Genomic DNA, 72,089 nt, shown 5'->3' on the forward strand with positions numbered 1-72,089 from the left:
GTGAAGGACATCAAGTCACATAATATTGACAATTACAGACTTAATTAGCAGTTTGTGGCATTCATAGCCCAGTTATTGAACATTTCTGTACCAAGTATGTAGTATTACAGAAAAATGTTCATTAATTGTTTTACATAGGATCAGTAGCCTTCTTTTCCTAGTTACAAAGCATTATGAAATAAATGCATTCTTTTCCAGTTACAAAATATAGTATAATTAATTAATCATTTGTCTTCCAATAGTAATAATTATTATCTTTTTCCTAACCACAAAGAATTATGAAACAATAGCATAGTTAATTAATTATGTGTCATTCCAATCTAGTAAGAATCATTAGCCTTCTTCTAATTACAAAGCATTATTAAACAGTCACATTCATTTCCAATAACAAAGTATGGCATCGTTAATTAATCATTTGTCATTTCAATAGTAATAATCATTAGCTTTTTCCTAATTACAGTTAATTAATCATTTGTCATTCTAATATAGTAAGAATCATTAGCCTTCTCCTAATTACAAAGCATTATTAAACAGTCACATTCATTTCCAATAACAAAGTATGAACATTGAAAACAAGAGCTAATTAATGGCGTAATTAATAACGTAATTCGTTGATTGACATTAATTATTGGCACTCAGTGGCCAGCAAGTATTGAATAGAATAAAACATAGTTCATCATTCAGTATTATTCAGATCATTACGAAGTCATTATTAAAAATTAGTTAATTACAGTCATAGCATTAATAATCATGGGCATTATAAGTACTCATTACAATAAACAGTGTTCCTCATTCAGTAGTATTCAGATCATTACAAAGTCATTATTAAAAATCAGTTAATTACAGTCATAGCATTAATAATCTTGGACATCATAAGTAGTCTCATTACAATAAACAGTGGCAGTTATTAGCTAGTGACAAAGCATTATTTTAAATATATACTTTTTTTTTGTCTCATTAAGAAGTCATTACTCAAGTGACATACTATTCAGAGCTAATCAGCATTACTCAGAACTTTCTCAAACTGGTATCACTACTTGGGACTGGTAATACATTTTTTTTTTTTTTTTTTGTTAGCAATGCATTGCGTTGGGATCAATAGTTAATTGCTGAGACATAACACTATTTGCTTTTGACCTGTTGCTGCAAATGAGGATAAGTAACGTCATTCGTCATGAGTCAGCTGTAGCAAGGTCATGCAACAAGGCAGTATATGTGATCACATTTATAAATGATAAACACAAATGGGTAAAAAAATAAAATGCAAGTACTAGAACAGGTATAATAAGTAACAGGTTTAGTAAGTATCATGAAAGGCTTCTCCTGGAAAAAATACAAAATGGATTATTGACCTGAAAGAAGAAACGCACACTGTGCTGAAAAGTAGTGAACTTCGAATTAACAGGTAGCGAAATGTGTATAAAAAATGTGTTCCATAGCTGTCCTTTCCAAAACTTTCTGTCATCCTACTGTGCAATGTAACACCTGCTGTCAAAGCAAACTGCAACAAATACTTAAATAACTACATAGCATAAATACATAACTTCAACATTATCCTCATCTGTAAAGAAAAAAAAAAAACTTCATTATCCATCACTTCATTATCCATATTATCATAACTTCATTATCATCATCACCTGTAAAGAAAAACTTCATTATTCATAATACCATTTCCTTCATAATTATTCATCAGTATTCATTATCATCTGCAAAATCACTTCATTACTCATTATACAACTATTCCTTATCTCTAGCATATTTCATCACTAAAACTAAGATGTGTAGTTCAGTCTGACAGCCTGCATCAATCACCTTGTATTCTGAAAGAAAAAATTAGTTAAGACTGCTATTCTGTGATGAGTATAGTATATTCTTGTTAATGTTTGTTAATCCTGATCCATTTACTCTCCCTCATAAAGTTATTGCATCTTCTATCGTTTATTTCGTAGGTGAAATTCCCATTTCTGTTGAATTTATTTCTTACACTCATCATTTCTTTCTGAAATTGATGAACAAAGATTAATGTCTTGCATTTAAATCATATACCCACTAAATAATGACTGGTTTATGGTGACACAATTAACCATACAGCATAACATGACAGAAAACGTAATATGTCAAAGACATTGACAGTGTTCAGATGCAAAAATGTACACAGAATAATACGATGCAGCAGCAAAAATGTAAAACAGTCACGATCTTGAGATGTCATTGGGCAAAAAGAATGTCAAAATCAACTGGTGTGTGTTATATCTTAACTATTTCACAGTGCATACAAACAAAACTCGAGTACAATCATACACACAAAAAATGGAAAATGTGCACGGTCTGATGTGTAACGACAAGAAAAGCGACCTCCTAACCTTACCTTGCCGGGCACTTGCCAAGAAAAAATACGATAATCATCAGTAATTAGTCAGGTGAAATAATTGCATTAGTAAATGGCATCATAGTGTGTTGAATCATAAAGTGTCTTCACTCAATAAACGGTTTAATGTTTGAGATATGGTGATTGCCTTTCGATTTTCTGGTTCTCAAAGTTTCGACGTGTACAACATTGGGGGGAGGGATGCTGCGAATCCGATATGGACCTGCGTATAGAAGTTCAAATTTACTGCACTTACCTTTTAATTTGCTGGATAAATAGTGTGTACGTATTAGTATCTTCTGTCCAACGTGAAGGTCGGGGCGTGTACAAACCTGTTTTTGCTGTCTTCTCCGGCGCTCTGCGGCACGTTTGATGTTGTTCAGCGCAATGTCAATTATTTCGTGATGTCGTAATCGACGAGATGTAGGAAATGTTATTAATTCTTTAATTTTGTTAGGTGGTTCAGCATTTTTCAGTATAACAGACGGAGATAGCATAGTGGATTCATTTGGAATGGAATTAATTACATCTTGGAATGAGAATATGTGTGTGTCCCAATCAATATGTCTTTTGTGGCAGTATATTCGGCACAGTTTACCAATTTCTTTCATTAATCTTTCACAAGGGTTCGAAGAAGCGTGGTACTTGGATATATAGATCGGAGAAATGTTTCTGGCTCGTAACATGCGTGTCCATACGCTACTACGAAATTGAGATCCATTGTCAGAAATTACTTTCATCACATGCCCTACATGAAACAGAAAATGTTTTACAAATGCTTTCGAAATAGTTTTTAGCAGTAGCTTTGCGTAACGGAGTGAAAGTAACAAATTTTGAAGTGAGCTCAACAGCGACAAAGATGTAGCAAAAACCTCTGTTAGTTCTCGGAATCGGACCAAAAATATCTACTGCGGCCATGTGTCTTAATTTAACAGGTATAATGGGATATAATGGAGGAATATGTGAAGTGGTGTCTGATTTAGCTTTCTGGCAAATTTTACAAGACGCTAAAACTCGTCGTATACGTTTCTCCATGTTGGTAAAATAACAGTTCTGTCTCAGTATAAGAAAACATTCTCTTGCTCCGTAATGTACGTAACTTAAATGAGTGTACCAGATTAATTTGTTAACCAGTTCGTCAGGAATGCATAATAACCAGCTGTTGCTGTCAGGATGAGAGCGGCGAAACAGAATGTCATTGCGTACAGTGTAATGGTTTCTAATCGTAACATTATTCCTATCTTGCCAAAGGTGTTTAATTTCTTTCCACAGATTGTCTTTATTATGCTCTTTTGCTATGTCCTGTAATGACGACGAAATAAAATTTTCAAATGCTACTTGTTGAATGTACATGACACTGAAATTTGCTTTGCAGAAGTTGGTTGCTACGTCTTGCTGATTGTTGCCGAGAGAACGCGATAGTGCATCTGCTATAACATTTTGCGTGCCGGGAATGTGAACAATCGTAAAATTAAATTCCTGTAAATAAAGTTTCCATCTACTTAATCTGTCGTGAGTAAATTTAGCTGAAAGCAAAAATTGTATAGCTCTATGGTCTGTGTAAACGGTGGTATGTCTGCCATAAAGAAAGTGCCGAAATCTCGTTAAAGCCCATACAACACATAATGTTTCAAGTTCTGTAACGGAGTAATTTCGTTCAGCAGGTGACAAAATGCGACTTGCAAATGCGATGTTTTTAATTACTATTGAACCATCTTCTTCAATTTCCTGGAAAATATGTACGCCTAAAGCGGTGTTGGAACTGTCGGTAGCAATGGAAAAATTTCTAGTAAGATCTGGGTGCGATAATAGTGGAGCATTCAACAGAGCATTTTTCAAATAACATTCTCGTGAGCAAAATTCTGCGTGTCAAAAGTAATGTTTGCGTTACTGTAATATAAAACCTGTACTGTGTCTGGTGAAATTCTGTAGTACGTACTATTATTTACGGGAGGATGCTGTGGCATTTCGACTATTTGAACTGCTCTGTTATTTCTTACTGACGTATTACGCTATCGATGACACCTATTGTCTGTTTCATTCGTGATAATATGTTGTTGCTAATGTTCTTGCTGCTCATAATATCGACTGTTATTAAATGTACGCTGAAAATTGTGCTCGTTATTTTTACGTCTGTCAAGATAGTAATTTCTATACGGCGTATTGCTATGCGAGTTGAAATAGTGTGTTGTCTGTACGTAGTTATTTCTTTGCTGCCATGCGTTACTATTTGTTGGAGCTGGGACTATACGTGCACGCGGCGAAACATTAAAGTTTGGTTGACCTTGCAGACTGCATTGTTAGTTAGGTATGCTAAGCGGCTTACTTTCATGCTGTTGTGGTGAAAAACATCTATTGTTACAAAAAATATGGTTCCTATTGCTGATAATTTTACACATACTGATGATTACGATTTTATCTGTAATTAAAATTACGGCGGTAGTTGTCATTACGGGAGTGCCTACTGAAAATTGTCACATTCGGTAAAAGTTAGTCACATCGGGTTTTCATTACTCGTTTCTTAATACTACGTAGAGCAATAGTTAAAGAGCAGTTTTGATAGATATAAAGGATAGTAGAAGAGAAGGCAGCAGTGCAGAAAACTAAAGATGAAACAGCACTACTACAGCTCGGGGCCCTATGCTCGCTACGGCACATATTCATTAAAGCGTAATGAATCCCCTGAGGTCAATTACGCACTGCAACTAAATTTTAGCTTTTGCGTTGCACGCAATAGCGGTAAAATTCCAAAAGCAAATCGCTGAATTCTTGCTAATTCTAATTTCTGCATTATAGGCAATGCTGATAAAAATGCAATACCAAATTGTCGCATCAGGTTCAAAGCTAGCGTCTGCATTACAGGTAATAGCGGTGAAAGTACAAAAATAAATTGTCGTATACAATGCAAATCATGTATCTGTGTTCTGCCATTATTAAATTCCTTACATTTTCTCACAAATGCAAATTCCTTATAATCAACGTTCTCGTCACTGAATTTGATAACACGTTCAGGTTTGTGTGTGAATTTGTTTGTCTGTGTCATTTCGTACTTCAAGTTACGTAGTTTTTCAGATTTTAAGTCGCGTGGCTTTTCGGATTTTAAGTCGCGTAGTTGCTGTAAATTGCTCACATTATACACGCTGCGTAAGTCTGACAAATGTTCATAAAGTGGCGTCTGTTGTGATGTGTTATTGGTGACTGAAATAGTTTTTAATTCTGTTACTTCTTGTTGTAAATTCGACAATTTTCTATGCAACGTGTTATTAGACGAATCGATCTCATTAATTGTCTGCTGTAAATTTTGAAATTCAGGTGTTTGGTTAAATGAAATCGGTGCAGTATCGTCTGATTTATTATCATTAGCACTTTCGATAGCATCAATACGACTGGCCAATTCATCATATTTTTCAGTCAGTATTTTTGCCTGATCGTCAGTTTTAGTGTCAGTAGCATTAATCTGTTTTTGCAATTTACGCGTAGTTTCATTCAGTTTTTTAACGTCAGATTTGACGACATCGCAATCCTGTGTTAGTTCTAATTGTTCGAATCTGTCTGTCACTGTTTGAATATCTACTGTGTGTGTATCTGTTTTTGATTTAAGACTGGAAATTTCGTCACGTAATTCTGTGTTCGACTGTTTGATGGAATTAATTTCGTCGGACACTGAGGCAATATTGTTGTCTACATACGTTTTTGCCTTCGCAAACATTTTACGTTTGTCTTCTTGTCTCTGAGCCGTGATTGTTTCCATGACTTGTCGTTTTACTTTGTTTTGATCCTGAATAAATTTACGGAAACGCGTATCACTGTTTTGTATGTGAACACTAAGACGTTCGTTAATTTGAGAGTTCTGTTGCTCGAATTTTGCGTCTATCTTTTCATCCATTGTGCGCGAAAGTTCCGCTGTCATTGTTTTAAACTCGTCGCGTAATTATGTAGCTTTTTCAGAGCATTGTTTAGCGACTCCGCTAATTTCGTCTCTGAGTGTTTCTGTTGCGGCTGTTTGCATTTCCCTTAATTCTTGCGCAACAGACTTAATTTCTTCGCTATTTTTTCGTGAACAAGCCTCAATTTCCGTGCGCAACTGTTCCTTAGTGTCATGACACTGCGCGGCAACGGCTCTAATTTGTTCACTAAGCTGTCTGGAATTTTCGTCTAATTTTTCATTTAACTGTCTGGAATTGTCGTCTAATTTTTTATTAAGCTGTTTGTTCTGTTCCCTAAGTTGTTTTAAATTTTCGTCATTATTGTCAAGTTTTTCGTTCTGTTGTTTGAAATTTTCATCAATTTTATTAAATTTTTCATTAAACTGTTTGAAATTTTGCCGCAAAAATGCCATAATTGGATCCGATTCAAAATTAGCATTTCTATTCTCTGTGCTATTCAATGGTCGATCTGGAATTGTCTCGTTTTGCGTGACCATTTGGTCATTCTGTAATTTACAAAAAGGTTTGCCAGTTAAACATACACTGTCAGTCCCTATTTCGGAATTAAATAAATCCGTCGTACTTTCACTACACTGACCATTTTCATTCGAAAAATTTGTTTGTATGTTACTTAAATTTTCCAAACCGGTTGTGTTAAGCTGGGTAGCGCTCATTACAATGGAGCGTCCCGCGTCATCAATTGTCGTCAAATCAACACAAGACACAATCGAGTTCGTTTGTTCATCATTAAGACAAAAGTCATCATTAGTGGTTGGAATACACTGATTGTTAGTGAACGCAGGATTGTCATCATTACGCTGCGTATCACAATTACTATCGGTCACGTTGTTTAAGTCGGTAATTTCATTCATAATACTTCGCGATACACTATTCACAGTCTTTCGCGGCATTTTTACAATAGTCACAATTTTTCACAAAACAAATAATCACAAATGCAAAAGCAACACACAAATACAACAGAGCAACGAATTGCCGTTGACCTGTAGAAAGAAAGTCACAAAATTAGTAAAAGCGTAGCGCCAAATCCTAATTATACCTAAGCAAATAAGAGCAGATATCTGTTTTTCAAACGATTCTCAACGACATACGATCCTGGACTGGGTGTCGCCAAGTGTAACCTCCCCACAGTAATTTAAAAGAAAATGACAATACTTAATACAAATGGGAGCCAAGTGTAACCTCCCCTAGCAATTAAATTTAATGACAATAAAAGTGAGAATCGCAATCTGACTTAAGTATAAGTTTTTCATAAAAAAAAATTAAAGTCCATTCAGTGATAAGAAAATTCAATTAAACCGAAATATCGGTCTTTGGCCCTGTGTAAAACAATCGGAATTAAAGTCTTACCTCAGAATAACTGGATGTCAAATCTCTGCTCTTATCTTTCTGCACGGCTTGGAGGAACTGCATTGCAAATGATAATATTCCTTTTTTCTGTGATTTTACTGAAATTTTTCTTTAAAAAAAGTGGAATGAAATGGGAAGTGCAACGAAATCTTTAGTTCCATAAAAAATAAAATTTTTGGAAAAATGCTTTTGAAATAAAAATTATTATTGGGGCACTTGTTAGAGAATAATTACAATAAATAAATTTTTACATTATCTAATGATTATATTAATTAACAGTATACCTCATTCAGCATCTTGACCAGTGTTGCCGACCGCCTACATCACACAACCGCACTGGGCTGCTACTACTGACCGACCGCTCGCAACTAAACCGAGCTACCGACTTCCACGACTACAGACAGAGTACTGCTCTCAACTAGACAGAGCTACAGACTCGCAACGACTACTGACAGACTGAGAACCGCTCGCAACACTCGCGCGGTCAAGCGCAAACTCTCTGGTCACAGATGCTACAATGCCTCGCCATCGCTGCTATGTTACATACGTGTTTCAAACCATATCTGTTACTTGCATGGACACTGTATGTAGCGAAACACATTGATTACTTGCATGTCGCCCATCGCTTGCGACACCATTGTAAACGAAGGCAAACTATAAGAGACGAGTGGGCATGCCCCACAGTTTCTGTGCCAGTCAATTGTTTATTTTGCCACTACGCGTTTTGATGGTTCGCAGCATCATCTTCAGGTAGAAAATTGATAATTTACTTGAGGTGCTGGTAAAGGGTGCGACGTCTTTTCACAGTCGCAGACCAAGGGCACTGTAGGTTGTCTTGCGTCTTTTCTTAAAGATAAAAACTATTTATTTAGAAACGGCACATTAGTGGTTAAAAACACGGATTTCCGACAGTGAACTGTACTGACAGGGACAGATGCAAAAGGTCTGGATTTGTTTGTTCGTAACTGGTTAATTTGATGAAGATTGTACAGTAACACCACAGTCCAGAACACACACCATAGTATCTACCTCCGAGTCTGAACCTAGACTTGAACAACCATCTCGGGATAATCGGAAAAATCACTGCTGTATTTGATGTTTTCTAAGTACTTTAATACTTCATAAGATATTATTTTACTTTAACATAGATTTGCCCCCTGTTAATACCACGCCCATTAGTTACACTCGAGGGAGACATTATACTGTCTACATTTATTTTATACGAGTAATTACTCATAACCACCTGCGGCATTCTTTGAACTGAAGGTCTGTCTGACTTCAGATGGGAGCACTATACACTGACGCGCCAAAGAAACTGGTATAGGCATACATACTCAAATACGGAGATATGCAAACAGGCAGAATACGGCGCTCGGTCGGCAAGGCCTACATAAGACAAAAAGTGTCTGGCGTAGTTGTTAGATCGGTTACCGCTGTTGCAATGGCAGGTTATCAAGATTTAAGTGAGTTTGAACGTGGTGTTATAATCGGTGCACGAGAGATGGGACACAGCATCTCCGAGATAGCGATGAAGTGGGTATTTTCCCGCACAACCATGTCACGAGTGTACAGTGAATATCAGGAATCTGGTAAAACATCAAATCTCCGCCATCGGTGAGGCCGGAAAAAGATCCTGTATGGACGGAACTAACGACGACTGAAGAGAATCATTCAAGCTGACACAAGTGCAGCGCTTCCGTAAATTTCTGCAGATTTCAATGCTGGGCGATCAACAAGTGTCAGCGTGCGAAGTATTCAACGAAACATCGTAGATATGGGCTTTCGGAGCCGAAGGACCACTCGTGTACCCTTGATGCCTGTATGACACAAAGCTTTACGCCTTGCCTGTGCCCCTCATATTCGACATTGGACTGTTGATAGCTGGAAACATGTTGCCTGGTCGGACGAGCCTCGTTTCAAATTGTATCGAAAGGATAGACGTGTACGGGTATGGAGAAAAGCTCATGAATCCATGGACCGTGCATGTCAGCAGGAGACAGGTCAAGCTGGTGGAGGCTCTTCAGTGGTGTGGGGCGTGTGGATCTGGAGCCCTGATATGTCTAGATACGACGTATGGGAACCGTGATTTATTTTCAAAGAATATTCTTAAGAATTTATTTTATTTACTAGCGATTCATCAAGAACATTAACACATTTAATCGCACTATGTAATCATGGAAGTAGTTGCCAGGGAGTAACTGATGAAATCATAACCAAATTCCTTGTAACAAATGGGAATTTTATTCACTTTAATTGTGTTAAAAGCATTTTTTTTTAAAAGAAGCAGATTTAAAATTATAATCAGAAAGCACCCTCTAAATATCAAAGTTACAATTTATTCAGAGGCAGAAAGAAACAAGTTTTGACTGTATGAGCTTTCGGGCAGAGAACCTTGCCACTCCCTTTTGACACGGCCATAGTTACGACCGCTCACAACAGCCTCTGAAAGACTACACCGGTGCAAATCTGCAACACACCAGACAACTTTAAACTAAGAGTTTTAACAATGTACACAAGCACACATACTATGCATCCCCCGTAGGAGGGCTGGAAATGGTACAAAACACTAACAATTAAAATATTAACCTTGCCACCGTAGGTGCAACTTGATTTTAACTTCTAAGAAAGGTCTTACGGTGGAAGGGTGGCAACTTTATATACTAAAATGATCATTGAAATAAAAGCCCATGAAATGCATTCTTTTATAAAATTCTACAAGGTTGGCCAAACAATTGTTAAGATGCTCTACAGTACACAGATACCGCCTCTCAAGATCATAGGCAATAATATCAAAGTTTCCAAAGATCAAAACATATTTCAGGTATCAGGCCGTTACACTCCGAGCAATAAACTCGTTAACACACCAAATCCGACAAACATGACAGAGGCAGCTACTAACGTAGGTAGTCATACAATGAAGGCTTTCGCGACCGGATGGTACTGTTGTTGATAATTCTTCCGGTTTATATGGCCGTGGTCCATGGAATACTTCTATTCCTAACGTTTCGTCCAATACCACGTTGGACATCCTCAGAGGTATGGCTGGTCCTGTTGTCGGCAGGACTCAACAGGACCAGCCATACCTCTGAGGATGTCCAACGTGGTATTGGACGAAACGTTAGGAATAGAAGTATTCCATGGACCACGGCCATATAAACCGGAAGAATTATCAATAACGTAGGTAGATTGATAGGTAGATTACCGAACAACCCGAACCGCAGGTTGCTCTAACCCGCCCCTACTCCACAAGGAAAAAACGGACCACCCAATTTATAAACAACCACCTTCCCGCGGGTGGGCAAACTGAGAATAATGGTGGGACGACCCCAAAGCATGACGGCTGGTGACCTCACCAAGAAAACAAGTAGAATTTAATAAGAGTAAATCAAACAACATATCGCCAATCACTTAACTTTTAATAAACTGCGATTTCTGGAGAAGACCTGGCACAGCACCCCCAAATCGCTCTCCCGAACTGTCCGCTGCCAGCCGCTTCAACGGACGCAGGAAGGCGCGCCGATCTCCCGTCTCAGAGCGTCGTTGCTCGCACCGGCCAGACTGTTAATCAGTACAACGAAAAACCAGCCAAAGTTGAAAATTTCACTTTTTTTTATTCACTCGATGACTAGTTTCGGGCCGGGACCCATTTACAAATCATCGCGAGACAGTCAAAAACGGTATTTCCGAAAATGCAAAAAGCATGTCAAAAATGTGCAAATGAACAGTTACAGCGCAGTTATCAGTGTGCGCAGTAACTGCTCATTTGCACATTTTTGACATGCTTTTTGAATTTTTGTAAATACCACTTCTGAGTATGTTATGATCATACGAAAATGGGCCCCGTCCGAAAACTGTTCATCGAGTGTATTAAAAAAGTGACATTTGGTTATACTTGGCCCAGCATCAAAGACTGATGTCAGTTCCGACGCACTTCGACACCTGTCCTATTTTACCAGCCTGCTCAGCCTACGACGTCCAACATCTGTAAGTAGGGGTGGCTGCCCAATCCCACGACGTCTTACGTGATTTCACCTTGGTTTGGCCACGTGTTGAAAACACTGACCACAGCATTCTTCGAACATCCGACAAGTCGTGCAGTTTCCGAAAGGCTCGCGCCGAGGCTCCTTGCCGTCAGAATCTGCCCTTGGTCAAACTCGGATAGATCGCGCGTCTTCTCCATTCTACATACGGACAGCACGCTGATTGGTTCTACATGCACCGTGCGAGCGTCTGACTTGCAGTCGTTCCTCGCCAGGGGACGCTGCTATTGCCTGGACGGGTTTTTAGCAATGGTAGGTCGGTGGTCATAGTGTACTGGTTGATCAGTGTATGTGGGCAATCTCTCTCACTCCAGGCTTTGCAATTGCTTCTGCTTTTACTTGTGGCGCTTTTCATTGTGTGACTCAAAATGTCTTTTAAGTTGCTATATTCGGTTCGAGCATCGATATATTGTATGTTATCTCCTTTTTTTTAAAAAAAAAACAAATTGGAGCTGAGTTCCTTGTGAATGTTATTTAGCTTGCATGTTGAGCTGCTATAAACATGATTTTCATACGAAAGGAGCTCTTTCTATGATATTCAGAGTAAACTGTGTGTTACCAATTCCCTTTTGTTTGTAGTATTCACCCTTTAGTGTATTTTAGTTGTTTCCCTTCCAACGCCGCTAGAACTCATTGCGTACTGGGGCATGATCCGGTTTCGGCGTCTGACGCTTTGGGCATGTGTTTGTGCCCACCCCTTGAAAATTGCAAGCAATTTCGGTGTTGAAAGTAGTACGAGTCTCTGGGTTTTTGGTTATTTATACGCCGCCTATTTCAGTTTCTATGTCTGACCTCCTCTGAAGGCTAACACTGTTACGTAGCGCAGATATTAGTAAAGGTTTTTGTTTTGAGTACCTACACTCTGATTACCTAGCCCTCGAAAAAGGGTGCATAATTATCTATTGTATGAAGTCGCCCTCACTGGTTGATTGTGTCGTTATGGCGACAAATTTTAAAGTACACTACTGTTATGCATAATATCTGCTGATAAATGATATTAATAGTTGATTCGAGGTGCAACTTGCGCTTAGGCGAATCCTAATTGATACTTTTTCTCTTAGTTTGTCCATAAAGGTTATTGATGAACTATTCTCACCGTAATGATTAAAGTTAGGGAGTAAATTTCAAAGCTGCTTTGTTTCCAGTATTGTAGATTGCTTTAGTTGATTTTCTCGAATCTTGTCCACTCTACTCTCCGTTCCGTATCGAGTCTAGTACCGAGTAATTATTATATGTTAATTAATAGTCTTTTGTCTGTAATACACGTGCGCCTGGGCATACATTAGCTATTTTTAGGCTTGATAAACATTGTACTGTCGCTCTGTTTCGCCCCCTTTCAGCACTCGAGATTGTTTTGTGATAAAAGCCGTCGTTCAGTGCCGTCAGTCATTTTACATCAGCACCTTGATATCTGGGCACAGGTAGAAAGTGTGTTAGAAGAATCAGACAAGCTGCCTGAAGAGGCTGCTTGGACTGCGAGTATTCTGTAAATTGGTGTTTTTTGGCTGCGCTGTTGTCACGATCAAAGAAGAAGTTAAATATTTTCATAATTTTAAAACTCTTGTAATTTTACTACTGTTTCTGTGGTTCTTTCATTTGCTTGAATCTTAAAGTCTGCTTTTCTCGATGGACTAGTAATTTGATTGATTAGTATGTTAATTTATTTTACTGCAGCTTTACCTTGGACGTAGTTATTGTTTTATGTAATTTCGAGACGTTATAAATTTGATGCCATCTATAGTGCACATTGACAGACAAAAGGTTACTCATTTAAGAGGGTTGCCCAGAAAGTAATGCACCGCATTTTTTTTTCTTCAACAGTTCTTCATTGAATATATTGAGAATTACACACACGACAGGATAGTGTTTCATCTACAAAATTTTTTTCACGTAATCTCCAGTGCTTCACTGGTTGAATCACCTCCTCATCGTCATCAAAATGTCTTCCCAGAATGACGTCCTTTAAAGGCCCAAATAAGTGGAAGCTCGCTGCAACATGTCAAATGTGACAGCCATGGATGGTCTCCCCGACCACTGCAAATCGTCGAGCTACGCCAAACCACCTTCTGATGACTTCACCCTCCGTGCCCAGCGACTAACTGTACTTCTGTTGACAGCAGATGCTCCACAGACTATGCACAAACATTTGTGAATAGTCCCCACAGTTTCTTTCTCTTCTGTGAGAAATTCATGCCGGCCAGGGGAGCCGAGCGGTTCTAGGCGCTACAGTCTGGAACCGCGCGACTGCTACGGTCGCAGGTTCGAATCCTGCCTAGGGCATGGATGTGTGTGATGTCAAAATGGTTCAAATGGCTCTGAGCACTATGGTCATCAGTCCCCTAGAAATTAAAACTACCTAAACATAACTAACCTAAGGACATCACACAACACCCAGTCATCACAAGGCAGAGAAAATCCCTGACCCCGCCGGGAATCGAACCCGGGAACTCGGGCGCGTGAAGCGAGAACGCTACCGCACGACCACGAGCTGCGAACTGTGTGATGTTCGTAGGTTAGTTAGGTTTAAGTATTTCTGAGTTATAGGGGACTGATGACCTCAGAAGTTAAGTCCCATAGTGCTCAGAGCCGTTTTTTGAACCTCAGAATTTAAGTCCCATAGTGCTCAGAGCCATTTGAACCATTTGAGAAATTCAATGACGGCGCGTTGCTTATAACGTACATCACCTATAGACGCCAAACTGTCCTACAGCTACGCTATCTGTTGGAGGTGACGGAAACTTTGCGCGCTGAGTCAGAAGACTTCAAATACATAGGTAACATTTAGCTATCGTTTCCACGTACGCGTGCACCATAATTATTCTACCACGCAAACATTTGGGGTTACACTCGTGTGGTATGAGATGTTCCCAGGGGGTCCACTGGGGGCCGAACCGCACAGTAACTCTGGGTTAGGTGTGGGGCGGCGGTGGAGTGGGTGGACTGCTATGGCCTGTTGTGAGGGCTCCGGTGGGACGAAGCCTCTCTGTCGTTTCTAGGTCCCCACTGTAATACATAAATACATACATACAACGTTTTACATTCATAAGATTGTTTTCAGCTGAGAAAAAAAAACGCGGTGCATTACGTTCTGGGCAACCCTCATACACTCCTGCAAATTGAAATAAGAACACCGTGAATTCATTGTCCCAGGAAGGGGAAACTTTATTGACACATTCCTGGGGTCAGATACATCACATGATCACACTGACAGAACCACAGGCACATAGACACAGGCAACAGAGCATGCACAATGTCGGCACTAGTACAGTGTATATCCACCTTTCGCAGCAATGCAGGCTGCTATTCTCCCATGGAGACGATCGTAGAGATGCTGGATGTAGTCCTGTGGAACGGCTTGCCATGCCATTTCCACCTGGCGCCTCAGTTGGACCAGCGTTCGTGCTGGACGTGCAGACCGCGTGAGACGACGCTTCATCCAGTCCCAAACATGCTCAATGGGGGACAGATCCGGAGATCTTGCTGGCCAGGGTAGCTGACTTACACCTTCTAGAGCACGTTGGGTGGCACGGGATACATGCGGACGTGCATTGTCCTGTTGGAACAGCAAGTTCCCTTGCCGGTCTAGGAATGGTAGAACGATGGGTTCGATGACGGTTTGGATGTACCGTGCACTATTCAGTGTCCCCTCGACGATCACCAGTAGTGTACGGCCAGTGTAGGAGATCGCTCCCCACACCATGATGCCGGGTGTTGGCCCTGTGTGCCTCGGTCGTATGCAGTCCTGATTGTGGCGCTCACCTGCACGGCGCCAAACACGCATACGACCATCATTGGCACCAAGGCAGAAGCGACTCTCATCGCTGAAGACGACACGTCTCCATTCGTCCCTCCATTCACGCCTGTCGCGGCACCACTGGAGGCGGGCTGCACGATGTTGGGGCGTGAGCGGAAGACGGCCTAACGGTGTGCGGGACCGTAGCCCAGCTTCATGGAGACGGTTGCGAACGGTCCTCGCCGATACCCCAGGAGCAACAGTGTCCCTAATTTGCTGGGAAGTGGCGGTGCGGTCCCCTACGGCACTGCGTAGGATCCTACGGTCTTGGCGTGCATCCGTGGGTCGCTGCGGTCCGGTCCCAGGTCGACGGGCATGTGCACCTTCCGCCGACCACTGGCGACAACATCGATGTACTGTGGAGACCTCACGCCCCACGTGTTGAGCAATTCGGCGGTACGTCCACCCGGCCTCCCGCATGCGCACTATACACCCTCGCTCAAAGTCCGTCAACTGCACATACGGTTCACGTCCACGCTGTCGCGGCATGCTACCAGTGTTAAAGACTGCGATGGAGCTCCGTATGCCACGGCAAACTGGCTGACACTGACGGCGGCGGTGCACAAATGCTGCGCAGCTAGCGCCATTCGACGGCCAACACCGCGGTTCCTGGTGTGTCCGCTGTGCCGTGCGTGTGATCATTGCTTGTACAGCCCTCTCGCAGTGTCCGGAGCAAGTATGGTGGGTCTGACACACCGGTGTCAATGTGTTCTTTTTTCCATTTCCAGGAGTGTATTTTCAAGCTGCTAGAATTTGACTCTACTCACTGATTTCTTGGACTGTAATGTAACAAGAAAATTTTTAACTTCGTTAAACTTCAAAAGGGTTATTGTTAATCCTCTTAAATTCTGAGTGTGAAACAAAGGTGTTGTGCCTTTTAATGCTGAATGATGTGTTAAACTACCCGAGGTCCAGTCCTTTCTCAACAGCATTTGTTGGCACTGACTTAGGCACAATTACTAGTCCCAGTAACAAATAAAGAACTGTATTAATCAATCGACATGACTTTATTAATAAAATCCACAATAATCAGGTAATTTACAGAGGAAATTTATTCACGTTATTAATTTGCTTGTCAGTAGCCACATTTGAAGTTGACTTACTGAATTAATGGTGAATATGAACTACTCATTTATGTCCCTGCAGTTCCATCGTTGTCTCCGTAGAGAAGAAAGAATAGTCGTACAGAGGAAGTTAAAAAGAGAGTAGAAGTATCAGCAAACTCAAACTTGTCGATATATTGTTATCCGTGCTCTAACAGTTTGACTGAAAATAATTAACCAATACAGTAAATTCGTAAGATATGATTGACTGAAGTCCCCCAAGAAGGATGTTTAACCACCTGCTCACAAATTATTTCAATTGGACGCCATTCAGCGGGCTTGCACTCTCAATAACCTATCCCACTAACATTAGCGGTGGAAGGGGACCTACAGTTTAACACCGTTTGACTGTTGGTACTTCTAACTATCATTTGTTTTGATCCTTGTTTGTTCCGATAGCACATACAAATTCCACATCCTTACAAGTGTATGTTCATCTTGAGTTGGAAACACTTCACCGCCTCCTAGATTTCATTTACTATTCAAAATGTACAACTATAATCTTTGGTGACAAATGAAGATTTGCTTTGGAGAGACTGTATTTGCTTTGTTTGCTATCTTACAATATGTAGCTTTTTTTTTTTTTTATTAGCGTAGATATGATGAAGATTACGCCGTATTTCACTTCTTTTGTTAAATCTGTACTTTTTATACACAAAATAAATTAAAAACCATACGGTACTTTATAGTATAGTCTGGCTGCGCGTGCATTTTTCGCATACTGCTACACATGTGTATTCTATCGTTTTCTTTGATGTTTTTTGATCTGTTTTACTAACTTTCTCGATCAAGTTGCGTAAAGATCAGCCTCCTTCCAGTATTAGTATGTTCTCATTACCGTAAATATTGCTTCACAGAGAAGTATTACATTTTGTACGTCGAAAATGCTAACTGATGACGAAATTGCTGCAGCTCTGCTCGTAGATTTGCCAGATGATGTTACGGATATAGAGGATGACTAAAACGATGCTACTGATGCAACTGATACTAATAATCCCTCTGCTTTAGATTTTAAGCCGATTTTTTAAACAGATTTAGGTTTTTATGCATTTTTTGAAGAGGTCTGATAGAAGGTGCATCGGATGAGCTAAAAATTGGTTTACCTGAAACTGTAGAGGAATGCGTAAAACAAGAGATAAACCGTTGCTTACATGAAAACACTCACAAAAGTAGAAATCTGCTTGAAAGCGAAACTGACGGGAGGAAACGCAAATGATTCAGTCGTGTTCTTCAGAGGCAGAAATGCAGTGAAATAATACAACCCAATGAAGCCTGTCTAACGCGCTTACATATTGTGGTGTATTGACTACTATCATGGGAGAAATAAAGCTCTAAAGAGGGAATTTGAAAATTACGCTTGGGAGAAAGTGTAATTTCAGATTTATCGAAGATGTTTTTGGGGCAAAAACAAGAGACTGGACTTTGATAACTGTTTTACTTTGTCCTACCTGAAAGTCTAAACGTAGAGGAAAAATAGCTTGTGGCATAATGAGGACAAACAAATTTTTTCCGTAACGCAATGAAAGGAGGTGACTTTCATTATAAGGTGTCATCATTTGGAATCAGGCTATTTTTGTGCTAAGACAACAAAACTGCGTATCTGGTTTCCGATCACCGCGGAATGTATTGTTTGTGTCCAGATAACAGAAGGAGGGCTCTGAAAGCAACGTTCAGTGCCCTCCTGTAGTAAAGGACGACATTCGCATTATGGGAAGAGTGAACCGTGCCGACAGCCTTAGGTCTACTTGGCGCTGGGAAGGAAATCTGAAATGTATTTGTTCGTTTCAAAGGATGTAAAAATAGGAAATTAAAAAGGTCGTCAGTTTCGCAACAAACAGGAGAAGGTAACTCGTATGTGGTAAAAGAAAGCTTCTTTGTATACTAAACTCAGACTAGACGATTTTTGGAACATTGTCCATAGGAAAACAGCGATCGATGAAATTATGTTAAAATTATTTCAGTAAAACAGTCTAGATAACATGCGAGTTGTATGTATTTAATTTGGTGACTGGTTTCTGTCTTTTAACAGGACATCATCAGACCAATGTTTTACTCTTTTATATGAATGCGTGTTGGAATCTCCTCTGTGGGCTATGAATCCACAATCATGTTCGACCTCCTGCAGAAATCTGTAAGTAGCGAGCATGGAGTATGGATAGGTGGTGCTACCTGGGAGTGTTGATCGGCCAAGGGCTTCCCGAGATACAGACTCTGCCTAGCTGGCGCAGTGCCGTTCGAGTCCCGGTGTGGCAGGCGTTTTCACTTGTCGCCGTTGTTCCGCATAAAGTCCCGAGACAGCTGATATCATTAGTTCCTTCCATTTCCTTTCCTCCCCCCCCCTCCCCCCGCCCACCCCTTAAATTTAATAACATTTTTACTCCTTGGTGTCAACAGGAGCTAGTGGCGTGGAACACGCCGTTCTGGAGCTGTGTGTAAACAAACTCAGAATGTTTATTTCAAGGAGGTATTTTTCTGCAATGAAAATAATATTTTTACTGGACTCCATTTAGTAAATATGTAATTACGTTCCTAATGTTCAGTGACCTAGGCCTTGGCACAATTGTAACCGTTCTTTAGAGAGTGGTTGTATAGAAACGAATATTAGAGTAAATTCTGTAATACGAAATGACGTGAGCCAAAAAACGGTTGTAGTATTTCGTAGTAATAGTTAAAATTTTACAAAGAGTAGATATTCGAAATAGAGTAACGCAGACCAGTACAAAGGGAATCCAAGGAAGACATAACAGAGCTGCGCTTTGTTTGAACGTAATATATAAACCAATGCGCAGCATTGTTAGGAATCTTGAGTTTTTGTTTTCAGCGATGGCGAGTGTGTTCGCAGTTCTTCCCAGGTAGTCGGTATTTTGGGATTAGAAACCTAATTAAATTGCTTTCTTATAACTGGACTAGACATTGGAGTGGTGGAGAATAGATTATTTTGGGATAAATTCAGAGACGGAGTCTATTAGAAGTGACTGGGTGTACGAACATTGATATTCAAGTCGACGGTGATTGTACGTGTTAAACAAAACGCTACGATCGTATACTTACGATTGTGAAGAGATTTATTGAATATACTGAAGCTTTTATGTTGAATTAGGACCTTATTCGCTGTATGCGAATTATTAAAGAGTGTTGGGACCGAAAATAGTTTGGAGTTTAACACACTAGTATCTCGTTGTCAAGGTGATTCGCTAATAAACGAGAAGTGAAAAATAGTGCCCGTTAAAAGACTAAACTTGTGCTGAACAGACATTGAAAGGGTTAGAACCCATAATTAATATCGTGTCATGAGAACTGAGAAGCTTAGACACTGTAAGGCCCAGAGAAATATTTATAATTTATCGGACATTAATGGCAAAGACAGTTTCATGAGAAATCATATCTCTGGTGATATGTACGCGAAGGAATGCGGTATTGACTGACTGTTATACCGAAACAATAAATACTAGGATAAACTCTCGTTTCATTGATCCCCTAGTGCTATCTCTCATTAATTGTGTCAATAAAATAGAAACACACGAGACATTCCCAGTATTTACTAAATTCCATAATCAGCTAGTACATTGACAACAGGATCTGTGAACATTCTACGGTTATTGAAGGAAGCTGATGAGCCTTTTACAAACATATTTAGCAGGATTCAACGAATGCATACAGACTGCTGAAGTAACTAAATCAAATTACTCAGGGAAACAAATTAGCAAAAATAGACTAGAACTCAATTGATATCTTACTCCATAGTAATAAAATAACAAAACTGTTTTTGGATCCATCATGGTTGAAAGTGTATGAATAATTATCTCTGGAAAAACGCGATCAGTTTTCAACTGCTAATTCACACGACTTGATTCACAACGTGATTCAGAGATGTTTCATGCCTCACCCACAAGGCAGGGAATGGTTCTTAACTAGTCGGGACAATATATACACAAACTTTAGACATCAGCTTCGCTGCCGGGGAGGGGGAGGGGGAGGGAAGGGGGAGGAACGTCGAAGCGATGTCAGTGCAGTCGCGACGGCGGTGGGTGTGCGGGCATACCATGTAACACATTTTGATTCTTTACTTACGAAAAGTACCATCTGTGTGAAAGGGTAAAGTAAATAAAACTAGAATTAAAAAAGCACTGTTGTTTTATTACTATTTACTGCTGTGATCTATAAAAAAATGAAAATCTGTGAGTTTTTCATAATTGAGGTAAAAAAGGAGTAACACGAAATCCGAACCACCAGTCGTTGCTGGCACATCTTCACATGATTGACAGTTGAAGGCCAGCATAAAGGCAGACTGAAAGACTGCGGTGTCTGACAGGGATTCGACCCGATCCTGCGATTTTACCGTCTCTAGGCTCCCATTTTACCACTAGACCACCAAGCTCGGCCAGAAACAACAATTTAATGTTGTAGGAAAGTTATTGTAGAACGAAAGTACTTTTGGAATAACGGAAACCACTCATTGAAAAGCAGAAGCATTGTCAACAGGCACACACAGAAACCTTGCTAGCTTACGGAGTTATCCTCTAACAAGCTGGTGTAAAACTCAGACACACACACACACACACACACACACACACACACACACACACACACATACATACATACATACAGGATGGTCCACTGATCGTGACCGGACCAAATATCTCACGAAATAAGCGTCAAACGAAAAAACTACAAAGAACGAAGCTTGTCTAGCCTGAATGGGGTAACCAGATGGCGCTATGTTTGGCGCGCTAGATGGTGCTGCCATAAGTCAAACGGATATCAACTGCGTTTTTTTAAAATAGGAACCCCCATTTTTTATTACATATTCGTGTAGTACGTAAAGAAATATGAATGTTTTACTTGGACCACTTTTTTTCATTTTGTAATAGATGGCGCTGTAATAGTCACAAACATATGGCTCACAATTTTAGACAACAGTTGGTAAGAGGTAGTTTTTTAAAATTAAAATACAGAACGTAGGGATGTTTGAACAATTTGGCAATACGTGTAACGACATTCCTCTCAACAGCGAGTAGTTCGCCTTCCGTAATTTTCGCACATGCATTGACAGTTCGCTGATGCATGTTGTCAGGCGTTGTCGGTGTATCACGATACCAAATATCCTTCAACTTTCCCCAGAGAAAGAAATCCGGGGACGTCACATCCGGTGAAAGTGCGGTGATTCGACGACCAGCCCACCTGTCATGAGATATGCTATTCAATACCGCTTCAACTGCACGCGAGCTACGTGCCGGATATCCGTCGTGTTGGAAGTACATCGCCATTCTGTCATGCAGTGAAACATCTTGTAGTAACACCGGTAGAACACTACGTAGGAAATCAGGATACAGTGCACCATTTAGATTGCTACGATAAAATGAGGGCCAATTATCCTTCCTCCCATAATGCCTCAACATACATTAACCCGCCAAGGTTGGTGATGTTCCACTTGTCGCAGCCATCGTGGATTTTCCGTTGCCCAACGGTACATATTATGTGGGTTTACGTTACCGCTGTTGCTGAATGACGCTTCGTCGCTAAATAGAACGCGTGCAAGAAATCTGTCATCGTCCCGTAATTTCTCTTGTGCCCAGTGGCAGAACTGTACACGACGTTCAAAGTCGTCGCCATGCAATTCCTGGTGCATAGAAATATGGTAAGGATGCAATCGATGTTGGTGTAGCATTCTCGACACCGATGTTTTTGAGATTCCCGATTCTCGCGCAATTTGTGTGCTACTGATGTGCGGATTAGCCGCGACAGCAGCAAAAACACCTACTTGGCCATCATCATTTGTTGCAGGTCGTGGCTGACGTTTCACATGTGGCTGAACACTTCCTGTTTCCTTAAATAACGTAACTATCCGGCGACGGTCGGGATACTTGGATGATGTCGTCGAGAATGCCGAGCAGCATACATAGTACGCGCCCGTTGAGCATATTGATCACAATAGCCATACATCAACAGGGTATCGACCTTTTCCACAATTCGTAAGCGGTCCATTTTAACACGGGTAATGTATCACGAAGCAAATACCGTCCACACTGGCGGAGTGTTACGTGATACCACGTACGTATACGTTTGTGACTATCACAGCGCCATCTATCACAAAGCGAAAAAAGTGGTCCAACTGAAACATTCATATTTCTTTACGTACTACACGAATGTGTAATAAAAAATGGGGGTTCCTACTTTAAAAAAAACACGTTGATATCCGTTTGACATATGGCAGGACCATCTAGCGGGCCGACCATAGAGCCATCTGGTTTCCCCCTTCAAGATATACGAGTTTCATTTTTTGTAGTTTTTTTTCCTTTGATGCTTATTTCGTGAGATATTTGGCTCGGTCACTATCAATGGACTACCCTGTATATACAGGGTGTAAACGGTATAAGGCGCCAAAATTATACAGATGGCACATCTCGCAATGCTTGACAAATAAGTCTAGTAACATTTTTACGTATTTCCTACGTTGTCCCAGAAAAAAACAGTTCGTCTCAGGATAATGGTTTTGGAAATGTAGATACTTGGCCGTGCACGTACGTAAGCAATCGGTTCCTGTTATTGCCCGCTGCGCGTATTGACATCGTGAACGTTAATCGTAAACACACAGGCAACTGCGGCCTGAGTGGCTGCGTCATTGTAATACACCGAGCGACGACAGTAGGCGAGTAACCTGTGCAGATGTTATTACAACTCTGTTAACTGTTAGGATGGAAAGGAGATTTACTATAACTGAACTATGCGATATAGATTTAATTTATGGCGAGGCAAAAGGTGTTGCGAGGGTAGCTGTACGAAATTATCGAGAACGCTTCCCACAGCGACGACTTCCTGCACGAAAGGCATTTGCTGCTGTGCACCAGAGGTTTGTGTCATTGTAATTCTCTACTTGTATGCGATCATTATGCATTTACAATTTAATAAAGTACAGTAGTTATCTGCAGCTTTGTAAATTTTCGTCCGTATGCGAAACGTATCTTCTGTTCTGATATGCTTTCCGCTTTTGTTACATCATGAAAGAATACAACTGACGAGTACGTATTTAATTTCCTTAGATTGAGAGATACTGGCTCTTAACTGCCCCGCGAAGAAGGCAGAGGCCCACAACGCGCCGATCGTACATTGTAAGCTGAGGAAAGAATTCTGGACCGCATCCAGGAGGATCCTTCTCAGAGTACTAGAAGCATCGCCCGCCACGTGGCTATATCGCACACTGTCGTTCATCGCACTTTGCAAGAGGAGCGTCTGTGGCCTTACCACATTCAACGCGTACAAGCATGGGAAGAACAAGATTTCCCTCGACGACGTGAATTCTCAGAGTGGGGTTTGTTACACAGTGCGCAGCATGATTTTGTCAACAACAAACTCGTCACAGATGAAGCTTGTCCCACTCGCGACGGAATAACTAATTACCATAAGATGCACACGTGGAGTGTACACAATCCTCGCCACGTAGTGGCAACACATTTTCAGCGACGATTTTCCGTCAATGTGTGGGCGGGTATGCTCGATAATTACGTTATTTGGCCCTATGTTTTAGCTGCACGTTTGACTGGTAACTATTACCGAACGTTTCTAGAGGAAACATTGTTACCAACGTTGTTAGAAGACATTCCGTTAGGCATACGTCATAACATGTGGTTCTTCCACGATGGTGCTCCACCCCACATTGATCACAGAGTACGCACATTTTTGGATAGTGGATTTCCAGGACGATGAATCGGGCGTTCGGGTCCACGTCGATGGCCAGCACGCAGCCCTGATTTAAATCCACTGGATTTTTACTTTTGGGGCCATATGATGGAACTTGTTTATGCTGAGCCAGTAAATAATGTGGACGAATTGACGCAGAAGATTTTAGATGCTGCCAATACCATAAAGGCCAATGTGCATATGTGTGAACGAGTGCGACGAAACTGGGTTCGCCGTAATGAGGCATGTGCAGAAGCGAATGTTGGTCATTTCGAACTTTTATTGTAGTATTGGTGTAAGAGGAAACGAAGTAATGGGTTTTCTTTTCGTTACGATGTTGTTGTACAGAAGGAAAATAATGTGAATTTAGTATTCGTTATGGCATTGCCGTAAAAAGGTGAAACAGTTGATTGTAATTAATGCACAACTATATACTTGGTGATTGATTGAATTTGCACTAATGAAAATACATTGTGTTTGATATTAGCTTGTCATTACCACTACGACCTTCGTTATCGACTTGTTGAGAAACAGACTGGTTCTATTCAATTCACGTAAAGCTAATTACACATTCTTGACAACCCAAAAACCGTTTACATTCCTTTTTTCGGTACCACCTGATCATCACACGACGTCGTTGTACACGTCTAATGATGTCAAACCTCCGGTCGGCTCGTTGACTTTCTCTGGCCGCCCCGTCATTGTAGGCAATAAGCTCGGTATGCCGTGTACTGTCGGTTGAGTACGTAAACAGAAATGCGTATACTATCTATCCTACGAACATTAGGTTTTAATAATACAAAAATAAAGTACATGATACAAGAAAATGTCATTAGACTTTTTTGTCAAACACACCGAGATGTACTATCTGCATAATTTTGGCGCCTTATACCGTTTACACCCTGTATATAAACGCCGTCTAGCCGGCTCATGCACGCACCCACACACACACACACACACACACTCCGTCTAGCCGACTTCGTGTGTGTGTGTGTGTGTTTGTGTGTGTGTGTGTGTGTGTGTGGTACTCTAGCTCGCCAGAGGATAACTCCGAAGCTAGGAAGGTTTCTTTCGTCCGTATGTGCCTCTCGACAACTCTACGCCTCTGCTTCCGGTGAATGGTCCCCTTTAATCCAACAATTGTAATATATACGAAATTTGCATCAAAACATGTTAATCCTAACTTTAGGGCTGTCATCTTGGAAAAATAGATTGCAGTTTAGAAGAGTCAGGTTCGTAGAAAACCCCAACTCTGTCCAGAAGAAAAAAACCCGGCGACCCTGGTTTTAAGTACCGACCGACCTGGTGTGTTCGTCACGCAACCGGCGGGCCGGTACAACACGGCAGGTGGCGGCTAATAACCGCCTGTCCGAAAACGGCGGTCCTGTCCTGGCGGCGCTATTGAAATGCAACGGGCGGGGGAGGGGCACGGGGAGGCGGGCGGCTCCGCGAATCTTGTCCGGCTGGGCGTCGACGGCGGCTCAGGTGGCGGGTATAAAACGGCGCGCCGACACTGGCCGGGCACACAGCACTCCAGCTCTCCAGAGGACCCGCACACGCAGCGACCACTCACCACCACCATGTACAAAGTGAGTACCGCCCGATCCTGGGACTCTGACAGCGTCGCGTCCTATCACGCCTCTACGTTTTGGTCACTTGTTTCTTTATTATGGGACCTGCAGCATATACTATGTCACAGTAGGACATTATGCAGAGAAATATAAGACAGTATGTTGCTTCACATTTTATTTCGGCCTCAGATGGATAGAGCGTTGCCATGTAAGCAGGAGATCCCGGGTTCGAGTCCCGGTCGGGCGCACATTTTCAGTTGTCCCCATCGAGGTATATCAACAACACCTGTCGGCAGCTGCGGCTTTCAATTAATTGTCATTTATTCAAGAGAAGCTGCACCGTCGTTAATGGTATCTGTTCTTTCGAGAACAGTTACTATCTTCGTAAATATCTATGTGGTTGCGGGTCGTGTATCTATGGAACTGTTATTGACGTGTTTGTAATCTATATACCAAAACTTCCCGATAAAATAAACACCCTACTCCAAAAAAACGCAAACGTGAAATAAGCTTTCATAACATTAAATATTAGCACAAAACTACGTTCACGAAAAGCCATACTCCCGAAACATTTAGAACCTAAAATTTAGAAAATGAACTGAAATAACTGCACAAAATTTAATGTACGACAGACGGGACGAAATTTCATTGTAGAATTCAGATAACACAGGAGAGAAACAAATAACAACCAACCCAAAATTTTGTAACACCTCAAAAATGAAAAATACGGACAAAATTGAAAACGCGCTACAAATCCTGCACAAAATACCAAAAGTCAAATCACGAATACCTGCGAGGAATATACATACACACTAAGCGTTATCCCCTCGCTACACTGTATGAACAAAACGATTTCAAGCACACACATTTTAGTGAAATTTGATATAGGGTCAACGGATAACCAAAACACCGGAGATAACAAATGCACCAATAACAGTTCCATAGATACACGACCCGCAACAACATAAAAATCTTTGAGTGAATACCTAGCCTTCAAAGTAGAATTTCTACGCCTGTAAAAATAACAAAATACGTGTTATAATATATGTGCAACATCACATCATCCAACAACTTTAAAACGTTACTCAAAAAAAGTGTTACATCCAGCGACTATGGACAGCAGTGATAGTTTATTCAAAGTTGGCAAATGTCCGTTTACAACGTCAGGATGTGAGTACAATATCCAATGTGAAAAAAAATACGTTGTAAGTTATTTATTATGTAAAATATAAACAAATGCTATTGTTTGCAGATGTACTGATGAAGAAAATAAAACCGAAAGCCGAAATAAGCTTATATACAAAAATGAAATACTAAACAGCATACTGTACTAATTCTCTGTTTCGGTCACCGTTGCGGTTGGCCATCATCAAGTTAATAACGCCTAGATCTACGCAGTCACACTGCTGAAGGTTGCATATAATACTGACCGAAATGTAGGAGCATTTCACACCATTTACTCCGTCACACTCACAGAAGAGTATTGTCGAGACTAGTAATTCGAAGAAAGGTGTTTATGGCTTCATCTTCGTTAGACGACGAGGGGGTCAGTGCCGGAGCACCAGCTCAGATTTGACAAGGGAGGGGGGGGGGGGGAGGGGGGGAATTAAATCTAAATCGCCGGTACCCTATTGAATGGAAGCACTCAGGTGTTTACCTAAATCGATTTAGAGAACTCACAGAAAGGTGAAATCTGGATGGCTCGTGACAATGGCTGTGAAAGAGCGTAATGACACACATCTACCACGTATGTAGTAGCCGTCACTCTCCGTGGGAGTTATTGGCTCATCTACCTAGGATACTCCAGCCACTGGACAATAGCTAACGGATGGCATCTCATTGTCTTCGGGCCACAAGTGGCCATCTGATCGCCGTGTCATCCTCAGATAAGGATGCGGATAGGAGGGGCGTGGGGTCAGCACACCACTCTCCCGGTCGTTATGATGGTTTTCTTTGACCGGAGCCGCTATTGAGTAGCTCCTCAATTGGCATCACGAGGCTGAGTGCACCCTGAAAAATGGTAACAGCGCATGGCGGCCCCGATGGTCACCCATTCAGTGCCGGCCACACCCGACAGCGCTTAACTTCGGTGATCTGACGGGAAGCGGTGTATCCACTGTGGCAAGGCCATTGCCTGTATCTCAATATATTTTCTGTCCTGTTCCGTTGGCTTATGGAGGAAGACAAAAATCGCAGTCTATATGCTCTATATGACCTAATCTATCTTTCCTTATTCTTATGGAACTTACGCGAGATATTCGATGTTGACAGCATATTGGACAGACAACCTTCTTCGAATGCAAATAAGTTTCCTAAAATTACCCAACAGGTTTCGGGAGAACTATGTCGTCTTTCTTCCAGCAATTCCCATTTAAGCTCTCCGAGCATTTCGCTTACACTTTCGTGTGGTCTGTAAGGATGTGTTACAATACCTGCAGCGTGCCTCCCAATTCGTTACATGTGTATTGTCCGAACGCCGAACACTGGAACCGTTCTCTAAAACTGCTCGAACGAATGTCTTGAACGCGATTTCCCTTACAGATGCAGCGCAGCAACCACCTTCAAATAAATCTAAGTCTTCCATTCGCCGTCACCAACACAGACTTTACGTGATCTTTCACATCGGTTCTCAGTATTGCCTCTAAAACACGATGGGACTTAATACCGACTTTCAGCACTAATCACTTTGTCTAAATATACTGCTGCAAGAAACAAAAAGAATGCACGATCTTACGGCATTACTGGTCGGAGGGGGGAGGGGGGAGTATGATATACTTGTTGAGAGACCCCGCCTGGGATTGTACTGCTGCCTAGTGCAAGTCTTTCTATTTGACGTCACTCCGGTTACTTGTGCGTCGATGATGATAAAATGATTGTGACAACTGCAAAACGCCCAGTCTCTGAGCGGAGAATATCACCATCCTCGCCAGAAATCGAACCCGGTATTGCAAGGATCTTGAGACAGCAGCGCTAACCAATGGACGGCTACTCTGTGCATTATAGTGCTACTGATCCTATCTGATAAATCGTTTTTGTGTACTGAGAGGGTCCTATTACGATTGAATGGAGCAAACCCAATGTCAGTTTCGCTTTTTTTTTTTTTTAAGTTGCTCATGGAGGGAACGACGTGTTTCAACTTCGAATATGTCTTAGGACCGTGCAAGAGAGACGCGTGAGCGATATTGCCTTGGTAATTCTCTGCGTTCGTACTCTGAGGCATAACAGTAGTAGCCAGTTGGCAAATGTACCACGATGGTGTCGTTTTCTTGCTTTTTCAGGGGCTTTTTGTCCTTTGGCGCCTACGCCACTGTCCTTGAATCAGGATTCTACTAGGGGCAGGTTTCTGATGAAGAATCACAGAGTCCGCGGGACTGCTACGGTCGCAGGTTCGAATCCTGCCTCGGGCATGGATGTGTGTGATGTCCTTAGGTTAGTTAGGTTTAAGTGGTTCTAAGTTCTAGGGGACTGATGACCACAGCAGTTAAGTCCCATAGTGCTCAGAGCCATTTGAACCAAGAATCACAGAATAACTGAGGGGTTTGTTCAAGAACATATACTTTTCCGTGCTGTATTCACTTCTGCCCCCTCCACCCACACCCTCCAGTTCGTAGAACACTATGCGCATCTTTCTTTCTTCCAGAGTTGTGATTTACAGACATTAAGGCGTCTCTCGTTGTGGTAGAAAAACTAAACCGCATTTACTTGTGTCTTTGCCAAACAGGTTGCAGCGGTTCACTTTTTCCTGTGTTAGTCATCTCGGAACTGTTCGATCTTTCACGCACTTTTTGGAGCTTCCAGGCGATTCTTGAAGCTCACGTAATGGAAAATATTTTCAATCGCTCACATATTTTCGAAAACATTTTGGGAAAACAGCGATCAGTTTCACAACTGTACTTAGGAAAGCCTTGTAAATCGCGAAATCACATTTATTGGTGGCCGGTTCCAAGGACCGTCTTCCATCTTTAGACTGTACTCCAAAGCTGATTTGTGGAAATGGATCCACAGAACAGGAACTGCGGAAATCTCCTGATACTGTCAGCTGCCAGTTTACAGTATCTGGAGGCTTCTGCAGTTCCTGCTTCGTGGATCCGTCACCACAAATCCATTTTGGAATACGGCCTGAAGACTGTCCACCTTTGGACTGAAAGTGTTTTTTCTAAGCACTTTCAATCTCTCGTAAAGAGTAAGTGCTCTCCCTTTCACGACAAACACAAAACTGTAGACACTCGCTTCTGTGATAAGGAGAGTTATTCGAGAATTTGGAGTTCTAGGTAAACATAACAATACTTTTGGTGCGTTTGCTAACTCATTTGTAACTTCTAATTTGTGTTTTATTTTCGATTAGGCGAATAATGGATTCATTTCAAATCGTGTCTACAGTGCTTTGATCAAACTTCCGCTTTGTGTGATGAATGTCAGCTCTCTGTGAATAAAATTAAGATAACGCCTCTAACGAGAAAGAACACGGTAGTCTCCAAGTACAAGATTAATGGTAAATATCTTAAGCGCATCACATTGTTTAAATATTTAGAGAAACATTATTCGAGGAAGACTGTGCGACCATTCTAGTGAAGTCACTGTTTATATTGCTTAGGTATAATGAGAATAAGATAACAGAGAGATTAGGGAATGTGCAGTGGTGTACTGACATTGTTCAACTCGCGATCGGAACAGGATATAGAATCGCTAACTTTGTTACGAGACACCCTCCGCCTTACACTCTACAGTGAATAGCGTAGTGTATATGCAGATTTAAATGACAATTAAAGGTGCTTATATACGTCAGATTCAGAATGGCTCTAAGCACTATGAGGTCATCTGTTCCCTAGACTTAGAACTACTTAAGCCTAACTAACCTAAGGACGTCACACACATCCATGCCCGAGGCAGGATTCGAACCTGCTACTTTAGCTTATACGCCAGACCGCTTGCACATTCATCAACATGAATGTGTACAACATTCGCCTTCTCAGCTTTCTCATACTGTCCTTATCGTTAAAAAACATCACGATTACGAAAGCAAGTTCCGTATCTTGAGATATTTGTAAAACGATCACACATAAATAGACGGAACAAGGTATATTTGTCAACTATTTCTCGTGGTATTCATGAACTACAGATTTGTCGCTTGTTCTGATATTGTTCTTCTCTCACTCATAAACTTCCACGTCTTATCTTATGCATCGATGTAAACATATGCTGACAGACTTAACATGTATTACTCAGTACAGCAAGCTATCAGAGCATTTTGTTGCGTAGCACATTTTGCCATGTAACAGGAAACAATGCTATTTACAAACAAGAGTGCACATTGTTACCTAAAATAGTACACCAAATTTGCACTGCATCTGAAGATTACCTACGATGACTTCAAAAGGGGAAATACTCGTAAAATCTACGAGTAGCAATCTCACTCGCAAATGAAGTACCGGTATGAACTCTAAACTTAACATCTCCAACGATGTCACCGATATTACGCCTTGCAGTGGAATTGCGGAAACTGGATTATTGGGCTACAATTCCTTTAGCTGATTCCTATGCTAGAAGAAATCTTTCATCACATCATACTAAAGTCCTTAACGTGGAGAATATTGCATCTCATGGGCGTATTTCAAAGTCAGATTAGAATCCTGTACAATTAGTTTCAGTACTAGAGGTCTTCTCCTTTTATAGTTCAGATCATATCTTGAGTACACACAATTGTATTAGATGTACTGTGGTCAGTATTGTACACATAATTACATAATTAGTAATTTGCAGAAAATGAAAGTTACCTTTTGGGAAATTATCAAATTACTCTGGTAAGTTGGGTTCGCCAAGATATCCTTTTAACAGTGATCGCACTAGGTATAAAAAAAAGTCAGCCTAAGTAGTCTGAGATTTAGGTACACACAATGAAATGTTAAGACACTGAAATAGGAGTACAGTATATCCTGTATTAGACTTGTAGAGGAAATTACTGTTTCCTCTTAGGGTTGGTTATCAAGGAACAGCACGAGCAGTACGAGGTATCACATGGGCCAATATTCCTTTGTTTGATCTTTTAGATGCTGAGAGTTCACATAATGATGTCCGAAATAACGTTTAAACCATTGTGCCTTGTGGCATATTACCAACAGCAATGTCCCTTTTACAGTTCCTGGTTCTCGCCACCGTCCTGGCCGTCGCCAACGCCGGCTACCTGGGAGGCTACGCCGCCCCCGCTGTGGCCTACGGCGCCGCCCCCGCCGTTGCCTACGGCGCCCCCGCCTACGCCGCCCACGCCGTCGCCCCCGCGGCCATCACCTCCCAGCACTCCAACATCCTGAGGAGCTACGGCAACCTGGGACAGGTGTCCACCTACTCCAAGACCATCGACACGCCCTACTCCAGCGTCACCAAGTCTGACGTGCGCGTCAGCAACGACGCCGTCGCCCACGTGGCCGCCCCTGCTGTGTCCTACGCCGCCCCTGCTTACGCACGCGCCTACGCCGCCCCTGCCGCCTACGCCGCCCCTGCCTACGCGCGCGCCTACGCCGCCCCCGCAGCCTACGCCGCTCCCGCCGTTGCCGCCCACGGCCTGCTGGGAGTAGCCTACTCCGCCGCCCCCGCCGTCGCCCACCTGTCTTACAGCGCCCCTGCTCTGTCTTACGCCTGGTAGACAGCCTGTCACCATACTACCATCTCATCTCTGACTGTATTTATTCTGTGCTTCATGTAAATAAATCTTTCGAATCGTAACAGTCTGGCTCATTGATACTTATTATCTCCTGCAATAGACTCCACAAAACGCACCACTGGGGAGAAGAAGCAACATATCTACAGGGTGGGCCGGAAGTCAAGATCGTAAAGGTTTAATGTTATTGTAATGATATAATATGCTGAGCCCTTGTGAGGTCAATTGAGTAACTGCTTGACTGAGAAGCAGCGATTTCGGTCACGAAAAGTGACAATATCCGGGAGAGTGGTGTGCTAACCACATGCCTCCTATATCCATATACAGTGACGCCTTTCGGTTGCGGATGATACGGCGGTCGGTCGGTACCGTTGGGCTTTCCGAGGCCTATTCGGACGGAGTTTAGTTTTAGTTTTGTATTGAAACAAGAAGCAACATGAAAAGAACATGAAACGTCTCTCTAGCTCGACTGGCATTGAAAAAGTAAAGCAACGCATTTTTTTTTCTGAAAGCAGGTTGGATTTATTTAGGACTCCAATATACTTATTCTCCACTCTTTTGGGTACAAAACCACATTTTTCAACATAATCTCCGCTCAGTGCAACAGTATTACACCAACTTACTGTGAGTGTCTGTATGCACACTTGGTACCACTATACTGGTTGACGTAGGAGGCAACGTCTTGGTGGAGCAATAACCTCACCATCAACCACGTACTGCTTCCCGCAGAGTGAATCTTTCTGTGGGCCAAACAGATGGAAGTCTGAAGGTGCGATGTCGGGGCTGTAGGGTGGATAAAAATAGTTCAGTATAGTTTTGTGAGCTTCTCTCGGGTGCGCAGACATCGATTTGTGCAGCGAGGTGTCTGATTGTGATCCGTTGATCACTTTGAATGAGTGTGTCTGCACGTTCCAACAATGCAGGAGTCACAGCCGAGTGATGCCAGCCGGCACGTCGGAGATCGGATAGGTTTGTGCGACCTCGTGCGATGACGGCAGACGCCTCTCCCAACGACCCACCGTGCTTTTGTTCACTTCCAGATCTCTGCAGACATTCTGCAAGCGCCCATGAATAACTGCGACGCTGTGGTGTTTCGCCAAAAGATACTCAGTGACAGTTCTCTGTTTTGAACGCACCTCCGTTACAGACGCCATTTTGAAGGCCATAGGAGCCAAAGCGGGAATATTTCACGATTCCCCCACTACAAATTCCGCATTTTTTCGGCCAAAAATTCCCGAGAAAAAAAATTGTTGCATTACTTGATAAACGCCCTTCGTACGTAGCAGAAAGAAATGCATGCAAGAATGTTCTTACGTACTTCCTACATATTTCAAACTGTCTCTGTGTGCTGATCTCCATTCTCGGCGAAGAAGTTGATTTGCTGCCACGTGCATCTGCTTGCCCGGCGCAGCATTTGTGGCATGATCATTCCGAGACCTGGAACTAAGAAAGCTGTAACTACTTACTCACACGTATCAGTCACGTATTCATACCATGATCATTTAATTCATTGATGCTGCTGGGTGGAAATGAACGGCCTCCAGCAACGCATAGAGATTCCGGGAATCTTCATCTCCACAAATCACTTTGTTAGTGGGCTGCCTATGTGTTGGCAGCGCTGTGTAGCGCTTTGCATTGGATCTCTGACTGCGCTTTCTTTGCAAGAGACTCTGTGGCTGGTTGGACTCGTTTTTTGGAAGTTCACCGCCAGTAGTATTGGGCAGTTGGAAGTTGTTCGCCAGCAGTGATGGAAGTACTGTTGGGCAGTTGGAGGGCCGGTCGGAGTGGCCGAGCGGTTCTAGGCGCTACAGTCTGGAACCGCGCGACCGTTACGGTCGCAGGTTCGAATCCTGCCTCGGGCATGGATGTGTGTGATGTCCTTAGGTTAGTTAGGTTTAAGCAGTTCTAAGTTCTAGGGGACTGATGACCTCAGCAGTTAAGTCCCATAGTGCTCAGAGCCATTTGAAGCAGTTGGAGGTGAACAGCCAGCAGTGGTGGATGTTAGATGAGAGAAATTAGCATTGATGGAGGGCAGAGGTCTGAAGTCCTAGCGTAGGCTAACGATCTGGAAGTATCCGACTTGGAGACTGAAAATTATTCATGATTATATAACTTTGTACTGGATGTCAATGACGATTTATATTCGTGTTTGAACTGGATGTCACATTATTAAGGTAAAAAATACATTATTTGGATTGCAATAAACTCTTTCCTTTGCTAACCACATGCGTATTAGTAGTTGGTGGCTTTAGAAGTCAGAATCTTTTATTTAGCTGGCAGTACTGACGCTCGCTGAATTGCAATAGTTGGCGTACTGAAGATTTTTGTAAGTGCTTAATGAAATGTATAGGTTATTGTCATGATTGCTTCTTATTCAGGACCATTCTTTTGGTTTAACTTGGTTGGACTTGGGCAATTCCAGCAGGACGAGGCGACACCCCACCCGTCCAATATTGGTACAGCGTGGCTCCAGAACAGTTTTCTGAGTTCAGACACTTCCGCTGGCCACCAAACTCCCCAGACATGAACATTATTGAGCATATCAGGGATGCCTTGCAACGTGCAGTTCAGAAGAGATCTCCTCCACCTTGTACGCTTATGGATTTATGGACAGCTCTGCGGGATTCATGGTATCAGGTCCCTCCAGCAGTACTTCAGACATTATTCGAGTCCATGTCACGTCGTGTTGCGGCAATTCTGCGTGCTCGCGGGGGCCACACACGACATTAGGCAGGAGTACCAGTTTCTTTGGCTCTTTAGCGTACTACGAGAACCAGCAATGTTAAAAACAGATCTAAATGGATGATATAATGGGAAAAAATTGTAATACTCATCTTATTTCGTGAATGTATTTATGCCTCCAAAGGGAATGTTGTACAGGTCCAGGCTTATCGGCCATTAGTGAAGATACATTCACATTTTCATATTTCCTTTCTTTTTCCCATTCATCTAAGGCAAAATGCATCAGTTTTCGATACATCGATAAAGAGAGTCTTCTTTCAAGTATACACGGATTTTATACTGATCACTGTCATCACTCAAGAAATCTGTAAAGCATTCAAAATGTATTTTCAGTGCAAATAACAGTTTTCAAAACATGAAGTCATTCTTGGCGCGCATTTTGTCTGCAGAAAAAACACGACTTTACTGCTTCGCGTCCAGACGAAGACTGTCTTATACGAGCCTGAGACAAAGAGTAATTACTTCCAGCACATATGATACAGCGTGAAGTTGTAGATTGTTCCAGAACCGGCAACTGGCGAAATTAACATTTGTACATAGTTTTCTGCATAGACAAGTGAACAGTTACAAAAAAAAAATACACCTCCTGACATAAATAAAATTTATAAAAATAAAAATCATTGTATTATTACACATAATTCTGAAAGGAAGTTTTGTAGAAATTGCGGATTGTGACACATCACCAAAATAGTAAAGATTATATATTTTCTTTTATATGACTGCTTTTTATTAAAATCTAGTTTGCTTTCGAAAAATTATTACTGTTCTTGATTTAACGAATAAGAAAATGTGATGAAAAATTTCGTAACCAAGGCATTGTAAAGTTCGACGTTTATGTCATTTATGGCCAAATAAAATAATATAATGTATAGCATAGTTAAAGTCTTTTAAAATTAGAAATAAAAATTGTTAGTAAGTATTAGAGAGAAATTAGGAAAAGTGTGAAATTTAAACAAATATAAGCAGTAAATACACCGATTCCGTATGCTCATCTCTTGTACTTCAGGCTTGTAATCTTAGGTGAAACACAGGAAAGAGAATGGAGTCCCCAATTCTGTTAAACATGCTTAGTAGCATAATCTAGTCAAAGACCCCGTCATTTTTCTTTATACGGTCTGGTACTATTTCTACCGTCAATTTCCAGCATTTCCGCATCATTCAAAATCTCACCTAATGTGTCGTCACTTCACGAATAATAACTCGTTATTCCGGGCAGTCACTCAGCACCTGACGATGGTGAAACTTTTCGAAACCTCAAGTTCCTGCTGGTAGGTGATGTAGTTTAAACATCAAGAAAACTTTAAACTTGGATGTCGTCGCGAAAAACTCCGTTAAATAACCATATTTCTGTCAAGTTGAAATAATTCTATTTCCCTTATTACGCAATGGTAGTTATGCCACTACATATGTTTAAATAGTATGTGACACAATACGTAAATAAGAGCTGAGATATACGTTCCAGTAAGATATCGATGACACATCTTCCTTCAAATGTAAAACGTTCTACGCAGTAAAACGATTATCATTCATCTATGTTATTGGTTCCTTTTTCTCGATGAAAAACATACCATTTTCAGTCTCATTAGGAACTGAGCTACAGAAGTCAGTAGCAGTGAAGACCAATGTTAGCTGGGAAACAGCGCGGTTAGTAAGTTAGTAACTTTCCTTCGCAAAGTGTCAAAGTTGTATATTAAGAATACGTATGGAGACTACATGAGAGAGAAATGTGTGAAATTTTAGTGCCGTTTCTGTCTTAGTGACGGAGGTGTAACCGCGTAGCCTAGCCCTGCCTATTAGATCAAGGGGGCCACAGACCTTACCCGACGCAGGCGCAAATTTTAGTCTATATCTCTTCACACTTCCAGTGAAATACAGGCCGTGAAAATGTGTTCCACCATTTGCATTTGGACCAGGCAGGTCCAAGTCGAGCGTCAGTCCAGCTCTCTGCGTTCATCAGTTTCTGATGAAAAAACTGTGATAGTTATTATTCAAAAATACACGAAAGTGATCTCAAGGATAGTTTTAATGTCACGTCAGGTAAAACTGCAAAAGTGCCATTAAAAACTGCTTTTGGAGATTGTACACTGTCGGAAAATAAACTCAACACCCTCACGGACGAGGTCATCTTATTGGAAAGTGAGGTGTAGATACTTCATTATTGTAGGAGTGTATATCACAAATTCAGACCAAATGAGAAACGTGTGCCCAAACAGTCGCATCAGTACACGGTAAACCCTCTCTGGTGGCAACGCAGGCAGGAAACGCCGCAAGCAGAATAGCATCCTGCGGTAGACTGTCCCAAGCACCATTTGTTGCAGTTCGGCAACGCTTCTTGTCGGCCCTGGAGAATGAGTACATATGCTTCTGGTCAGACTACCACCGACACCACGGAACCGCCAATCATGTGTCGTGAAGGACTTGACTGGAGAGTGGAAAGGTACCCTGGTATCTTCAGTGATGAGAGTAGGTACTGTCTGTATGCGAGTCATGGACGTGCTCGTGTACGGCGTATACCTGGGGAGGTGCCTTTCCAGAGTGCATTCGTCCACGACACACAGACTCCACACCGGGGTCCGTTTACAACAAAAACATGTGCCGCTTCGTCATGTCCCACACATGTCTAATTGAAGAGAGGTCTTGCAGTGAACACATAGCGCGTAGTGGGGCTATCACTCTGTTGTAGAAATAATTCAAAAGCCAAGATCGCTTAAATACTGTTTACTGGATAACCGGTTTCAACACACTAAAGGTGCCATCATCGGATCTGTGAAGATATACACTCCTGGAAATGGAAAAAAGAACACATTGACACCGGTGTGTCAGACCCACCATACTTGCTCCGGACACTGCGAAAGGGCTGTACAAGCAATCATCACACGCACGGCACAGCGGACACACCAGGAACCGCGGTGTTGGCCGTCGAATGGCGCTAGCTGCGCAGCATTTGTGCACCGCCGCCGTCAGTGTCAGCCAGTTTGCCGTGGCATACGGAGCTCCATCGCAGTCTTTAACACTGGTAGCATGCCGCGACAGCGTGGACGTGAACCGTATGTGCAGTTGACGGACTTTGAGCGAGGGCGTATAGTGGGCATGCGGGAGGCCGGGTGGACGTACCGCCGAATTGCTCAACACGTGGGGCGTGAGGTCTCCACAGTACATCGATGTTGTCGCCAGTGGTCGGCGGAAGGTGCACGTGCCCGTCGACCTGGGACCGGACCGCAGCGACGCACGGATGCACGCCAAGACCGTAGGATCCTACGCAGTGCCGTAGGGGACCGCACCGCCACTTCCCAGCAAATTAGGGACACTGTTGCTCCTGGGGTATCGGCGAGGACCATTCGCAACCGTCTCCATGAAGCTGGGCTACGGTCCCGCACACCGTTAGGCCGTCTTCCGCTCACGCCCCAACATCTGGTGTCGCGACAGGCGTGAATGGAGGGACGAATGGAGACGTGTCGTCTTCAGCGATGAGAGTCGCTTCTGCCTTGGTGCCAATGATGGTCGTATGCGTGTTTGGCGCCGTGCAGGTGAGCGCCACAATCAGGACTGCATACGACCGAGGCACACAGGGCCAACACCCGGCATCATGGTGTGGGGAGCGATCTCCTACACTGGCCGTACACCACTGGTGATCGTCGAGGGGACACTGAATAGTGCACGGTACATCCAAACCGTCATCGAACCCATCGTTCTACCATTCCTAGACCGGCAAGGGAACTTGCTGTTCCAACAGGACAATGCACGTCCGCATGTATCCCGTGCCACCCAACGTGCTCTAGAAGGTGTAAGTCAACTACCCTGGCCAGCAAGATCTCCGGTTCTGTCCCCCATTGAGCATGTTTGGGACTGGATGAAGCGTCGTCTCACGCGGTCTGCACGTCCAGCACGAACGCTGGTCCAACTGAGGTGCCAGGTGGAAATGGCATGGCAAGCCGTTCCACAGGACTACATCCAGCATCTCTACGATCGTCTCCATGGGAGAATAGCAGCCTGCATTGCTGCGAAAGGTGGATATACACTGTACTAGTGCCGACATTGTGCATGCTCTGTTGCCTGTGTCTATGTGCCTGTGGTTCTGTCAGTGTGATCATGTGATGTATCTGACCCCAGGAATGTGTCAATAAAGTTTCCCCTTCCTGGGACAATGAATTCACGGTGTTCTTATTTCAATTTCCAGGAGTGTAACATGACAGGTTTGCGGTAGGGCTTACATGAGTTACACTATATATATATATATATATATATATATATATATATATATATATATATATAATCACTATTAGTACAGCACCACATATCTGAATGTAGCTTAACATTTATAAACCATTTGGATATAACGATACATGAGGCAGACCAGCTGACATAAAATCATTGTCGCAAAAAATAAAAAAAAACAACTGTTCTCATGGTCTATCTTTTCCATCAGATATGTAAAACTGAAGTCACAAGATAAAACTACACTACTGGTCATTAAAATTGCTACACAAAGAAGAAATGCAGATGACAAACGGGTATTCATTGGACAAATATATTATACTAGAACTGACATGTGATTACATTTTCACGCAACTTGGGTGCATAGATCCAGAGAAGTCAGTAATCAGAACAGCCACCTCCGCTCGTAATAACGACCTTGATACGCCTGGGCATTGAGTCAAACAGAGCTTGGATGCCGTGTACAGGTACAGCTGCCCATGCAGCTTCAACACGATACCACAATTCATCAATAGTAGTGACGCGTATTGTGACGAGCCAGTTGCTCGGCCACCATTGACCAGACGTTTTCAATTGGTGAGAGGTCTGGAGAATGTGCTGGCCAGGGCAGCAGTCGAATATTTTCTGTATCCAGAAAGGCCCGTACAGAACCTGCAACACGCGGTCGTGCATTATCATGCTGAAATGTAGGGTTTCGCAGGGATCGAATGAAGGGTAGAGCCACGGGGGGTCGTAACTCATTTGAATTGTAACGTACACTGTTCAAAGTGCCGTCAATGCGAACAAGAGGTGACCGACACGCGTAACCAATGGCACCCCATACCATCACGCCAGGTGATACGCTAGTATGGCGATGACGAATACACGCTTCCAATGTGCGTTCACCGCGGTGTCGCCAAATACGGATGAGACCATCATGATGCTGTAGACAGAACCTGGATTCATCCGGAAAAAAAAAAATTCTAAAATGTGTGTGAAATCTTATGGGACTTCACTGCTAAGGTCATCAGTTCCTAAGCTTACACTCTACTTAACCTAGTTATCGTAAGGACAAACACACACAACCGCCCGAGGGAGGACACGTACAACCACCTTGACCAGCCGCACAGTCCATGACTGCAGAGCCTGAGACCGCTCGGCTAATCCCGCGCGGCCCATTCGAAAAAATGACGTTTTGCCATTCGTGCACCCAGGTTCGTCGTTGAGTACACCATCGCAGGCGCTCTTGTCTGTGATGCAACGTCAAGGGTAACCGCGGCCATGGTCTCCGAGCTGACAGTCCATGCTGCTGCAAACGTCGTCGAACTGTTCGTGCAGATGGTTGCTCTCTTGCAAACGTCCCCATCTGTTGACTCTGGGAACGAGATGTGGCTGCACGATCCGTTACAGCCATGCGGATAAGATGCCTGTCATCTCGACTGCTAGTGATATGAGGCCGTTGGGATCCAGCACGGCGTTGCGTATTACCGTCCTGAACCCACCGATTCCATATTCTGCTAACAGTCATTGGATCTCGACCAACGCGAGCAGCAATGTTGCGATACGATAAACCGCAATCGCGATAGGCTACAATCCGACCTTTATCAAAGTCGGAAACGTGATGGTACGCATTTCTTCTCCTTACACGAGGCATCACAACAACGTTACACCAGGCAATGCCGGTCAACTGCTGTTTGTGTATGAGAAATCGGTTGGAAACTTTCCTCATGTCAGTACGTTGCAGGTGTCGCCACCGGCGCCAACCTTGTGTGAATGCTCTGAAAAGCTAATCATTTGTATATCACAGCATCTTCTTCCTGTCGGTTAAATTTCGCGTCTGTAGCACGTCATCTTCGTGGTGTAGCAATTTTAATGGCCAGTAGTGTATTTGGTACATGATCGCTGCTCGACTAACAACGGTCGGCATCACACTGCCCTATTCCGCGCAGGTATACCTGCTGCGTTTCTAGTGGTTCACAGTCAGCCACTAGATAGTGCTGTCCACGCAGTGCACACACAGTCCCACGGTATAACCACTCTTTACAATACAACTTTAGTACTACTGCTAATCAAATATTCATGCAATGAACACTTTCGCATACACTTACTGTACATACTATACATGCTATACATACTATACACACTATAAAGTACGTCAATTACAGAGTAAAAACATCTTAAGCAAAGGCATTATCCATATTAGCGCCATACAAAACTACATATTATGATTTACCCTTATTCATGCATTCAGGAATTTACACACAGTAAGCTGTTCATAACACGACTTAGATACAATGTGACGAGTGATTAAAACCTATATGATGGGCTTTACCTGTCTGGGCACTACAGTCTTAGGCAGTGTAAACGCTAAAAAAGTACTAATGTGCTATAAAAGGCTCCCACCATCTATGCACCGATTATGAACGTGGTAAGGACCGACTATGAAAACCTGCATAGGCACATGAAATTCAGGAAGGCCAGGCCAGAAACAAACCGAGGGGGCACGGAAACAGGGGAAGCCACGTGCGTTCCCACTGGCATGGAACTCGTTCCGTCCATTCATCTCACCGAATAGGGAGCAATGGATAACATATTACTACGATACCGAGAAAACACCATTTTGCCCAGCCATACACAAATATATCTACAGCATATAGAAACGTGACGAAGACACATTTGGAGGGCAATGGGAATCATTACTGGCGAGGCTGATCAACTACACGTCAGACCTGATAACAAGCATTTAGCATAACATGGCAGGCCACGCCCACAAAAAAAGAAAAAAGTAACTAATAAATGACATAATCAGAAGTACCATATAAGTGGAGTTCCGAGCATAACACATACACAACATTCATCATAGTGTGTGAATAGGCCGCACACGATCTCTAGAGCACCACATCAAATATGTCAGAGAAATTATGGTGGAAACCTCGTTCTGTTTTTGTAAACTTCGATGTTTTCCAAAACGTTGTTTCCTTCCTTTAGGTGCTTTATGCAATATTTTCGTACCTTGTTTCATATCAGTAATTTTATGGTTCGATTCCCGCAGACTATTCACTTGTGTCAATACTGCGAGGTCGTTCTCAACGCGGTGTACAGGCGTGGGAATATCCCACAGACCACGGTTGAAAGCAGCAGCACACCACCGATGTACTGAGCCCGACGTGTGCAACAGTCCGCCTATATGGCCATCCATTTTACTACTGACCCCTAATGCGACCCACTTCAGATGTTCAGTAGGACCATGCACTAGTCGGTGGGGCACGGTTATACCGTAGAACGAATGCTGACTGAACACGGTTCGCGTCTACACTCAGCACAGTAACGCCTACAGAGTTACGGTAGAGAGTATAGAGACAGGCCTCCTGAGATCCATCTGACAGTCTATGAGGTGACAAATGAACCACTGAAAAAACAACCCCGTATATGCGCATATTATACCCCTGAGCCTCTGAACACATTCCGTGAGGATGTTGCAGTTTTTTCCGGCAGGCTATTGACCCTGACAATGTCACGAAGTGTAAATAACCAGTTACTGTTTCACTTTCTTCGGAAATAAAAGCGCTTAGCGAGAGTTACGTTTGTCCTTTAGGAACTGCTTTTCTAAAGGATGTATATGTAATTAACTGTTTACTACATTCAGAAAACAATCATCTCATGACACTTCACTTTGACAACTAGACACCCTATAATCAGGTAGACTCCAAAATTTCATCATAATAATTAATTCTGTGTACGTTCTGTACAAACGACTTGTTTTGCGACGCTTCGTTGAAGTTGCTACGTATTTTGTCCTTACAAAGACATACGGTTTGATGCTATTATTCCACAGTCTATAGAATCTTTGGTTTGTGGCTTAAAGGAAGAAGGAAGATTGGGTGTAGCGGACCATCCACACCGAGGTCATTAGAGACGCAGCACAAGCTGGGATTGAATGAAGGATGGGGAAGGAAATCGGCCGTTCACTTTCAAAGGTACCACCCCAGCATTTGCCTCGAGCGGTTTAGGGAAATCACGAAAACCTAAATCTGTATGCATGGTTTGAATCGACATCCTCCAGAATGCATGTGCTAACCATTGCGGCACCTCACTCGATTGGTTTGTGGTTTGCTTTAATAAAAAGAAAATATTACTTTTCAAATGGTTTATTTACATGCAGCGCAAAATAAATACAGTCAGGGATGAGATGGTGCTATGATGATGGGCTGTCTACCAGGCGTAAGACAGAGCAGGGGCGCTGTAGGACAGGTGGGCGACGGCGGGGGCCGCGGAGTAGGCCACTCCCAGCAGACCGTGGGCGGCGACGGCGGGGGCGGCGTAGGCGGCGGCGGGGGCGTAGGCGGCGCGGGCGTAGCCGTAGGCGGGGGCGGCGTAGGCGGCACGGGCGTAGCCGTAGGCGGGGGCGGCCAGGGCGTCGTTGCTCACGCGCACGTCAGACTTGGTGACGCTGGAGTAGGGGGTGTCGATGGTCTTGGAGTAGGTGGACACCTGTCCCAGGTTGCCGTAGCTCCTCAGGATGTTGGAGTGCTGGGAGGTGATGGCCGCGGGGGCGACGGCGTGGGCGCCGTAGGCGGCGTAGGCGGGGGCGCCGTAGGCCACGGCGGGGGCGGCGTAGCCTCCCAGGTAGCCGGCGTTGGCGACGGCCAGGACGGTGGCGAGAACCAGGAACTGTAAACAAAAGGGACGGCGTTCTTGGTAAAGTTGTACGAGGCAAAATCTTCAGTCCGTTGAATAACAAATAGTTACAAAACTAATAAGACCCAAAATTTTAATGGCAGGAAGTGAGCATTCTAGACATCGTTTCATAGTTTAGAATTGATTAGAGGACAGTCGTCGTCAATAAGAGAGAGAAAATGCTCCTATGAAGGTGTGACAGTAAGTATCTCTCGAACTCCTTACCATATTTACCCTAAAGGGAGACTTGGCTGCCCAAGCTCTGCCCATTTGTAGATTCAGAATCTTTTTCAGCCAGCAAAGCTGGTGAGATAGAGGGAGTGGGTTTGCAGTTAAAGTATTTCTCTTAGAACCATGGGGAACCTCCCGAAACCTTGATCAGAACCGTGGAGGGTGGATAAGTTGCTGGAAATATTTTTTGTTCAACTCTGGGACAATATCTGCCATGCAAAAGATGTAATTGTATGTGGAAATGTAGTTGTTTGTGTATGCATCGACTTTATTCTGTACACACTCGAAGTCGATGACCTATTTGGAGTGAAATGAAATGATCATATGGCATTACTAACAGTCTGAGGTTGTTCGACTGCCTGTTGCAAGTCTTTCTATTTGATCCCACATTGGCGACTTGCAAATGACACTCTTTATCTGTAATTGCACATGAGTGACTGATGTACTTTATGTTTTCGTAGGAGAAGTTGAAGTGAATACAAGACTGGACTCATATTCAGGCAGGGGGATACTTCAAATTACAACCCTGTCATCCATGTTTATCAGTCACCCTAAATGTCTTAACGTCCTAATACTTTAAATTCCCATTTTCCCTAGCACTCTGTTTCTTAAACTTTCGTCTTTAGTGACACCTAAAGCTCTATTCCTGTATTTGCTTTCAAATTATAAACCTAAGTGGAGCTGATATTTGAAAAAAATGATCACTGTTGTAGTGTGGTTAGGTAAACGGACAACCTATACTTTCTATGAATGTCTAGAACATTATAATATTAGGAGCGACATTTATTCATGAACACAGCTTCGCTATGAAAAAAAAAGTAAAACGAATGCTGAGCTTTATCGTATAGGAAAGAATGCTTTCACACCGCAGGAGGTACTTGCTGTCAACATATTACTGTCGGAAAAGTAGATAACTAGTGAAGACTGCAGCGGTGTTCTTTAGGCTATATCCTCTACGTGGTGATGTATCTTACGTTTTAAGTACCTCCAGCCTATGAACCAGTGTCATGAATCACAGATATGGAATCTAAACGAACGTTAAGCTCACTCTTTTTCGCACTTCAGCATATTCTCTTTCATTTGCGAGATTGTTCAAGCGATTTTACAAAATGAGAAGAAATGAACAACAGAGTGAGCTTAGAACTATGTAACAATGTTGTCACTCTCTGCTTGTAAACTCTTCATAAGTAATAGTCATACAGCTACTTTGTTCCTGTTTTAGACAAAGACAACATATTTTCCCAGAAGCCACCTAAGCGTAGAGCAGGTATTATTCCGCAATTACAGCAAGGTGATTTTCTAGCTTTGGTTCAGATACGGCTCTCAGGAACATCAAACTACGTAGCAAAATTGTTCATTACTGTTTTCACCAAACGTTAGCACTTGATATAGCTTCAGCAGTAGAATGTCATTTGCTGCGAGAATAGTTCCGCAAATGGGTATGCAGAAGGTGTAGAAATGAGGGGGTAATACGAAGAACGGAAGAGAATTAGGAGACTATGTAAAATTACCATACTAAGGTAGGAGATTCTTCTTCCTTCGTTCCTACAGAACGTTATGAATTGTTTCGTACTGAATCTGAGAATTTAGTAATATTTTATATAGACTCCTCTTTTCCCATAAAACGGTATGGTTTGTAAGAAGGAAGAAGAGGCTGTAAAAGCCCTTAAGTTGAGCACCACAATGTTGTCTTGTGGGTGTATCGAGTAATGTATGTCAATGAAACCAACTGTGATACTCTCGAATCTTAACTCCACTTGCACACTCCATAAATCGTCTTATAGATGGGAGTCTCATCCCTTAAAAAAGGAAAAAATAAAGAAACGGTCCCATGATAGTTCGTGCTGGACTGATAATCATCTTGAAATATTCCCCGCCTAATAGAATGAAAAACTCATAACGAGCCGCCCCAAGGCTACGTTCTGTGTCTACTATCCTCCTTGACAAACAGCGGGGGAAATGTGCTCTAAAATAGACGCTCCTATAATGATCTAGTCTCAGTGACAGAACAATGAATTATAGTCTTATCAGAGGCGAATAAGTTTTCACAGTGATTCAAAAACAATCCGGGTAGTCACAACGTGAATAAATCCCTACTGTAGCGAGATGAATGTTGTATAAGTTCCTCGGACGTTCTGTGGCAATGTGATCTGAGCAGAAGATGGATCACATTTGGCTGAAGTTCTTATTACCAATACAAAACGAACGAACTTTTTGATTCTGTAGCTCGTTGGTTTAGTGGGTAAACATTGAACTCAAATCTAGTGCTCCTGCGTTAGATACCCTCTCGGAATTGCGATCTTTGCTGATTCTTTCCGCTTCATCCACCTGTGGCAATGATTAGTTCATATGAGAAATGCCATTATCAACATAGTTCCGAGTCTGCCTGTAATTGGCTTGACCGTTTGGAGGCCTGAGGAAGGGAACTGCATCTTGCCTAGTACAGCGCTGTGATGTTCACAACAATTAATTTAGTTGCAGCATAAGTTTGAACAAAATTGTCTTTGGTTTGCGAAGTGACTGCAGCATATTCAAGCTGTGCCTGACACATGAGATTGTGAGCGGAGGACGGATAAAGGCCCTTAGTCATCGTCTATGCCAGCTAAGGAAATTGTGCGTATGTACAGAGCGAGGGAGATTCGTAAATATTTTCAGTACTGAAGGACATTTCATGTCAATGAAGCTGCATCACAGTACAAGATATTCCATCGTTTCAGCCATTCTCGCAAATGGCCTTCATCATGGGGACGATATATAAAGAATCAGCCTGATGATGACCACGTGAAGGAGGGTCCGAAACGCCGGAACAGTTTACACTAGTGCTTCGTCACACTGCCAGCGCGTTTTCTGCCGAGGGCGTGTGGTACTCACTTTGTACATGGTGGCGTCGGCGGAGCGGTGCGTTGCTGGTCTGGACTGATGGAGAGCTGGTGGGCTGTGTGTGCCTGGAAGGCGGCCGGCCGCCGTTTTATAGGCGCTGCGCCGGTGGCCGCACAACGTTCACGCCCCCCGCACCGCGGCTGAGGCGAGCAGCCGGTGGCTGGCGCATTTCCATAGCGCGACCAGCAGGGACCTCTGTTTTCGCAACCGCCCGGGCGCCCTTTTTTCTTTTTTTTATCTTTTTTCACTGGTGTTTTAATATCGTTCGATGATCCGATAACGCACATATATTCTAATACGTTTTTCATTATTTTGACAGTCGTAAAAATTCACGTTTAGCAGCTATTTGTTTACTCAAAGATATATTATTGCGAGATGTGTATTTATGGAACTGTTATTGATTTGTTCGCAATCTATATGGAAAAACTATTCGATAAAATAAACGCCCTGCTAAAAGAATACGAACGTGAAATTAGCCTTCGTAAACAATAAGTTCTAGCGCAAAACTAAGTTCAGGAAAAGCCATACTTCCGAAACACTTAAATCCTGGAATTTAGAATATTAACGGAAATAGCTGCACAAAATTTTACTTAGGGCAGACGGGACGAAATTTGATCGTAAGATTCAGAGAACACCAGAGAGAAACAGATAACAATCAAGCCACCATTTTTGACAAGCCTCAAAAATGTCAAATACGAATTCGACAAAACTGAAAACCCGCTACAAATTCTGCACAAAATACCAAAAGTCAAATCACGAATACCTTGCAGGAATGTGAAACATACATACACACTAAGGCTTATCTGCTAGCTACACTAAATGAACAAACCGATTTCAAGCACACACATTTTATTGAAATTTTATGTAGGGGTAACGGATAACCAAAACACCAAAGATAACAAATAAATCAATAACAGTTCCATGGTCTAAGGCGCTGCAGTCATGGACTGTGTGGCTGATCCCGGCGGAGGTTCGAGTCCTCCCTCGGGCATGGGTGTGTGTCTTTGTCATTAGGAGAATTTAGGTGAAGTAGTGTGTAAGCTTAGGGACTGATGACCTTAGCAGATAAGTCCCATACGATTTCACACACATTTGAACAGTTCCATAGATACACGACCCGCAACAACATACATATCTTTAAGTAAACACCTAGCTTTCAAACTCGAGTTTTTCTACCTGTCAAAATAATGAAATACATATTATAATATCTACATCTACAACCATACTCCGGAAGCCACCCGATGGTGTGTGGCGGAGGGTACCTTGAGTACCTCTATCGGTTCTCCCTTCCATTCCAGTCTCGTATTGTTCGTGGAAAGAAGGATTGTCGGTATGCCTCTGTGTGGGCTCTAATCTCTCTGATTTTATCCTCATGGTCTCTTCGCGAGATATACGTTGGTGGGAGCAATATACTGCTTGACTCCCCGCTGAAGGTATGTTCGCGAAACTTCAACAAAAGCCCGTACCGAGCTACTGTGTGTCTCTCTTGCAGAGTCTTCCACTGGAGTTTATCTATCATCTTCGTAACGCTTTCGCGATTACTAAATGATCCTGTAACGAAGCGCGCTGCTCTCCGTTGGAACTTCTCTATCTCTTCTATCAACCCTATGCGGTACAGATCCCACACCAGTGAGCAGTATTCAAGCAGAGGGCGAACATGTATACTGTATCCTACTTCCGTTGTCTTCGGACTGCATTTCCTTAGGATTCTTCTAATGAATCTCAGTCTGGAATCTGATTTACCGACGATTAATTTTATATGGTCATTCCATTTTAAATCGCTCCTAATGTCTACTCCCAGATAATTTATGGAATTAACTGGTTCCAGTTGCTGACCTGCTATATTCTAGCTAAATGATAAAGGAGCTTTCTTTCTAGGAATTCGCGGCAAATACGTTCAACATCATATCATTCAACAACTTTAAAACGTTACTGAAAAAAAAAGTGTTATAGCTCTAAGCACTGTGGGACTCAACATCTGAGGTCATCACTCCCCTAGACTTAGAACTACTTAAACCTAACCTACCTAAGGACATCACACACATACATGCCCGAGGAAGGATTCGAACCTGCGACCGTAGCAGCCGCGTGCCTCCGGACTGAAGGGCCTGGAACTGCTCGGCCGCAGCTACCGGCAAAAGTGTTACACAAAAGTGTTACATCCAGCAACTACGGACAGCAGCGATAGTTTGTTCAAAGTTGGCAAATGTTCGTTTACAACGTCAGGATGTGAGTTATAAAATAAATGCTGTTGTTTGCAGATGTACTGTTGAAGAAAATAAAGCCGAAAGCCGAAATAAGCTTATATACAAAAATAAAATTTCAAACAGCATACTGTTACTAATTCTCTGTTTCGGTCACCGTTGCGGGTGTCCATCATCAAGTTGATAAAGCATAGGTCCATGCTGTCACTCTGCTGACGGTTGCACATAATACTGACCGAAATGCAGGAGCATTTCACACTATTTACTCGATCACACTCCCAGAATAGTAGTGTCGAGACAAGTAATTCGAAGAAAGGTGTTTGTGGCATCATCTTCCTTTGACAACGAGGAGGTCAGAGCCGGAGCACCAGATCAGATTTGGAAAGGGGGGGGGGGGAGAATTAAATCGTCGGTACACAACTCAATGGAAGCGCCCAGACGTTTGCCTAAATCGACTTACAAGGGGAGGCCGCCAATTGTGAAATTCAGATTCGATTCATACTGCGCATAATAAAAGCTCATGGCCAGAGGTGTAATGTGGCAAAGCACCAAGATGCACTTCTCAGCCGTTGTCGAGAAAATCGACAGTTAAAAGAAACCGTTGCGGTGAAATACTCTCTACGATTAACAATTTTCTACAGCGTCGTGGCGCAGCGGTAAGCGCTCGGGTTCGTAATCTCGCGCCATGCAACATTATATATATATATATATATATATATATATATATATATATATATATATATATAATTCCCGACAATCAGTTGCAACAATTATTCATACAATAAGTTGTTGAAAGTCGTTTGTCGTGGAAAAACTGGTGACTTCGAACATCATTATGTTTTTCGCAAACAAAGTTGCATTTCACAAATGTTATTAATTGCCTTCATAATGTTTACTACGTATAGTTAACGGAAGACGTAGAAACGATGTTCTGAAACGAATACGTATAGTGTAAGTCAAACTTTCGAATTAGAATGAGAGACCTCACGAACACAAATTTGCTGTGGCAGGTATGAAATATAAACTCCGTTACTCGCTCGTTACACTTGAAGGACAGATATTGAATGGGCCGAAACGAGCCGCCACATAACAGCGTAGTTGCCTGCTAACTTCGAAAAAAGGTAGATGCGGTCCCTAGCGCAACTTATAACATCGTCGAAAATCAGTGTGTAGGTGAGAGCTTTGGTACACCCTGTTGAACGGAAAATGGAGGCGGTACAATTGGAGAGCGATGCCGGCCCTTCGCATGAAAATGATGTGATCGAAGAAGATTCTATACACAGTGAAGTGGCGAAACAACAATTGAAAGATGCGTTGGTGTATTTTGGAAACCTCCCTCGTAGCAGTAATCGCATCGCAGCAGAACCGTCATCATCAATCAACGAAGAAGCCATGCTAAATGGGGAAGAAATGTTCCAGAATACGCTGCAAATGCTCGCCGAAAAAACCCTCGTTCATGATGAGGAACTGATAGACATTAATGAAATCGACGATAATAATGCCTACGAAGACGTTGAAACGAGTCCCATTGTCAACGAATCATCAGACGAACACGAGCCGGAAGGAAGAAAAATAAGGATACGACTATATTTCTCTGGATTACAAAATTAGAGCTGTCAATCTGGCCAAAGAACATCCTGGGTGGAGTCTCAAAACTCTACAAAAAAGGGGTGCTCTCTTTTGACAAATATGGGCTATTTATCCAGGTGGGAAGAGCAAATCAAACGTGGCGGTAGCAAATTTGATAAATATTGTACCATCGATTCATGGCTGCATGATCGCTTCGTAGAAGCTCGACAAAACTTCCAGCAAGTTACTACCAGAAACCTGCAACAGTGGGCCTTGGGCGCTGCAAGTCAGTTCCCAGATTTCAACTTCAAAGCTTCAAAAACATGGGTCGCCGAATTTAAAAAGAAGCATGAGATTCGGCAACGGAACATTACAAAATTTGTTTCCCGGAAAGAGACGGCTACCCAAGACGAAATTTTGGCCGCAGCGGACACATTTCGGATCCAGACGCGAACGTTGATAACTAACTTTGACAAAGATTTCATAATTAATACTGATCAGTAAACAGCTGTTCACAAATGTCATATGACATGATGATAGAATATGATAATCTGATATAAGATAGACAACACAGATTTCGTATATTTCTTATATAAACGATATTTTTATATTTTATTTGTCAGGGTGCCAGTACCAGACCACGTTCAACAGAACTCTCGCCGAAAAAGGGTCAAAGGCTGTCCTGGTAACCCGACACGACATGAACAAGCTGACGCATTCGTATGCGGCACAATATTCAATCAGGATGTCTGGACGAGTCTTGCCTCTTGTTTTCGTATGCCTCCAAGAGTCTACAGGTACGTTTGGACCCAGAGTACTGAAGACAGTTGACGAGTACGCCAAAAAGTATACCAACGTTGTTATTACATCCTCCAAATCCGGTAAACTAACAATGGGTTTGTTCATGGACTTCTTGCGTAATGCCTTGCAACCATACATACAAAAGAAAGAATTTCTCCTTCTGATCGACTCTTGGGATGGGCAAACGAACCCGGCGTTATACGATGAGATGTTCCAGGACGGTAAGAAGTTACCAACGTGCACTATAAAAGTCATTCCTCCAAAGTGCACTCCTCTCGTCCAACCGTGTAACGTGTATTTTTACCGGCAGGTAAAAAATTTGATCAAGCGCCATCAAAATTGTGCTTTTTTAATCGATCGAAACCGTGACATCAACTCCAGAGACGATTGGATAAAAATCCGATCCATCGTCCATCACCAATTGTCTTCTCCGATTTTTGACGATATGATACGATACGCGTGGTATGCATCAAACCTGACGAATGATAGAACAATTTTTCAGAATGTCAATCAGGTGTGTTTCCCAAAAGACAATTTGAAAAACAACTGTTCTTGCAAAAACGCATCGTTTATCAGATGTGCTCGATGTCGTGCTGTTTTCTGCTTTCCTTGTTTCTATGATAACTATCACTCTGGTTCGTGCGATACTCCAGCTACTTCTGGTCACTAATTGTTAATTATGTGCAAGTGTATACCGAACTTTTCAATAAATTGTATCCACTTGAATATTATTTGTGATATTGTGTTTTATTTCAAGTTTTATTTTTCCACGACAAACGACTTTCAACAACTTATTATATGCATAATTGTTGCATCTGATTGCCGGGAATTATATATATATATATATATATATATATATATATATATATATATATATATGTGTGTGTGTGTGTGTGTGTGTATGTGTGTGTGTGCGTGTGTGTGTATACATTTTAATTACAAAAAACAAATAATAAAAAAAAGTTGCATGGCGGGAGATTCGATCCGGCGACCTTCGGATTACGAACCCGAGCGCTTACTTTTTTCTTTTTTATCCATCTTTTTTTTATTAGTCATAACATTCCACAGTAGTACATAATTTTCAACTGACATTTAAAAGTAATAAAACAAACTAAAATTAATTACAGGTTCCTTGTCATTTTAGAAAAAAAATCCAAGTCTAAACCAGATAGTGATGTTCGTCACTTGATCGTATTTGTTTTTCAAAGATCAAATTGTCTCTTTTCTTCATGTTCTGAATCGCATCATCGAAAATGGAGTTCACATGACTGTTCTTCTGAGGAAGTTGGCGTATGTATCATAATAATTATTCACGCGTAGTAGCTTGTGATGCTGGTCGGAAATGTACGTCCAAAAATCTCCTTCGCTCCTTTCTTTACTGGACAGCAGGTAAAATACTGCGTGTCCCTTCAACCAGTTGACGGTATTTTTCTTCCAGGTGGGGTACAGCTCTTCACCCGGGTATGAAAGGCACGCTGGCGTTATCAAATACGGCGGTTTTCTCTGCATATTTGCTCATTTTTTTCTGATTGACAACCATATACTATTCGCATTTCCACAGACAAATTGATGTTCATCTGTATCAGTCAGGTTGCAAGTGGTACTCAAAGGGGAATCAGCCAGGTGAATGTAATGTAGTCTGGAGTTCGTTGGAAATTTCCTATTCACAAAGTAGTACCACAATGACCGCACTTTTGTTGGTAAATACGGGTGGTGTATGTTCCTCCAGATATCATGCCAAGAGTGACCGACGTATTTTTGTTCTATGATGTTCTTGGTCTGAAAGTTCATTAAGTTTTGGTATATTTTCTTGACTTTGATGACATCTTTCTCAGGTGTTCCCAGTCTAATGTAGCTATATTCTACGAAGAAATGTTTTAGGTGGTAAGGTTCATTTGGGATGTGGTGAACGTTATTGGGGCGTCCTGGCTGGCCGGCGCTATTTCATTTAACAAGAAAGCGGCGACACTGTTGACTGACCGCTTCCACAGTTTATATGTTTTACGGACGTACAATGCTTGTGCTTTATTGTACACGTCTGTGAGATTCAATCCACCATTCGCAGTCGGTAGAGTCAATGTTTGGTACATGACTTTGAAGATGTGGCCGCGGTTGACGAAGTGGCCAAAAGCAGCCAAACTCCTGTTCGCCACTTCCCTCGGCATTGGCAGGGCTTGCGCCACGTAATTTAATTTAGAGGACAAATAGATGTTGACGAGAGTCACTCTTTGTATCTCATCAAGAGTACGGAGATTGTGCTGGCATATACAAGCACGGATGGTGTTGAGGATTCTTCTGTAATTAACTGCGATGGTCTGCCGAATATTCCTTGTGTACTCCACTCCAAGACATGTCATGGTGACAATTTCCTTTATTGGCCCATGAATGGGAACTCCTAATCCGCTTTCAATATTCATTATGCCAGACTTATTTCTATTCATTTTCGCACCAGATACTTGTTCATATTTGTTTATTATGTCGAGTGCTTTCTCTATCTCGTCGTTGTCTTTGACAATAAATGCAACGTCATCGGCATATGCCCTACAGACAATCCTACGGCCGCGTGTAGTGAATCCTTGTAGGTTGTGGCTCAGGCGAAAAAGTAATGGCTCGATTGCTATTGCAAATAGTGACATAGACATCGGGCTTCCTTGTCGCTCCGAACTTTTCATTACAATGGGCATACTGGACTGACCGTTTACCATAACTGTCGATGTTGACTTCTGCAGAAGATTTGTAATAATGTTGATAAAACCTTGCGGAAAGTTCATGGCACGCATGGTGTGAAAAAGGTAAGCATGATCGACTCTATTGAACGCTTTCTCAAAGTCCAGTGATACGATGGCGCATTTTATTTTACAGGCTGCGGCAATGGAAATAATATCTCTGTAGTCGCACAGTGTTTGGTAAATTGATCTGTCTTTTCCTACGCTTGATTGATATGATCCAGTGACTGTGTTCAATACTGATTTTAATCTTTCGTTTATGATGCTGGCAAATATTTTATAGTCCGAATTTAGGAGAGTGATAGGCCTCAAATTTGTTACAGATTTTCCTGCAGGATGTTTCGGGATTAGAACAACGGTTCCTTCTAGGAAGTCGCGTGGGACGCCATTGGCGGGATTCATTAATTCGTTACAGATACACGCTAATTTGGGAATCAACTGCCTTCTGAACGTTTGATAAAACTCCGCCGGGATTCCGTCAGGCCCAGGAGACTTATTTTTCGGGCTTCGTGTTATAGCGTCTGCGACTTCTTCTTCTGTAATTTCAGTTAACAAGTTGTTTGCTTCTACCGGGTAGAGCCTGCGTGTGAATACCGTCATGAAGTCATTGTCCACTGGGATATCCATTGTCGTTTTGGCTAATAACTCTGTGAAGTACTTGTGAATTTCGTTCTTGATGTAACTTTGCTGCGTCAGTAATCTGCCGTCAGAAGATCTTAGTTCGGTTATTATTTTCCTGCGTTGCCCCTTCCTCTCATTAATCACATGATATATAGATGTTTGTTCTACCGCTGCGCCACGACGCTGTAGAAATCGTAGAGAGTATTTCACCGCAACGGTTTCTTTTAACTGTCAATTTTCTCGACAACGGCTGAGAAGTGCATCTTGGTGCTTTGTCACATTACACCTCTGGCCATGAGCTTTTATTATGCGCAGTATGAATCGAATCTGAATTACCACAATTGCCGGCCTCCCCTTGTCAGAGAACTCACAGAAAAGTCGAAAACTGGATGGCTCGTGACAATGGCTGTGAAAGAGTGTGATGACACACCTTCCACGTATATAGTAGCCATCACTCTGCGGGGGAGTTATTGGCTCATATACCTCTACCTAGTATTCTCCAGCCATTGGACAATATCTGGCGGATGGTATCTCGTAGGAATGTCATGTATTTTCTGCCCTATTCCGTTGGCGTATGGAGGAAGACAAAAATTGTAGTTTGTTTCTATACGACCTAATCTGCTTTTCTTATTCTCATCGAACTTACGCGAGATATTCGATGTTGACAGTGTAATGGTCAGACAACCTTCTACGAATGCAAGGAAGTTCCCTAAAACTACCCAACAGGTTGCGGGAAAACTGTGTCGCCTTTCTTCCAGTAATTCCCATTTAAGTTGTCCGAGCATTTCGCTTACACTTTCATATGGCCCATAAGGACATGTTACAATACTTGCAGTGTGCCTCCCAATTCGTTACATGTCTATTGTCAGAATACAGAACACTGGAACCGTTCTCTAGAACTGCTCACATCAATTTCTTGTTCGTGATTTCCCTTACAGATGCAGCGCATTTTCTCGGTAATCACCTTCCAATAAATATAAGTCTTCAGTTCCCCTTCATCAACACAGACTTTACGCGATCTTTCTGATCGGTTCTCAGTATTGCCTCTAAAATACGATGTGACTTGCTACCGACTTTCAGCACTAATCTTTTAGTCTAAATATACCGGTGGAAAAAAAACAAAAAAAATTCACACTCTTATGGAATTACTGTTCGGAGGGAGGGGAGGGCGGGGAAAGGAGGGGAACCGATAGTATGACATTACTTGTTGAGAGACCCCCGCCTGAGATTGTACTGCTGCCTAGTGCAAGTCTTTCTATTTGACGTCACTTCGGTGACTTGGGCGTCGATGATGATGAAATGATTGTGACAACAGCAGAACGCCCAGTCCCTGAGCGGAAAATATCACCATCCTCGCCGGAAATCGAACTCGGTATTGCAAGGATCTAGAGACACCAACGCTAACCAATGGGCGGCCGCCCTGTGGATTGTAGTACTGCTGATCCTATCTGATAAAACTCTTGCGTGTAATGAGAGGGTCCTATTACGATGTCAGTTTCGTTTGTTTTTTTTATGTTGCTCAGGGAGGGAATGTCGTGTTTGAGCTTCGAATATGCTCTAGGACCGTGCAAGCGATACACGTGAGCGATATTGCCCTGTATATCTCTGCGTTCGTACTCTGTGGCACAGTAGTAGTAGTCAGTTCACAAATGTATCGCGATAGTATCGATTTCTTGCTTTTTCAGGGTCTTTTGTCCTTTGGGTACTAAGCCACTGTCCTTGAATCAATATTCTACTCGCGGCAGGTTTCTGATGAAGAATCACAGAATAACTGAGGGGTTTGTTCAACAAAACTGTGGACGAGAACCAAAGGGGTCCTGCTTTAAAAAAATATCACTATCACTCCTGGTTGCCAGGCCGCATGGTGGGCATCAGTGACGTTGGTATCCCACAGGGGTCTGTGGCGTCTCGAGACAAGTCTCCATCCTGGAATCTGACTGGAGTAGACTTTAATGATGAATCACGCTTCGAATTTAGCCCCGAAGATCAGCGAAGACTTGTCTGGAGATGCCCCGCTCAGCGGTGGAATATCAGCGTGACTGTCACCGGTCACACGGACTGACAGGCAAGAGTGACGGACTGGGGTGACATTACTTTTCGTAGCAGGACTACTTTGGCTGTCATCCGCTGTATCATTGCAGCAAAGCGGTATGTCGACGGTATTATATACTCTGTTTTGTTCCCCTTGATAGCAAGCTATCCTGGACTTACATTTCAGCAAAATAATGCCCGCCCGCACACTGCGAGAGTTTCTACTGCTTCTCTTCGTGCTTGCCAAACACTACCTTAGCCGCAGGATCTCTCCCCAACTGAGAACGTTTGACCCATTTTGAGCAGCTCCCTCCAACCATCTCCTGATTTTGACTGTCTAACGCTGCATTTGGACAGAATTTCACGCGATATCCCTCAGGAGGACTATCAGCAACTTAACCAATTAATGGTAAGTCGAGTAACTGTCACATAATGGCCAGCGGTGGTCCAATGCATTACAGAGCCTCTTCATTTCTGAAGCTCTTTCTCTTGAATAAATCATCAAATTTTTCTGAAACTGTAACAATTTGTTTGTCTGTACACGTACACCACACCGTCCTGCCCTTTCGGATAATTCTTTCGTGGTGTCTCTTTTCTTTTAAGCTGAGAGTGTAATATAAACACGCTGCCGCAACTAGATCATTCTAGTAACGTGTGCTATAGTTTGTCTATAATGCATTGAAATGGATCTGTTTTCCTTCTGAGCAACCAGTATGACAGTTGTAGGGCTGTGTTCATCTTATCGCAGGTTACATACTTCCAAGAAGGGTAGCTGTATAGTATATCTGTGACGTTTGACGCAGATCTACTAGGAGTTTCGAAAGTTAGTGAATTGTCATTTGAGCCCAATGAGTTAAAAGGGAAAATTTGTGGATGAAAATCGAAATTTATTGACAGTGCATTGAAGAGGAATTCTACTTCCAATAAGAAGATTTGAAGGAGAGGCTGCGGTTAAAGTGTGTCTAGACAGTACAGAATTAACAAAAATGTTTCGTGATCTGCAAATGTTTCGTTTAGCAGTTGGTTTGAGAGCACTGATATAAATGGGGAAAATTACGTAGGGCAGACAAACGTTGCCATGCCCGAGCACTGTACTGAACATACACGCGTTTCGAGATCAGAAACATAAACAAACGAAAGGACGAAACGTTACCTTTCAAGCTGTGAAGATCTCATTTGAAGCTCCGCTTTAGTGGATCGAGTGCTGGGCGCACGGCGTACTTCGGGATGCCTGCGCTTCGTATCCAAGTGCAACCACAGAGATTCAGCGTACCCGTGTTTTCGCTAAATCGTCTACTCCAAATGGCGTAATAGATCCTTTATGAAGGACACAATCGAATCATTTCCCGCCCTTCCCAAATCTGAAGATGTCCTCCAGCTCTAACGATATCATCGTCGACGGAAAGTTAAGGTGTACTCGTACGTTTCCTTTGGTAAAGTTAGAAATTCAGGGGTACACTAGAAAATTTAACACAGAGAGTAGTTACAGTCTTAGTGGTAACAGGAGCGTTCACACACAATTAAATTTAAAAACTCGATTTGCAGACATATGCTGGTGCTTGCGGCGATTTATGTTCTCCGTCCATTCTACTTCTAACCTAGGTGACAAAGACGGGGTGGAATGAGAGGTTCTAACACTGCTGCTACCTATGTCGGTTTAAAAGTTATTGTTATGAGATTTGCTGACAATTGCATTTTTTCAGCAAGTCACATAGGTATGTAAATCCGTAGTTATACACACTGAAGCGCCAATGTAACTGGTATAGGCATGCTTATTCAAATACAGTGATATGTAAAGAGGCAGGAAACGGCGCAGTGGTCGGCAATGCCTATATAAGACAACAAGGGTCTGGCGCAGTTATTAGATCGGTTACTGCTGCTACAGCGGTAGGTTATCAAGATTTAAGTGAGTTTGACGTAGTGTTATATTCGGCGCACGAGCGATGGGACACAGCATCTCCGAAGTAGAGATAAAGAGAGGATTTTCCCGTACGACAATTTCACGAGTGTTCCGTGAATATCAGGAATCTGGTGAAACATCAAATCATCGACATCGCTGCGGCCGGAAAAAGATTCTGTAAGAATGGGACCAACAACGACTGAATTCTGCAGATTTCAAAGCTGGGCCACCAACAAGTGTCAGTGTGCGAAACATTCAACGAAACTTCACAAGATATGGCCTTTCGGAGCCGAAGGCAGACTCGTACACCCTTGATGACTGCACGACACAAGGCTTTACGCCTCGCCCGGGTCCGTCACCACCGACGTGGGACTGTTGATGACTGGAAACATGTTGCCTGGTCGGACGAGTCTCGTATGAAATTGTATCGAGCGGATGGACGTGTACGAGTATGGAGACGACCTCATGAATCCATGGACCCTGCATGTCAGAGGGGCACTGTTCAAGCTCTAGGAGGCTGTGTAATGGTCTGGGGTCTGTGCACTTGGAGTGATGTGGGACCCCTGATACGTCTACATACGGCTCTGACAGGTGACACGACGTCAGCATTCTGTCTGATCATCTGCATCCAATCATGTACATTGTGCATTCCGACAGGCTAGGGCAATTCCAGCAGGACAATGCAACACCTCACCCGTCCAGAATTGCTACAGAAAGGCTCCAGGAGTTTAAACACTTCCGTTGGCCACCAAACTCCCCAGACATGAACATTATTGAGCATATCAGGAATGCCTTGCAACGTGCAGTTCAGAAGAGATCTCCACCACCTCGTACGCTTACGGATTTATGGACAGCCCTGCAGGATTCATGGTATCAGTTCCCTAAAGCACTACTTCAGACATTATTCGAGTGTATGTCAGTTCGTGTTGCGACAATTCTCCGTGCTCGCGGGGGCCATACACGATATTAGGCAGGTGTACCAGTTTCTTCGGCTCTTCAGGGTACTACGGGAACAAGCAATGTTAAAAAACAGATCTAAATGGATGATATAATGAGAAAAAATTGTAATACTCATCTTATTTCGTGAATGTATTTATGCCTCCAAAGGGAATGATGTACAGGTTCAGGCTTATCGGTCATTAGTGAAGATACATTCACATTTTCATATTTCCTTTCTTTTTCCCATGCAGTTAAGGCAAAATGCATCAGTTTTCGATACAACGAAAAAGAGAGTCTTCTTTCAAGTATACAGGGATTTTATACTGATCACTGTCATCACTCAAGAAATCTGTAAGGCATTCCGAATGGTTTTTCAGTGCAAATAACAGTTTCCAAAGCATGAAGTTGTACTTGGCGCGCATTCTGTCTGCAGAAATTACTACTTCGCGTCCAGACGAAGACTGTCTTATACCAGCCTGAGACAAAGAGTAATTACTTCTGACACATATGTCATAAGGTATATTAAAGAGTGAAGTTGTAGATTATTCCAGAACCGGCAACTGGTAACATTAACATTTGCAAACAGTTTTCTGCATAGACGAGTAAACTGTTACTAAGAAAGTACACCTCTTGCTTAAATGTAGACTTTCACGGCCGGAAATATCACGTCCATTATAATTATCCGGGCTGTTATGCCGTGGTCGGTTGATGAATTTTGTCTCAATTCCCAACGTTTCGTCTCCGACTGCGGGAGACGTCTTCAAGGGGGTCCGTAGGTCGATGGAAGGTCCAACACACCCACTGGCTCGCTACTGACTATGTATTCCACCACTTGCATTCGGACCAGGCACGCCCAAGTCGAGCGTCAAACCAGCTTCAGATGAAAAAATTGTGGTAGTTATTATTTGAAAAGAGATCTAAAACTGAGTTGTTGACTTCAAGGATAGTTTTAATGACACGTAAGGTAACACTGCAAAGGTTCCATTAAAAACCACTTCAGGAGATTGTACACTGTCGGAATATAAACTCAACACCCTCACGGACAAGGTCACTTTATTGGAACGTGAGGTCCAAGTATTTCGTTATTGTAGGAGTGTATATCACAAATTCAGACCAAATGAGAAACATGTGCCCACACAGTCGCATCAGCACACGGTACATCCTCTCTGGCGGCAACGCACGCAGGAAACACCGTAAGCAGACGATTATAAAGGCGCAGAATGGCATCCTGCGATAGACTGTCCCAAGCACCTTTTGTTTCAATTCAGCAAAGCTTCCTGTAGGCACTGGAGAACAGTACATGTGCCTTAGGCCAGACTACCACCGACACCACGGAACCGCCAATCATGTGTCGTGAAGGACTTGATTGGAGAGTGGAAAGGTACTCTGGTATCTTCGGTGATGAGAGTAGGTACTGTCCGTATGCGAGTCATGGACGTGCTCGTGTACGGCGTATACCTGGTGAGGTGCCTTTCCAAAGTGCATTCGTCCACGACATACAGACCCCACACCAGGGTTCAGTTACAACAAAATCATGTGTCGCTTCGTCATGTCCCACACATGTTGAATTAAAGAGAGATCTGATGGTCTTACTGGCCTGGGGAGTTGTTATGCACCACGAACAGCATGTTGCACTGCAGTACCCGTATTGCCCTCAGGAAAGAGCGCATCACCTTCCTGCCAAAGAAATGGTAGTCTGTCCAGGATAGCGGGCATTGCTTGCTTTACTCTGCAGAAATACCAACTGTGACTCCGAATTGTAATTTGAGCCCGTTGTGGGGCCTGTGTGTCGTGAGCGAATGCACTCTGCAACAGACAGCTCGCCAGGCATACGTCCATCACTCCCACATCGACAGTATCTATCCACATCACGGATTACCTTTACACTCTCCAGTCAACTATTTCATGACACCAGAGTGGCCATAATTGGCGGTTTTGTGGCTTCGGTCATAGCCTGGCCAGGGGCATATGTGCTCATAACTCTGATGCAAGAAAATGGTTCCCAATGGTACCTGATGCCACAGCAGATGTAACATGTGCCTGGATTTCGTCCCTGGTTGATGTTCAGTCGGTCACCGCAGCTCGCATAATGTGTCGATCTTCACATGTGTCAATACTCCAAGGACATCCACAACCCAATGTATAGGTGTGTGAATGCCCCACAAACCACTGTTGAAAGCAGCAACACACCACCGATATACTGGGCCCAACATGTTCAACAATCCGTCGATATGTCCATCCATTTTCCTACAGGGTTCAGTAGGAGCATGTACTCGTCACTGGGGCATGGTTATACCGTAACACGGTTCACAGCACAGTCACGTCTACAGAGTCAAGGTAGAGAGTACACAGGCAGGCCTCCTGAGCTCCATCTGACAGCCTGTGAGGTGACTGTGACAAACTGAGCACTAACATTACAACCCCATATAAGGGCATATTATACCCTTGGGCCTCTGAACACAGTCCGTGAGGATGTTGCATTTTTTTTTCGGTAGGCTACTGACCCTGGCAATGACACGAAGTGTAAATAACCGGTTACTGTTGCACTTTCTTCGGAAATAAAAGCGCTTAGCGAGAGTTACACCAATTCCTCTTTTGGTGTTTCCGTAAAGATTACATATTTGTACTGTTGATCAGAAAACGGCAATCGTTTCGTCAGTGGCGCAGACTCAGTCATACGCAACTGTAGCAGCTTTTCATGGGAAAGAGAAACTGATGATGAGAAGTACTTATACAACCAGCTCATCACGTGAATTCGGTAACCAAAATTAAATAGTGTTGTGATTCATGGAACGAAAGTAAGAAACTCGTTGCTGATATCCATTGAACCACATTTCCAGTTCTTGCCATGATGTCTTAATCTCGGAGGTAATTGTCGTTTATATCCTCACTAGTAATGTCATGAGTAGTTTATCACTGTTTACTCAAGTAATCAGCCAGACAATTGTATCTGGTTAGATCTTAGTTAATTTTTTCTTAATCCTCATTACTCTTTTTAGTATTTAATTCCTTTGTTGCCGTAGTAAACCTGTAAAAGTGTGTATGAGTATATGTCCGTTTGTCCTTTAGGAACTGCTTTTCTAAAGGATGTAGATGTAATTAACTGTTTACTACATTCAGAAAACAATCATCTCATGACACTTCACTTTGACAACTAGACACCCTATAATCAGGTAGACTCCAAAATTTCGTCATAATAATTAATTCTGTGTACGTTCTGTACAAACGACTTGTTTTGCGACGCTTCGTTGAAGTTGCTACGTATTTTGTCCTTACAAAGCCATACAGTTTGATGCTATTATTCCACAGTCTATAGAATCTTTGGTTTGTGGTTTAAAGGAGGAAGGAAGATTGGGTGTAGCGGACCATCCACACCGAGGTCATTAGAGACGCAGCACAAGCTGGGATTGAGTGAAGGATGGGGAAGTAAATCGGCCGTTCACTTTCAAAGGTACCACTCCAGCATTTGCCTCGAGCGGTTTAGGGAAATCACGAAAACCTAAATCTGTACGCACGGACGCTGGTTTGAATCGACGTCCTCCAGAATGCATGTGCTAACCATTGCGGCACCTCACTCGATTGGTTTGTGGTTTGTTTTAATAAAAAGAAAATTTTACTTTTCAAATGGTTTATTTACATGCAGCGCAAAATAAATACAGTCAGGGATGAGATGGTGCTATGATGATGGGCTGTTTACCAGGCGTAAGACAGAGCAGGGGCGCTGTAGGACAGGTGGGCGACGGCGGGGGCGGCAGAGTAGGCCACTCCCAGCAGACCGTGGGCGGCGACGGCGGGGGCGGCGTAGGCGGCGGCGGGCGCGTAGGCGGCGCGGGCGTAGCCGTAGGCGGGGGCGGCGTAGGCGGCACGGGCGTAACCGTAGGCGGGGGCGGCCAGGGCGTCGTTGCTCACGCGCACGTCAGACTTGGTGACGCTGGAGTAGGGGGTGTCGATGGTCTTGGAGTAGGTGGACACCTGTCCCAGGTTGCCGTAGCTCCTCAGGATGTTGGAGTGCTGGGAGGTGATGGCCGCGGGGGCGACGGCGTGCGCGCCGTAGGCGGCGTAGGCGGGGGCGCCGTAGGCCACGGCGGGGGCGGCGTAGCCTCCCAGGTAGCCGGCGTTGGCGACGGCCAGGACGGTAGCGAGAACCAGGAACTGTAAATAAAAGGGACGGGGTTCTTGGTAAAGTTGTACAAGGGAAAATCTTCAATCTGTTCAATAACAAATAGTTACAAAACTAATAAGATCCAAAATTTTAATGGCAAGAAGTGAGCATGGTTTATTCTAGACAACGTTTCATAGTTTAGAATTGATTAGAGGACAGTCGTCGTAAATAAGAGAGAGAAAATACTCCTATGAGTATGTGGCAGTAAATATTTCTCGAACTCCTTACCATATTTACCCTAAAGGGAGACTTGGCTGCCCAAGTTCTGCCCAGTTGTAGATTCAGAACCTTCTTCAGCCAAATGCCAGTAAAGCTGGTGAGGTAGAGGGAGGGGGTTTGCAGTTACAGTATTTCCCTTAGAACCAAGGGGAACCTCCCGAAACCTTGATCAGAACAGTGGAGGGTGGATAAGTTGCTGAAAATATCTTTGGTTCAGCTCTGGGACAATATCTCACGCAAAAAATGTACTCGTATGTGTAAATGTAGTTGTTTGTGTATGCATCGACTTTATTCTGTACACACACGAAATCGATGACCTGTTTGGCGTGAAATGGGATGATCATATGTCATCACTGACAGTCTGAGGTTGTTTGGCCACCTGTTGCAAGTCTTTCTATTTGATCCCACATTGGCGACTTGCAAATGACACTCCTTATCTATAATTGCACATGAGTGACTGATGTACTTTATGTTTTCGTAGGAGAAGTTGAAGTGAATACAAGACTGCACTCATATACACGCAGGGGCGTACTTCAAATTCCAGCTCATCATCCAAGTTTATCAGGCACCTCCTAATGCTTTATTTTTCCATTTTGCCTAACACTCTACTTCTAAAACCTTCGTCGTGATATCTAAAGCTCTCTTCCTATATTTGTTTTCAAATTAGAAGAAGTGGAGCGGATATTTTGAAATAAATGATCACTGTTCTAGTGTAGTTAGTTAAATGGACAACCTATACTTTCTATGAATATCTGGAACATTATAATATTAGGAGCTACATTTATTTATGTACACAGCTACGCTATGGAAAAAAAATAAAAAGGAAGGAATGCTTTCAGCTTTCACGCCGCAGAAGGTTCAAATGGTTCAAATGGCTCTGAGCACTATGGGACTTAACAACTTAGGTCATCAGTCCCCTAGAACTTAGAACTACTTAAACCTAACTAACCTAAGGATATCACACACATCCATGCCCGAGGCAGGATTCGAACCTGCGACCTTAGCAGTCACGCGGTTCTGGACTGAAGCGCCTAGAACCGCTCAGCCTCACCTACCGGCGATTACAGGTATTCTTCCGCAATTACAGCAAGGTGATTTTCCAGCTTTGGTTCAGATATGGCCCTCAGGAACATCAACCTACATGGCGAAAGTTTTCATTACGGTTTTCATCAAACGTTAGCACTTGATATAGCTTCATCAGTAGAATGCCTTTTGCTGCGAGAGTAGTTCCGCAGTTGGGTATGCAGAAGGTGTAGGAATGGGGGGGTAATACGAAGAACGGCAGAAAATTAGCAGACTATGGACTACAGTAACGAAGAAATTCTTCTTCCTTCGTTCCTACAGACGGTTATAAATTGTTTTGTACTGAATCTGAAAATTTTGTAATATTTTATGTAGACTCGTCAATGCCCATAAAAACGGATGGTTTGTGAGAAAGGGGAAGAGGCTGTAGAAGCCCTTAAGATGAGCACCCAAAATCTTTCCATGTTGTCTCGTGAGTAACCGAGTGATATATGTCCGTAAAACACACTGTTAACTCCAGCTGCACTCTCAATACATCGTTTTATGGGTGGGAGAGTCTCATCTCATAAACAAAGGAGAAAATAAAGAAACGATCCCATGATAGTTCGTGCTGGACTGACAATCATCTCGAAATATTCCCCGCCTAATATAATGAAAAACATACCGAGCCGCTACGTTCTGCCTCTACTTTCCTTCTTGACAAAGAGCAAGGGAAATGTGCTCTAAACTAGACCCTGCTAAAATGATCTAGTGTCAGTGCTAGAACAATGAATCGTGGTCTTAGCAGAGGCGAACAAGTTTTCACAGTTATTCAAATACAATATGGGTATCCACAACGCGATTGAAACCCTACTGTAGCGAGATGAATGTTGTATAAGTTCCTCAGATGTTCTGTGGCAGTGTGATCTGAGCAGAAGATGGATCTTAGTTGATTGACGTTCCTATTACCAATACAAAATGAACGAATGTTTTGATTCTGTAGCTCGTTGGTTTAGTGGGTAAGCATTAGTCTGCAAATCTAGAGCTCCTGAGTTAGAGACCCTCTCGGAACTGCGATTTTTGCCGATTTTTTCCGCTTCATCCACCTGCGGCGATGATTAGTTCATACAAGAAATGCCGTTATCAGCGTAGTTCCGAGTTTGCCCTTAATTGGCTTGTCCGTTTGGAGGACTGAGGAAGGGAACTGCACCCTGCCTAGTAGAGCGCTGTGATGTTCAAAACAACTTAGTTGCCGCATAAGTTTGAACAAAATTGTCTTTGGTTTCCGAAGTGACTGCAGTGTATTCAAGCTGTACCTGACACATAAGATTGTGAGCGGAGGACCGATAAATGCCCTTAGTCATCATCTACGCCAGCTAAAGAAACTGTGTGTGTACAGAGCGAGGGAGACTCGTAAATATTTTCAGTACTGACGAACATTTCATGGCAATGAAGCTGCATCACAGTATAAAATATTCCAACGCTTCAGCCATTCTCGCAAATGGCCTTCATCATGGGGACGATATACAAAGCATCACCCCGATGATGACCGCGTGAAGTAGTGTCCGAAACGCCGGAACAGTTTACACTAGTGCTTCGTCACACTGCCAGCGCGTTTACTGCCGAGGGCGTGTGGTACTCACTTTGTACATGGTGGCGTCGGTGGAGCGCTGCGTTGCTGGTCTGGTCTGATGGAGAGCTGGTGGGCTGTGTGTGCCTGGAAGGCGGCCGGCCGCCGTTTTATAGGCGCTGCGCCGGTGGCCGGACAACGTTCACGCCCCCCGCACCGCCGCGGAGGCGAGCAGCCGGTGGCTGGCGCATTTCCATAGCGCGGCCAGCGGGGACCTCTGTTTTCGCAACAGCGCGGGCGCGCGCATTGTCTCAGGGGACAGACGGGGAGGCGCGCGCATTCCGACCAACTTGTCTGCAGGTGCAACCTTGTCCAGAGCGAGGCTCAGACTTCCCGCCCGACTCGCGCAGAATTAGCTCTTTGTGCAGAATGGTCTCGGCATCTGCATCTACAGGATGTTTCACAATTCATGTTACACACTTCTAGAGGATGAATAGGAGACTTAGTCGACCAAGATTTTCATAGGAACCCATGCCCGGAAACGTCATCCTACGGCGTTACAGAGGTCCTAAGTTAGAGGTGCCGCGCCTGTGAATGTGTACATATACAGGGTGATTTTTATGTTGTTACTAACTTTCATTGATGATGGAGAAGATTAAATATATCAATCTGAGCTAAGATTCCGTATGCCAAAAACGCACTAGTCGAAAGTCGTGAGCCAAAACCATTCACCTCTGATAGTGGAATACGTGTACCAGATTGTGGGGCAGACAACTTTAAAGGGTAGTAGTATGGACCAGGACAAGAAAAAATGTCCAGTAAACAAGGGATCTAAAATGCATACCAGAGGAGCTATGAACATTTGTTCATATTTGCTAGAGTGTATTACATTTCTTGTATTGAACAGTGCTCATCGCCCTTAAGGTATGCATTTTAGAGCCCGTGTACAAGACATTTTTTCTTGTTTTGGTCCATACTAACGCCTCTGAACGTTGCCTACCCCACGACCTTAGCAACAACAGTACTGGTACATGTATTCCATTGTAAGAGGCATGAGAATAGTTTTTGCTTATAACTTCCGACTCGTTCGTTTCTGGCACAGGGACCGTTAGGTAAAGTTGATACATTTAGCCTTCTGCATCATCCTTGAAAGTTTGCAACATCATCACGGGATCACCCTGTATATTCTACATTAACAGGCGCCGGCGTCTGCAACATTGATGTCCTTTAGCGCAGTTGGATGATGTTTCTGGACATGGCGGCCTATGTAAAGCTTCATCGACCCTCTACAAACTCTTAGAAGTGCATAACGTGAATTGTCAAATACGCTTTATACCGACATATACACCTACACCTAGGGATGGCGGTTATCACTGTAACAACCGGTTTTCTGTTATATCCTTTTTTGTTTCAGCGTCAGTTGCACGTGAGTGTTAAAACCGCTTAAAATAACCGGTTTCCAAAATAACAGATTTTCAGTTTTTTTGTTCCTATTATTTCCTATAGTAAACGTAGAAATCGAACAAAAGAATTTTCACTCCCTGTGTTTTAAGATACACAGAATCAAAACGTTACATTAAATAGTCAAATAAAAGAAAACTTAGTCTGTTCTCTTCTTTTTCCCGAAAAGTGACAAGTGGCTGAATACTACAAAAAATCACCACTATTTTCCTATTGATTCTAATTTTTGGAATCTATGCTCAAAAATCACGTTGTAATCGAGAATCATACGACTATTTAATTATTACGAATAGTCAGTGCTAAAAGGTCAAAACTCAGGTTGGACAGCTCCATTTTTCGTTTTAATTTGTCCGTCTTCGACGGCAACAAGCGGATAATGGCAAATCATGTAGACATAGATAACATATCAACAACTTTCTACTTTTATTGGAAACTATGAGTTTTCTCCGTATATGATGACGCAAGTTTGTTGTGACTCCTCCCGTTCTTAATTTTTTAAAGCAAATAGAGCATTGTATTTCACTAGTACTGCACTTCTAAAACACTTCCAACATAGCTATGACGCCATTCTGTAATAGAGCGCCCGCATCTCGTGGTCGTGCGGTAGCGTTCTCGCTTCCCACGCCCGGGTTCCCGGGTTCGATTCCCGGCGGGGTCAGGGATTTTCTCTGCCTCGTGATGGCTGGGTGTTGTGTGCTGTCCTTAGGTTAGTTAGGTTTAAGTAGTTCTAAGTTGTAGGGGACTGATGACCATAGATGTTAAGTCCCATAGTGCTCAGAGCCATTTGTAATAGAGCTAATGTTCGACAACAGCGATAGACTACCATATGGGGGAAGTCTTGCACACTGCCAAGTACACGTCCACCTCAAGCAACGACACACGGCAACAGGGACACTATTGTCTCAGCAAAGCTGCACCAGTTCCTATGCCATGTGTTTGTAGCTCGTTTCTGTCGGCATTGCTACTAAAATAGCACTGATCGCTTTTACCATTTTCTATAATAACGCAATATTTCAAATCAATTGAAATTTTACGGTTAATAATCACTCGTTTCTTAAAGAAAGGTTTATTTAAAAACCAAAAATTGTACCACGTGCTGTGGATAGTTGATATTTCTGTCTTTTACCCGATTAGAAAACAAGTGCTGCAACCGAGACAAACCAAATGTCGAAAAATACTGGTTCTGCAGAACTTAATGTCGATATCTGTTTTATCGATGTCTGTTTCAACCGGTCGGTTTTCCCCGTCCCCACCAACGTCGTCCGTCCAGAATGTTCCGAGACTGATTTTATTCCTGGCGTACAGGCGACGTCATCGCAGTAACCACGGTCGCAACAAGAGATTTACATTCGAGAACTCACTTTTAAAACGGAAGATTAGAGCTTTGACGTCCCAGAGACAGCGATGTCATTAGAGACGGAACACAAGCCCTGATTAGGAAGGGAAATCGGCCGTGCCCTTTCATAGGAACCATCCTGGCATTTGCCTTAAGCGGAGAGTCCACCCAAAAATTTTATTTTTCTTCTACTTTCTAGATTTCAACCGAATTTTAAAATCATATCTATTACGTAAAGGTGTAGCAATGCCAACGTTTGAAGTCCAGAACTTTACTGGTTTCTGAGTTAGGAATTTCTAATATGTTGTGTAATGGTGTTTTTGAAAACCAACTTTTGGTGTTCATACCTCAATTTTCGCATTCCAGATTTTTCAGGTACATTCACAAGACATTGTTCAATACTTCCATGCATTCATTTTAAGAGAAATGTTATTAATTTACTTTCAATAGCTTTTTCCAATCTTCAAACTTAAATTTTCTTTATCGGTACATTAATGTGATAATAAAACAAACAATCTATATTTTTTATAATATTAATGTAGATGCGAATATCCTTAAAACTATTTCCTGCAAAAATTTAATTGAAATTGGTTGATTTTTGAGCTAAAAACGTTGGGACTCAACTAAGAAAAACAATACCTTTTTGGCTGCGGTGGGAAGGCTGTTGGGGAGGGGGGGGGGGGGGGAGTTGGACCAAATGACATTGTGCATTGTGCAAAGTTTCATTTGCGTTTTGTGTCTTGCCATCAGTGTATCTTGCCAGTCGTGCATCAGATGCAAGTCTCTGATAGCCAGGTTCTATCTTTACCACCTTTGCAGCTGTCAGTGTGCCACTGCCCGTCACGGAGTGCATATTTCAATATTTCTTAGATTTGTATGTAATTCTAATACAGTGAAATCCTTGGATCTAAGAATAAACACTGCAAAGATGTGAAATAACAAGATTTTTTTTTTTTATAATTTGGTTAGAGTGAAGTCCCCCCTTATGCGATTTAGGGAAACCACGGAATACCTGAATCTTGATGGTCAGACTCGGATTTGAACTCTCATCCTGATGAATGCAAGTCCAGCTTGCTAACCATTACACCCACTCGCTCGGTCACTCCCAAGCAGCCGGTGTTAAGTAGTGAACACGCAACAGCAGCAACGTCTCCAAATCAAGTGTTCAAGAGAGACTTCAGAATGTTCTGAAGAAGGGAAAAGTGTGTGCAAAGTTTATCTCGCATACTTCACACTCCGAGGAAAAACACGCATGGACGCCTGTCGCAGCTCGATTGAACGCAAAATTGGGACTTCTTTTCTGGAGAAAATCGTCAGGGGTGACGAGACATGGTATTATCAGTACGAACCTACAATAAAACGACGGAGTGCTTGAAGGGTCAACGCTTTGACCGTCATTCAAGCCAATGGGATGAGCGAATATCACGTTTCACTTTGTGACCCTTTCACGTGGTCTTACGAACGTTCTGTGCTGTGTACACACTGAAGGAGACTAAGTAGAACGCCTGACGCGTTAGAAACTTTTCTCCATTTTTTATTAATGCAGTCTTGAAACTCTTAGGACTGATAGGCTACGTCATTAATATGCAAGCGTTCCCGGAGAGTAATTAGTGTACCATTGCCACTTCCCCTCTGCCTTGTTCTAGTCGCAAATGGTGCGCTGGAGACGTCAGTGTGAGCCCGGATCTGTAATTTCCCATTCATGGTGTAAAGAAATACGCTGTGCATCGGATACTTCAATATTGTTTTGTGCCCTCAAATGTCGGTAAATAAAACTTGTAGACGAAGAAATTTGCGTCAGTTTAATTTGCTTGATATTTGTGCTCACTCAATTACTTAATGTTCGTTGCATATTCTTGCGTATTGGCTACAAAGAGAAAGATTTATGATGCAGAGCAAACTTTTTTTTTTATGGACTTGTAGTCCGGGGTGATCTGTTAACAATGCAGCATCACCGGTCTATTGCGGTCCAACTGTGTTGGTGAGGCAGTGGATTTCCACAGGGCAGTGACGCAACGGCAGTGACTGCGTCACTGCAATTCACTTCGGAGGTGTGGCGGTGGGACTTGTAGTCCCGTACCACCCTCTGACGGCGATAGTACTACATGAGTCAGGCAGAAAAAGTTTGCCCACCATGGGCAGGTGAAGGTTGTGCGACGGATTATTAATACGATCATAAATGTAAAATACCTGCGCGAGAGATAAATGCTCTGTGGAATTTAAGCATCTCCGTGCGAACTCGATCACAAAGATATACAGACTGTATTAAGCTACGGCAAAGAGATAATTACTCCATGTTGGACACTGGAAGAGAGATGTTCTG

At 42.9% G+C, this 72,089-nt stretch overlaps 3 protein-coding genes across 3 annotated transcripts; 1 reads left to right on the top strand and 2 right to left on the bottom strand.

Moving 5' to 3' along the window:
* Nucleotides 1–25,812: 25,812 nt before the first annotated feature.
* On the top strand, nucleotides 25,813–32,566 carry LOC124623287 (cuticle protein 67-like). The gene is made up of 2 exons (XM_047149026.1): nucleotides 25,813–25,864; nucleotides 31,983–32,566. The coding sequence occupies exons 1-2, from the start codon at nucleotides 25,856–25,858 to the stop codon at nucleotides 32,484–32,486; spliced, it is 513 nt and encodes a 170-aa protein (XP_047004982.1). The 5' UTR covers nucleotides 25,813–25,855; the 3' UTR covers nucleotides 32,487–32,566.
* An 11,003-nt stretch (nucleotides 32,567–43,569) lies between these two features.
* LOC124624171 (cuticle protein 67-like) lies at nucleotides 43,570–47,272 on the bottom strand. The gene is made up of 2 exons (XM_047149090.1): nucleotides 47,217–47,272; nucleotides 43,570–44,108 (listed from the first exon to the last, which is right to left on the bottom strand). Exons 1-2 carry the CDS (start codon nucleotides 47,223–47,225, stop codon nucleotides 43,650–43,652), a joined length of 468 nt encoding a protein of 155 aa, XP_047005046.1. The 5' UTR covers nucleotides 47,226–47,272; the 3' UTR covers nucleotides 43,570–43,649.
* A 16,418-nt stretch (nucleotides 47,273–63,690) lies between these two features.
* LOC124624289 (cuticle protein 67-like) lies at nucleotides 63,691–67,095 on the bottom strand. The gene is made up of 2 exons (XM_047149097.1): nucleotides 67,043–67,095; nucleotides 63,691–64,168 (listed from the first exon to the last, which is right to left on the bottom strand). The coding sequence occupies exons 1-2, from the start codon at nucleotides 67,049–67,051 to the stop codon at nucleotides 63,710–63,712; spliced, it is 468 nt and encodes a 155-aa protein (XP_047005053.1). The 5' UTR covers nucleotides 67,052–67,095; the 3' UTR covers nucleotides 63,691–63,709.
* Nucleotides 67,096–72,089: the final 4,994 nt, after the last annotated feature.

This window comes from Schistocerca americana, chromosome 1 (assembly GCF_021461395.2).
Source record: "Schistocerca americana isolate TAMUIC-IGC-003095 chromosome 1, iqSchAmer2.1, whole genome shotgun sequence".
Classification (NCBI taxonomy): domain Eukaryota; kingdom Metazoa; phylum Arthropoda; class Insecta; order Orthoptera; family Acrididae; genus Schistocerca; species Schistocerca americana.